Below are 71,215 nucleotides of genomic sequence, written 5' to 3'. Positions count from 1 at the left end.
CTCATGATTAGGAAGAATGAGATGTATTTGGGAAAGGGGTATGTTAAGGGTAGACTTGTCAAGTTGAATGTATTGACAGTCCCTCCGAAAGTTGTAGCTCCAAAAGTTTCAATGAATAAGAAAGAGCCAATTGCTTATTTGGTTGAGTCTTTTAATATATGACATGAAAGATTAGGCCATGTAAACTACAAATCTATACAAACATTAATGAATTTAAATCTAATTCCTAAATGCAAAACAAGTAAACAAAAATGTGATGTATGCGTACAGACTAAGCTCACAAAAACGCCATCACCTCGTGTTGAAAGAACTAATAAACCTCTAGATTTAATACATACAAACTAGAGGTGGGAAAAAGTACTTTGTGACCTTCATAGATGACTGCGCAAAATATTATTATGTATATTTATTACATAGCAAAGACGAAACCTTAGAAAAATTTAAAGAATTTAAACTCGAGATCGAAAATCAGCTTAAAACAACTATTAAAGTAGTTAGAAGCGACAGAGGAGGCGAGTATGATGGTCCATTCAATGCATTATGTAAAGAACATGAAATAATTCATCAAACTACAGCTCCTTACACACCATAATCTAATGGAGTTGCTGAACGCAAGAATCAAACTCTAAAAGAGATGATGAATGCAATGTTGCAGGAATCTGAGTTACCTCAGAACATGTGGGGGTAAACGTTGCTTACCACTAATTATATCCTTAACAAAATTTCACACAAAGTAACTGGCAAAACTCCATATGAATTACGGAAAGGTAATTTACCTTCGTATAAATACCTCAAAGTGTGGGGGTGCCTGGCAAAAGTTGCGGTACCGCCACCAAAAAAGGTCACTATTGGACCTAAAACAGTGGATTGCATCTTCATCGGATATGCACATAATAGTAATGCTTATCGATTTCTGGTACATAAATCTGCAATATCAGACATTCATGAAAATACAGTCATGGAATCAAGAAATGCATCTTTCATCGAAAATATTTTTCCATACAAGGAAAAACAAAGTTCAAAATGAACTCGAGAAGAAAGAGACAATGACAAGAACTCAGAAACTGAGACAAACGTCGAGATTTCTATAAATGATATTTCAGAAAATGAAGAAAAAGATGAACCTCGAAGAATCAAAAGAGCTCGCAAGGAAAAATCTTTTGGTGAAGATTTCCTAATGGCATTCTTAGTAGAAAATGCTCCAAAAACTTTGGCAGAAGTCATGGCTTCACCAGAAGCTCCCTTTTGGAACGAAGCTGTCAGGAGTGAATTTGAGTCTATCATGCAAAATTATACATGGTACATAACAGATTTACCACCTGGCTGCAAAGCATTAGGAAATAAATGGATAATGACACGAAAACCTGGTGAAAAATACAAATCTAGGCTTGTACTTCAAGGATTCTGACAAAAGGAAGGCTTTGACTATTTTGATACATATTCTCCAGTAACGAGAATAACATCAATAAGACTGATGATAGCAATCGCAGCCTTAAGAGATCTAGAAATCCATCAAATGGATGTAAAAACCGCTTTTCTAAATGGTGATTTAGAAGAGGAAATTTACATGAAACAGCCTGAAAGTTTTGTCGTTCCCGGACAGGAAGACAAAGTATGCCGACTTGTAAAGTCACTTTATGGGCTTAAGCAAGCTCCTAAATAATGGCACAAAAATTTTGACAATACAATGATGTCAAATAGTTTCAAAATAAATGAATGTGACAAATGCATATACTACAAAACTACCAAAAATGCGTATGTTTTGCTATGTCTATATGTAGATGAAAAGCTCATTATTGGAAGCAATAAAGACATTATCAATCAAACAAAGAACATTTGAGATGAAAGACTTGGGATTAGTAGATGTAATTCTCGGGGTTAAAGTCACAAGAAATTCAAACGAAATTATCTTAACCCAATCTCATTATGCTCAAACAATATTAGAGAGATTTAAAAATTACTCTAAGAGTACGGCAAAAACTCTGTTAGATCCCCAAATGCACTTGACAAAGAATTCAAGTGAAGCGGTCTCACAAAACGAGTATGCACGAGTGATTGGAAGTCTCATGTACTTGACCAATTGTACTAGACCAGATCTAGCGCATGCAGTAAATGTACTTAGTCGATATACAAGTAATCCAAGTCATACACACTGGAAAGCTATAACGAGGGTACTCAATTACTTGCGCTACACCAAAGATTTTGGGCTTCACTATGGTAAAGAACCAGCAGTTTTAGAAGGATACAGTGATGCTAACTGGATATCAGATTCTAAAAACTTAAAATCCACGAGTGGATATGTCTTTACACTAGGAGGAGCAGCAATATCATGGAAATCTACCAAACAAACAGTGTTAGCTATATCAACCATGGAATCTAAGTTCATAGCCTCAGACAAAGCAGCAGAAGAAGCTGAATGGCTTAGAAATTTTTTGGAAGATATTCCTATGTGGGAGAAACTTGTGCAAGCTATATGCATACACTGTGATAATCAATCAGCTATAGCTCGGGCTCAGAATAATCTCTACAATGGTAAGTCTCGTCACATCAGAAGACGACATAAAACCATTACACAACTTATCTCAACTGGTGTAATCACAATAGACTACATCAAATCGGCTGACAACCTAGCGGATCTATTTACTAAAGGTTTGCCACGAGATGTTGTTGCTAAATCATCAAAAGGAATGGGTTTAAGGCCTATAACTAATGAGGATGCTTGATTGCAACCCTACCTATCATGACTGGAGATCCCAAGACGTAGGTTCAAGGGGAAAACAAAATCAAGCAGAATCTAACCAAAGCACTTGAGACAAAGTAGTCTCTTCCCAGCTCCTAAGATGATAAAAGTGCTAACAAATGTGTGAAGGATAAGCATAAGCTTTTAATGATTCCATAGCTTCTAAGCGGAGTATTACTAAATACTTTTCATGGTTAATCACCTAATGAGTGTGAAATGGGGCCGTTTCTAGGATAATGAATGCAAGGCTATATTCTCTAAGTTCACTCATGAAAATCAGGAATAGTTCATGGCCAAAATGAACACAATAGAGAACTAAGTTCTACGAGAAAATGAAGCTGCGTTATGCATGTTGTCTCGGTCTACATAAAACACCGGTTGGTTCAAGACATCATGTTCACCTTCTGGTAAATTAAACCCGACAGATATTAACTATGAGTGGTTCAAGGCTTAAAAATGCCACCAGCTCAAACACAGTGAATTTTTCGCAAACACTCTCGATAAGTCTGTCTAGTCTAGTCATGATTAGAATAAGTATAATTTTTTAGAGTCTATTGAGTCTGCATTTAGTCTGCATATGTTTAGAATCATTTCTATTCATGTGGGGGATTGTTGGACCTAAATTATTAAACCCAATTGGCTAAAATAGTAAAAGGTAAGAGTGAAGAGAAATGGAAAACATCTCACATCGCTTATGAGGAACAAAACAGAAAAGTATAAATAAGTCTTAAGCACATGAGTGTGTAAACGGCTTCAGAAGAGAGGATGGCTCCCCACGCGCGCGCCGCCGCCGCCGTCCGGCCGGCTCGGCTCGGCGTGGGTGTGGGCTTGGGCTTGGGTCTTGGGTCTTGGGTCTTGGTGGAGGGCCTCCGGCCCAATAAGAATATTCTTTTTGGATCAAGTTAAGCTCAACGTTTTGCCATTTAATTCGGAAAAAAAAAAACGACATGCATTTTTATTTAAACGACAAGTAGTTTGTTTAGAAAATAAAAACGTCATGCATTTTATCCTCTCGAAAGTTTTAAACGAGATAAGAGAGTCTTGAAGAAGAAGTTTCGGAACTCAACTTCCTTTGTTCTCCGCGATATTCTCGCCCACGTGCAGCAGCTGTGCGGGAAGTGGGTCTTCTCCGTCTCTTTAATTATCGTCTCTCCTCTTCCTTCATTGCTTAACTTTTTTCGCATCGAAACCAACAGCAAAAATCCCTTAGCGTAAGTCGTAAATACGAGAGTGTTTCGTAAAGTTTATAGTTCGATAGGGCGATCACGAGTGAGGCGTGATTCATCTGCCATGGTTGTATCATGGGACTCTATTGTCGTACAGTCCCGTCTCACTAACGGAGCAAATATTTTGAGTTAAGGAAAGAGATCATATCTCGACTTCATGTCTCTTTGCGAATACGATTTCTTATCGTTCTTGTATTCGTTTTCTACATTCGTCTATTTCCTTAACATCGCTTTTATTTTATCGTTTATGTCAGTCCGGTTTTCCGGCGTTTACAGTACATTTGCATCATCAGATTACTAATACGTTCATACATAACACACTAACACAGTGGCAACACTTCTTGAATGGCTCACAGGAAGGAAGCTTCAGAATGTGATTACTTGTTTGGGTTGCCTACCTACCTTCCCCAGCGCTTTATCGAGAGCAACAGGGAACTCGTCGAAAGGAACCAGTTCCGTTCTGTCAGAAGAAACCAACACTGGATTCACGTGGTAAACAAGGAAGAAACTTAATCTAGCGTTAAGAATTTGACAAAAAAAAGACTCACTCGTATTTTAGCTTTCCGTCCCGCGCAAGCCCGAGGAGATAGTCTATCATCTCCCTGCATTCTCTCACTTTACCCAAACTCAACCAGTTCTGTAGCCAAAACCCTTTCAACTCCAAATCCTGTAAAGAAATCTAACTCTTAAACACAGTGGACAAAAGCCATAAATAACCCGCGACTTTGTCATGTCTGTGTGATTAAGTAAACTGTAATTTATGAAAAAACTACTCTGGGACATATACCTTAAATAGGTCTGAGCGTTCGGGTACCGTTGGCGTTCGGATCGGTTTTTTCGGATTTCGGTTCTTTTTTATAATACCTCCTAGGTCCCATTCTAGTAAATTTGCAAGTACGGGTCGGGTTTAGATATAACACATCGGGTTCGGGTCGATTTTGTATCACATCATAGAACCCATAAAATAATCATATATCATTCGGATTCGGGTTATATTGGATCGGTTCAGATATACCCGAAATAAAATCTAAAATTTAAAGGTAAAACATAAGAAATATATATTTATTTATATATAATTAAGTATTTAAGGTAGTTATATATATTATAAATACTTATTGTTAGATAACATATCAAAATAAATATGAAATTGAAATATTTGAAGTATATAATCATGTTTCATATAATTATATTGTATATTATTTAGTACATTCGGATCGGTTTCTTCGGATATCTTTTCGGATTTTTCGGTTTTTTCGGTTTTTCGGGTTACCCGCTCATGTTCGGTTAATAACACTTCGGGTTCGGATATGTTTCGTACCGCCTTACAAAACCCATTCGGATATTTTTTACATTTCGGACCGGATACGGATTGGGTTTTTTGGTTCAGGTTCGGTTCGGATTTCGGGTTACGGATATTATGCCCAGGCCTAACCTTAAAGATGAAAGATGTTGTTGAAACAGTGATTGGCTTCTTAGACATCCCACCATATGTTACAATGGTTCCTCCTTCCCTAGAATATTAATCACAAAACCTTCAGCATAGCTGGAAGTTAAATGAAATTGCACAAAAGCGGAAATGTTCTGTGCACCTCAGAAACTTGAGCACGAGAGAGGCAGCATTGCCACCAACACAGTTGAATCCCAGAGCTGGTTCAGGTAACTCCCCCTAGACCACACATATGTTAAACGTAATATCTGATGCAAACTTCGGATAGTTGAATTTCTTTCAAAATTTACCAAAAGACTTTTCACGTTCTTAACATTCAGCTGACTCTCTGAAAATACTTGGTCTGCACCTAGAGCTTTCAGATTTTCTCTTGCTTCATCCGACCCGGCTCTAACATCAGTGGCAAGAGACAGAAGTTCTTGACTATAACCACTTTGGTCGTTCGTAACAAAATATATTTTAAATGTGATTCATAAAATATAAAACACCTATCACGGATGATATTGATGGTACTGATGCCACGGAGCCTAGCTAACTGGATTACACATTGACCCACGATACTTGTTGCACCATTCTGTACCAAAGAATCTCCTGCTACAGAGAATCAACTGGTAAGGAAAAAAAAAATAGCAAGTAAAGAGCACTTGTTACTTCAGAGATGATGAGATACAGTACAAACCGGAAGCTAGGGACACAAAATCTTCAAGCATTCTTAAAGCCGTCAAAGGATTAACAGTAATGGTAGCCGCGTACTCCATTGGACAAGATTTGTCGATTTTGTGCCACACACTCTCCTCCTTGACAACAAACGTCTGCCAAGTCCCTTAACACATAGATAGAGACTTGATCAGATTCCTTAACCACAAATCCAAATGTCTGAACAGAGTATACCTGACGAAGGTGGAGATGGAATAACCCAATCGCCAGGAGAAAGAGCATTGACCTTGGAGCCAACTGCATAGACTTCACCAACACCTTCATAACCACCAATCGCTGGTACAGGTGGCCTAACCGGGTACACACCTAAACCAAGTTCAATTACAACTTTCTCTCTAACCAAGAGAAAATATAAAAGAATTCAACCTTCAATTCGGTTGATATCGGAGGGATTGATCGGCGCGGCGATCAGTTTGACGCATACATCGTTGTCTCTCACTTCCACCGGCGGGAGATTCACCAATCTTAAAAGAGAGAAAGAAAAAGTGGATATTATACATTCAGTGACCGTGGAACGGGGTCTCGAGGCGATACACGAACCTGGTGACAGAATCGGGAGAGCCATGCTGCTCGTACACGATGGCCTTTGACGGTGGCGACCTAAGCGTCGAGAAGGATCTCAAAGAACGTATTGGTGTTTCGCCGCATTGGTTCAACCTGAAATTCACCGCCGACGACAACAATTTCATAGCTCGGACACCGACCGACTTCATCAACGCCGTCATCTCTCTCCTACGTTTCTCGCGCTCTCTCTCTCTCTCTCTCTCTCTGTGAAAGCGATGCCGTTTAAGACTGAATATTGGTTTTTAACATTAACCAAATTAGGGATGGAAAAGACTCTGTAAACGAACCGAACCAATCACAAATTGGAAGTAAAGTGGTGTTCAGAGAGAAAGTAGATCTAAATTTTGGGTCCGGCGATCGGCCGGCGCGTGAGCGTGCGTGCCGTCGCCGGAGCCCCTCGAGATACTCTTACGATGTGGGGCTTGCGCTTCTCTTTCGTCTCCTCTATTCTCCGTCTTGTCTGAGCTCTGGTTCAGATCCCCACCGCGGCGGATCTAAAGTTGGAATAAAGACGCGGTCGTTGTGAGGTTTGGCGGGGTGAAGCTAATCGTTTTTTAGTCAGTTGATGTTTCTTTTCCAGGAGGGGGAAGCTCCTACAGCTCCGTCGCCGCCGGTCTCCGGGAGGTGGACGCTTCTTCAAATCCGTCGTCGTCGGTTTTGTCTCTGGGGGGTGAAGGCTCCCTCAATCTTGCGTCGCCGGCTTTAGTTTGTCTCAGTTAGTTGGATCGGTTTTTGATCTCGTTGATGCTTTGAGTGTGTTGCTTGGTTCGTGGTTCCAAGTGCTTTGTTCTATCGGATGATCTCTCGATTGGATCGATGAAGCTCTCCGAAGTGGAGACAAAGCGTGGAAGAGAAAAGTTTGCCTCGATGGAGGCTTTTCGGTGTTTCTGAGCTCGAGGTTTGCGGTGGTGGAGCTCCGGCGACGTCTCGAGATGGCGGCGGTCAAGTTGAGGCGGAAGAGACGCGTGTCTTGCTGATGGGGTTTTATCCTTCCACGCGTCCTGCTTCCTTGACGCGCGGGCCTACCGAAATCGGCCGAGTTTGGTTTGGTCCTCAGGCCTGTTAACTTGTCTTAGTGGCCCATAGGGTTTTGGGTTTTTTGTTTGGTTTTGTTTGGTTGGGCCTCGGGACGTGTTATTAGGTTTAACCCCTTTATTAATATTAAAAAAAAACTTGACTTAAAAAAAAGAGAAAAAAAAAACGAACCGAACCAAAATGAAAACAATTTATAAATCGATTCCTTCTGTTAGGCTTTGCCAAGTTAGAGAAAGAACCCCAAACTAAACTAAAATTAAAAAATCAAATATTTATAAACCGATTGGCTCTGTTATTGTCTTGAACCAGTAAATTCCAAAACGAAAGCAATGTCAAACCAACAAACCGAAGTTTATTTAAAAAAATATCTTTCATGATTGCTATATTGAAAATGTCATGATTCATAAAACAAACCCAGACAGAAATTTAGATGACAATAAAGTTGCAAATTAATGGAGTAGCGAGTGGAGGAAGAAGAAGTCGTTAGGAAGATGAATCAGAAAATAGTCAAATACCCAAAATTTTGTCAAGTAACCAGTAGCAGTCTCATCTTGTAGTCTTGCTCTAACATCCTTTTTTGCCAAACTTTAAAAAAAAAAACATTTGAAAAACCAAACATATACGAACTGATTGATAGGCACAATAGTTCCAAGAATATTTGTCTCTTGTTTTAGAATTGTTTTAAATAATTTTACTTAATTTGTTCAATCTGTGACATGATCTGAGATAAACCACTTTCTAGTTTCTTAAAACAAAAACCAGAATTTTGTTACTCAGACTATCTCCAATGTATTTCTCTATTTTTCTTCTATAATAGAAGAACTCTATAAGAACATCTCCAAGAACACACTCTATTATGAAATTTTCAAAACTCTATATTTAAAGTTTAAAATTGTTCTTTTCCAAAACCAAAACTTCAAAATTAACTTCGAAACTATTTGTATTTTATCTTATTGTCCTTTTATTTGTCATAGTTAATTTAATTCTTAAAAGTTTTGTACATAACTAAGCACATATATAAAAATATTACAACAGTATTAACTAATAACATATTATATTAAAATATAAATTTTAAATAGAAATAACATAAATAATATTAAACTTTAAGAAAAATATCATATTTTTCAATAAAACTATTTTTGTAATGCATATATGATCAATTAGTGTATTTCAAAATAAAAAATGACTCTTTTTATTTTTAATTTGTAGATAACCAACTAAAAATGGTTGAAATAAGGTGATCTTAAACTTGTAAATACATAAGATCTGAATAACAAATTAAAAGAAAAAATAAATATTGCTAAAAGACTTAACTTCTATCAATGATATTAAAATTCAGTAAATACATTCGATCTGAATTAAAAAAGTCGTACGAAATAGATATCAAAACAACAACTATCTTTGGTTACATAAAATTTGTTTGGACAATAGTTTGGAGATTTGAGAGGTTCTGGATCAAATTTACATGACTACTAGTGTTGTAATATTTAAATTTGTGTAATATTTATGTTTTCATTTAATTTTTGAAAATATTTTTTTTTGTTAAGTTTCCTTTGTATTGTTGTTGTGTAAATCTAGTGTTAAATCTTATTTTAAATTTTTATTTAATTTTATGTGTAAAACTTAAATTTATAAATAAAAAAAAAATTATGAGATAAAAGTTTAAAGATTAATACGATAAACGAGAAAATATTTAAAAATTATAAATGTGATGTGTAATTGTAGGGACCAAAATGCACTTCGAAACTATTTGTATTTTATCTCATGGTCCTTTTATTTGTCATAGTTAATTTAATTCTTAAAAGTTTTGTACATAACTAAGCACATAAATAAAAATATTACAACAGTATTAACTAATAACATATTATATTAAAATATAAATTTTAAATAGAAATAACATAAATAATATTAAACTTTAAGAAAAATATCATATTTTTCAATAAAACTATTTTTGTAATGCATATATGATCAATTAGTGTATTTCAAAATAAAAAATGACTCTTTTTATTTTTAATTTGTAGATAACCAACTAAAAATGGTTGAAATAAGGTGATCTTAAACTTGTAAATACATAAGATCTGAACAACAAATTAAAAGAAAAAAATAAATATTGCTAAAAGACTTAACTTCTATCAATGATATTAAAATTCAGTAAATACATTCGATCTGAATTAAAAAAGTCGTACGAAATAGATATCAAAACAACAACTATCTTTGGTTACATAAAATTTGTTTGGACAATAGTTTGAAGATTTGAGAGGTTCTGGATCAAATTTACATGACTACTAGTGTTGTAATATTTAAATTTGTGTAATATTTATGTTTTCATTTAATTTTTGAAAATATTTTTTTTTGTTAAGTTTCTTTTGTATTGTTGTTGTGTAAATCTTGTGTTAAATCTTATTTTAAATTTTTATTTAATTTTATGTGTAAAACTTAAATTTATAAATAAAAAAAAAATTATGAGATAAAATATTAAAGATTAATACGATAAACGAGAAAATATTTAAAAATTATAAATGTGATGTGTAATTGTAGGGACCAAAATGCAAATAAAAATATAAAACTTCAAATTTGAAGTTTTGAGAAGTGAAACTTCAAATATAGAGTTTCATTCCTTAAAACTTCAAATATAGAGTGTCTTTTGGATATGCACTAATAGAGATGAATTCTTCTCCAATGTATTCCCCTATTTTTTCCTCTAGAAAGGAATATTCTTAAAAGATTCTTTTTATTATACAATTAGCACCTTTTACTTTTGAATGTTAAAAATTAACCGATTCATTTAAATTTTAGATTTTTCTTCATAAAATTGTAATATTATTTAAACTAAATAAACATTTTAGTACAGAAAAAACATTAAACAAAAATAAGAAAACAAAATAGACATTATCTAATTATCATTATTGCTATACTTTTCCCATAATTGATCAATTAATGCATTCTGAAGTGAGAAATGAGCTTCTTTATCTTTTTCCCATTCGTTTGGACAATATTTTAATGATCTTTGTGGATCCGGAAATATTTTATCGGAAAATTAAGTTGTTTCACTATGTTGTATTAATTATATTTATGTTCAACTTATTTTGTTATCTATATGTAATATTTATGTGCAACTTTTAATAATTAATTTATAATTAATCATTTTTGTTTAAATATATAATTTTAAATATAATTTGTTTAACAAAAAGTTTGACTTTCAATAAAATTATAATATTTTTTTTCTTATTTCAAGTATAATTGTAAAAATTAAAATTATTATCAAAACAAATAACTGTGTGTTTTATGTGTTAAAAATTGTATTTCTACATAAATATGTCTTTTGTTTATAATCACAAAAAGTTAAAGGACTATTTTGTAAATAAAAAGTATATCTCTATCATAGAAGATTGCTATTTTTTCACCTAACTATAGAGGCAAAAATAGCAATCTATGATTAAAATATATATAACAATTAATGATTATGAATAATATATATTTGATAACAATTTAATTTTATATCCTCTCTTTTTGTTTAATTTTATATTATTAAAATAAATTAAACAATCACATTAATCAAATAATAAAAAAAAGATTTTTTCTTATATGTTATATTTTGATTTAAAAAAAACGGCTATAAATTATTAAAAATGGTAAAAGTCTCACACTGAAAATTTTGTGATCAATGGTTTAACTTTTTTTGTTCATTCAAGATACAAATGATTATAAATCGTATGAAAATGAAGTCATATATATATATATATATATATCATTTAAATTAAATTGAATACTATATAAAAATATGTTAATTTCAAAATTTGCATTGAAAATTATTGAGATCTTAATATTTTAATTTTGAAATTTGTATTGAAAAAAAAATCTCGCATTAAAATTTTTGTGATTAACGGTTTCAATTTTTGTTATAGCAAATATACAAATGTTAATAAAATCATATGAGTATGAAGTGTCAATAATAAATATTTATATTAAAATATAATATATATGTATGTCAATATCACTAAAGTTTAATTATATACCATATAAAGTACATAAAATATTTTTTTTGATTTTTTTATCAAAAACATGATTGTAAATAAACAAAAGTTATTTGTTTTGATTTATGTGCTTACTCTAATGTATATACTTTTACATTTTTTAAATATGTGGTTCTAAAATGTTATTTGATCCCGACAATCCAAAAACTACATTTTTTTAAATCGAAGTGATTTTTAATATTTGAAGCACTATATATATTATTTCCTTCAGATTAAATAATTTAGTCTTGATTTTTAATTCTGAAAACTTTTAATGAAATATCATGAAAAGATTTCAATCGCCTCCTTTTGAGTTAGTTTGAAAAATGATAGATTTGATCATTTGTCGAATATTAGTTTTTCCCTAATATCCAATCTAAATATGATAATTGTAAAAATTAGCGATTTGAACTATTTATTTAATTTTTCTGGTTTATCATTTAATATGAAAGAAAATCAGAAAATCAAATATTTTTAAAATTCGAAATATTTTCTTGAAAATGAAAAGGATTTTATTTTTCTAAAATAATTTCTTTTCATTTTTTATTTTTTTTACGTAAAAATAGTTCTAAAAATTTCTAAAAAGTTAAGTGAATGCCACTTTTGTAATATTTATTTTTAAAAAAATTGTTTCAAAGTATTTAATAATTTTAATTTTCAGAAATTTTTATTTTGAAATAAATATTTTAATTATATAATTAATAAATTAAAAGCTCGAAAACGTTCTATTTTTTTTTTTAATTCAGGTGTGATCTGCATGCACGTATTAGGTTTTGTCGGTTCCTTTTTTTCGGAAACTGAGTAAAGCTTCTGGTTTTTGTTTATTGGATCATGTAGCTATAATGACCCGAATTTCGGTCTCGAAAATTTGTTGGCCTGCTAAGGCATATGCACATATCCAAAGTCCTAATCTCTCTCTCTAAAAACTCATCCAGCCTTAGTTTTTCTACCTGCAAGAAAATACAAAATCAGAAATTAGAAAATTAGAGTGAGAGAGAGAGTTACGAGATGAACCACCAAGTATCGTCGCCGGAGCTCCCGCATGCCGTGACCACGTTGGGCTCGTCGCCACCGTTCTCTGCTGCTGAGAATCACCCAGGGCCGGCTTAGGGCAAAGGGCAAGGAGGCGTGGGCCCCAGGGTCCAAAGATTTTTTAACAAAAATAGTATTAAAGAGGGGTCCAAAATTTTAAAAATAATTAAAGATAGGAGCCAAAAAGTTTAAGTTGTCCATATATACATATAAAAAATATTAAAATTTATTTTGCCCAAGGGCCCAATAGTACCTTGAGCCCTGGAATCACCGGAACCCGCCATGCTTTGAGCTTTGTTTTTGTCTGTTCAGTAAATCAGTCATATCTTCCTAACCGTTGAGAATCTCGTGCATCTAAGGACACCATCGTGTTCCTCTCGTCGAGACGAAACCGTAGACACCGACCACGCTGCAATCGGAGTCCGGATGAAGCCGCACGCGCCGTCAGAAGTTCCGCACGCGCCGCCGTCAGAAGTTCCGCACGCGCCGCCGCCAGAAATCTCCTCCTCTGCTGGACCGCCACTGCACCGTCCGACCACCGCCTGACCGCCACCGCGCCGCCATCAGACCACCACCGGACCACCGCTTTGCTGCAGCCGGGCCACCTCCTTGCCGCCGCCGGACCGCCGCGTGTTCCGTTGTCGTCCGCCGTCGCCGCCGGTGACTCGCAGGTAACTCGGCCGAGTCAACTCGGTCAACCGGTGGTTTGACTGGTCTGTCCGGTTTAAATTGATTTAGGGTTGGTTAGGTTAAACTGGTCGGTTAAAATCAATTAGAATTCGGTTAGGTTAAACCAGTTCTTTATGTTAATTAAATAATTAATTTTGGTTAAAGTAAACCTGATGGTCCAATCGAATGGAACCCGGTTAAGGAAAACCGGTTGGTTTAATTCGATTTCAATTTGGTCAAGTGTTGACCCGCTTGGGTCAGAGTTGACCGGGTTGATTTTTGACCAGTGGGTTGTGATGCGACCCAAATCAGCATCTATGTTGGAGCTTAAGGTACGAACCAGCTAAGCAACTGATCATAGCTTGGCTTAATGGGCATTTTATGGGCCTTATCGGTTTGATCCATGAAGTTCTAGACCGAGAGAAGCTATTGGGCTTGATGCAGAACGTGGAGGCCTTATGCTCAATAAGAAACCAGTGTTTGGATTTGTCCACGAAAGGCCCACCAAGAAAATACAAGCCATGGTCGTATAATATATCAATCAGACGGAAATTCCGAGATCTTCAACCGTGCAAAAGGACGTAACCAGCCGAAGAGTTCTGCGACCAAAACTTTCAATATTCGGTCAACAGTCTTGGTCTTTGGTCAAGTTAATATTCCTTGTCAAGTCTTCATGGTTGTAAGAGCTTTATAGTTTCTAGGATTGACTAGAATATTTATTTCTTCCACAGCCCATTATATAAAGGCTTGCTATTGTACTGTTTTAGTCATTCAACATTTTTAATCAAAAACCTTTCTTTTTATTCTTGTTGAATCATTTGTTCTTAATCGGACATCGTAGCTTCTAAGTCGTCGGAGTGAGTCATATCTTCGGGCTTAGGAGTTCGGTAGTATCAAGAGACTTTCCGCACCTCTTGTGTCACCATTCGATCCACGTTCCTTGATCGTTTGTGCTTTCTAGCTCATTCGATGCAAGACTTATCCAATCTACCAACCTTAGAGTGATCCTTCTAATTTAGGGCGTATTATGTGGTATCAGAGCCACTCTGAGGTTTGGAGTTCTTCACAGCCAGCCATTCGTAACTCTTCATCTTCTAAGAGATCATCTGTGTCTTTTGGACTACTGAAGAGAAACCATGAAGAAAATCCAACCATTCTTAACTCTTCATCTTCTAAGAGATCACCTGTGTTTGGGCTACTGATCAACCATGAAGAGGAGGCAGCGCGCAAAACACAAGAAGAAAAGTTGCAAGAATGGAGGTACAACAAACGCACAGCCGAGATGATAGCAAAATATGAGCGTGACCAAGAGAAGGAAGCCAAGAAGTCACGACCCGAGAGAGACAAATGTAAGAAACCTGTCAACAAAGAGGCCACACGATCTTACCTTGGTTCTAGATCAAATGGAGTTAAACCGAGCAGTCCAAAGAAGGCAGTCCAAAAGCCACAATCGAAACCGGTTGTAGAAACTCCATCGGCCAGTATTGAAGAAAAGAGGAATTATGGTTTTGAGAGATGGCTAACGAGTTTCAAGGCTAAGATCCATCAAAGTATCACAAACCCACGTCCATCTTCAGTTTTAGAAGAAGATCAGGAGGCCAAATATATCGAACCGGAGCTATAGACTGTTTATGTCCGAGCAGAATCTAAGGACGATCTTGGTCCAATCTTTGATGAAGAGCAAGAGCCATTCGGACGATGAACGATGGACGATGATCTTGATCCCATCTTCGATGAGGAAGACGATCACTTGGATGATGATCTTGGTCCCATCTTTGATGAGGAAGACGATCACTTGGATGGTGATCTTGGTCCATCTTTGATGAGGAAGACGATCACTTGGACGGTGATTTTGGTCCAATCTTTGATGAGGAGGAAGAACCAGAGGCTGTAAGTGTTCTCCTGGCTGTCCAAAAAGTGGTTGAAGATGTGGTTGATAGTTGACCAGAAGCTGATCTTGGAAAAGATCTCACAACCGCTTATGCTTCGGGTTATATTCTCGGTTCTTTTTCTTGTGATAAACTGGTTCAGCCATTCGTTTGCAAGGAGTACGATCCAGTGAAGTTACTAAGGCATGATGAGGGTCTGCAACACTTCATATTTGAGCCAGGAGAAGAGACACGTGACCAAAGCAACAATAACCAGTCCATGGCGAAAAAGACAGCAAAAGTGGAGCAGAAGAATGTCGGTTCATTCATCCTAGAAGGTCCGGATTTGAGGACAAATCCTTTTAAAGGAGGAGGGGATGATGCGACCCAAATCAGCAGCTATGTCCCAACGAGGATCTTAAGGTACGAACCATCTAAGCAACTGATCATAGTTTGGTTTAATGGGCATTTTATGGGCCTTATCGGTTTGATCCATGAAGTTCTAGACCGAGATAAGCTAATGGGCTTGATGCAGAACGTGGAGGCCTTATGCTCAATAAGAAATCAGTGTTTGGATTTGTCCAATAAAGGCCCACCAAGAAAATACAAGTCATGGTCGTATAGTATATCAATCTGACGACACTTTCGAGATCTTCAACCGTGCAAAAGGACGCAACCAACCGAAGAGTTCTGCGATCAAAACTTTCAATATTCAGTCAACAGCCTTGGTCTTTGGTCAAGTCAATATTCCTAGTCAAATCTTCGTGGTTCTAAGAGCTTTATAGTTTCTAAGATTGACTAGAATATTTTGTTGATTGGTGAGGTGTCACAGTAGCTTTGGAAAATGACTGTAGCTTTTCTGAGCTTTTCACAACAACAACAAAAACAAATAAATTTTCAAAAGTAGGCTATGTCTCTATGATGATCTCTTTAACTATCTATTTGTTATAAAAGGAAAATGAACGTTCTTGCGTAAGATCTGATCCATTGGACAAATATTAAACCACTGCTTGGAAAATGACTGTAGCTTTTCTGAGCTTTTCACAACAACAACAAAAACAAATAAATTTTCAAAAGTAGGCTATGTCTCTATGATGATCTCTTTAACTATCTATTTGTTATAAAAGGAAAATGAACGTTCTTGCGTAAGATCTGATCCATTGGACAAATATTAAACCACTGCTTGGTGATTCCTTGCCATTCTGCTCTTCCTCCTTTGCTTGTTTCGGAACCTGTTTCATCTGGAATCATTTGTAGACAGTAACTTCTTGTGATTTGAATATATGTCACTCGCATTTGTAGGGATTTTTCCTTACTAGGTATGTTCCCGTGAAATCTTTTCTTAAAGAGACTAGTTGGCCTAGAAGTTGAGTATACAATATAGTGGACAACTTTGATCTCTGTATGAATGTCTTTCCTTTAATTCCTGGTCTAAACTAGCGTAATCACAAGCACAACCTGTGAACATCTATTTTCCATACGGTAACCAAATTTTGATCTCAAACAAATAAGGAAGCGAGGTTAAATGATATGGACAACTGAAACATATGTTTGACTCGACAACTTTCATTAGAAAACTTTACTTGGAAATACAAGAAAGAATAAAAAAATTGAAAGAGATTCCCTCTGTAACAATCAACGGCTTTTTGTTAGTCATGACTCATGACAGTTTCAACGGATACAACTCACGTGACGAAATGGCTCATGGGCTGCTTTCTGATCAGGTTTTTTGGCAGTCTCTGGCATTCCAAAAACATCCCAAAACCTCAAAGTCTCGTCTCCTGCGGCTGAAGCAACGGTACAGCCATGATCAGGACTCTGTGCCATATACAGAACTCTTGATGTATGGCCAGTGAGCTCAGCCATTTTCACCAAGGATGGGTTCTTCCACAGTGCAAGGTGGTTCTGAGTAAACCCGTGTGAGCTAAGCTAAGCAACTCTCTTTCTTTCTTGCTCCACAACAAAGAACACACTTGGGATCCTGTGTTTACTGAGTTCAAGCAAGCTCCAGTGTGAGTGTTCCAGAACTTGATCGTCCCATCTCCTCCACCACCACCAGTTGCAAGCAAACTCGATTGGAAGGGGCACCAAGCAAAAGCTTTCACGGCAGATGTATGTTATCCAAGCCTGTGCCTCCACTGCGTAGTGGTCGAGCTTGAGGACGCAGCAGAGCGATCCCATACGTGAACCACATTGTCGTTGCCACCACTAGCTAGCTGCTTTCCAGAACCTGACCACTTAGCCCACAAACCTCTCCAGTGTGACATCTGTAAGTTCCCAAAACATGCGACCTGATTCTGACAATTTTTCCGTCCATTCCTCCAGTTCTGAGGATGTGATTGTTCCATGCCAATGATCCTACTCTAAATGATCGAAGTGTATCACAACAAAACAAAAAAAATCTCTTCCTCCTTCTGAAGGATTTTAGTTTGTGAAGGAGAAAAAAGATAGTTTCTCTCTCTCTAAAGCTTGATGTTGGTAACAGTAGCCATAAACAAAAAATTTAAAAGAATTTACAGATTAAATATTCAAAATATGTATACATCTATAATGTATATATAGATGTATATATATATATATATATATATATATATGAGATGAAGATTACCAGATTTTCAAATGAATAATTTCAAAGTTATATCATATGTTGGAACCAAATATGTAAATATAATATGGAATAGTGCGAAAATTTTAAATTTATTAAATACCAAAATTTTGAATTCTTTTAATAGATATTGAAATATGATTAGTAAGAACTATGGAAATTTTAACTATGTTATATCTAACAGATATATTAAAGTATAAATTAATGATATTATAAACAAAATATTTTAAATTCTTAAAAACATTTCACTCTAATTTATCAAAGTTATATCAAAATAATTGAAATACTTTATTATTAACACCAAATGAAATTAATTAAATTATTTATACTGTACATCAATACTATTAAAAGGGAAGGAGTCCTAAAAATCTATTTATAAAAAATTGTTGGACATATTCACTAGAAACTGAATTTTTGTTGGTCTTATATTTTATCGTTACCGATTTTGGCTCAATAATATAGATACCATATATTGAACATTAAAGTCGGTAACACTATACCCTATTTTTACCTATTACTAAATTATTTACCAAAACTATATCATTCCTATGAACCACCAAGGACTTTTAAACCTGTCTCATTAATCTCAACATTAAAACATGACTGATCTAACACAATATAACACTCCATCTTTCTATTGATCAAACTTTTGTCTATGAAAATGAAAAAGTCCTTGGTTGTTTCATGTGGACCTTCCATGGCTTCTCTTCCTGAAGCAAAAACATAATATTTCAAACTATTATTCAAATGTCACTTATTCTAAAATCAAACATGACAATGTTAGAGACTTAGACCACCATAGTTGTGACCCGATCATACCACATACTCTGACCTCACAAACTCTAAAACGTTACATCACATACATATTATTTTAACGATAAGGTTGGTTGCTAATTACAAATTCATATACAATTTAAAAACTTTTCATATCTATACTGTTGTAAACGTTGTTTGCAAGATCTATAAATTTTAAATCGTAACAAACAAGGTTAACAAAAAAATGAATATATTGTGAGCATGCTAAATAGATATATTCTTAAAACTTTTTTGTTAAGAATATATTAGAGATACTATTCTCAAACATAAAACAGAAAATAATTAAATTACTTGGTCTACAAGTTTTTTATTACGACACAAATACATCATTTTCCTTATTTATTTCTATCAACCAAAATATATAAAAAAAAATCTACTTATATTTTATACCAAGAATTTTGGTAACTTGCAAATATTACGAAAATATTCTATCCTAAATTGTATTAAACCTACAATTTTATTTGTGAAAATTTAAGCCCATTTTGCTAAAACAAAAAAAAAACATTAAAATTTTTTAGAAAGCCCAAATTATTAAATCCCATTTTACACCTAAATGAAATAAAACATTATTTTGAAACTCAGATTTTAATAATGAATCATATGTCTCAAACTTAATTTTTAGTTTGGATTTATAATATATTGAGTAGATTTAGAAAAAAATGATAGGTCTATAATAACTACAGATTTTTATATGCTTGGTTTTATATTTGTATAGCTTGATTTTAAATATAAATATATTTAAATGTGTGCAACAATCTTTATAATAACAAGATTTACATCATTTTATAATTTCTATACTATTAAACACACAAATTTCATCTTCTGATATATTTCGAACAAATTATAAAAATGCAAATGCTTGCTCACATCCATATAAATCAATATGCCCTTTTAACTTAATAATATACATCAAACGCAAAATACTAATCTACATAAACATTGTTATTAACCGGAAAAAATCCGCGCTTTCGAAGCGCGGGTCAAAATCTAGTTAGTGTTTAAGGTAGATGTCATTCAATATGATTTTATGAAAGAGTTTGGGTGTTCATGGTTAGGTTGTTTCCTCTGTCTTATGACCAGTCATCTCGAAGTTTTGTTTTGGATGTATTTCGTTCTCAATGTTGAGCCAAATACTTGAGTTCTATAAAGTTATGAAGAAGATACATTTACATGAAGGGATATGCTACAAGACTGCGAGGAATAGAGTTAGTTTTGATTCTTTTCACTGATTTTTAGTTTGTGGTCTTTTGAACACGTACAAGGAAACCAATGTTCAACTTACATGTCATAAATACAGATGAAAGATTCATTTTTGCAAGAAAATCGGGCTCTCATCATATATATATATACTAGATGTTTTGTCCGCATACCCGGGCTTAATCATTTTACAAATATATATTAGTTTATAATTTATTAATTCAAAAATCAGCATGATAACTTATTATTTATGTTTTCAAAAAAATTAAATCAAACATTAAATTATATATATATATATATATATATATATATATATGTGACGTAAATTTAATTAAAATAAATATATTTATTATTATGCTGAAATTTTAAAAGAAAAAATTCACATATTAAAAATATTTTAGTAAATATATTTATACAAATTTAGTGGATTAATATTTAATTATAAATTGTTATTTGTTATTTTCTAACTTTATGATTGAAAAAATAAATTTTAAGATAAAAACACAATATATAAGAGTTATCTTATTTTAAAAATTTTAATATTATGAATAAAAATTCGTTTTTAATTATATAATTAATTATATATAAAATTCATTAAGGGTAACAATGACTTTAATCGCTTAATTATTATAAATAGTTTTATATCTTATTTTAAATTTTATAACTGAAAAAATATGTTTTAAGATAACAACACAAGGTAAAAATTATCTTTTTGAAAAAAATATTAATATTATAAATAAAAATTCGTTTTTGATTAAATAGTTAATTATATATAAATTCATTAAGGGTAGTATAGATATTAACCGCTCTAACTTTTAACGTGAGAGCTCTGTTGCTAAAATTTACTTCACAAATAATAGTATAGATATCTTAGGGGTTAATTCGCGCTACGCGTAAGTCTATTTTGATTTTAAAATGTTAACTCTATAGTTATTCTTTTGGAAGTTGTATTTTGAACAACAACAAAATTTTGAATTGTATGTTTGTGTGAATACATATTACCTTAGAAAAACAAGAAAATTATACATTTTTCAGATAGATGTTTGATATAGTTTTTCATTTCTTTTATTGTATATTTACTTATTATTTAGATTTTTGTATATTGTAGGACAATTTTCCCAAATAGTCATTTTTAAGTTTTTCCACAAAAATAATTCTCAATAAGAAAATGACCAAAATAGTCCCTTTTTATTTTGAAAATTTTAATATTTATTTTTTCTTAAAAATATTTGAAATCTTATCCTCAAAACCCCGCCACTTAAATCTAAACCCTAAGTCTAAATTAATTAACCTTAGGGTATAAATGTATTTTTATTATTTAATAAAACTTTTTTTGGTAATTTTTCTCATTGAGAGCTATTTTTGTGACAAAAACTTAAAAAAGACTATCCTAGGAAATTTCTCTATATTGTATATTTAATTATTTTAATTTTCTATCTTTTATATCAAATGGTAATATTATGATAGATGGTTAATGTAATATTTTTATTTCTTATATTGTATATTTACTTATTATTGATTTAACTATACATTTTTTCATTTAATTATACATTTTTTAGATATATGTTTAATTTAGTTTTTCTATTTTTTATATTGTATATTTACTTACTGTTTATCTTTTCTTATTTTGAATATTTTCTTATTCTAAATTTCTTGCTTTTATATCAATGATAATATTATGATATATATTCAACGTAATATTTTTATTTCTTATATACTATATTTTATAGTTACTTATTATAATATGTAACATTTTTATTTCTTATATTGTATATTTAGTTATTATTTATTTAATATGTAACATTTTTATTTCTTATATTGTATATTTAGTTATTATTTATTTCTTCATATATTGTATATATATTTACTTATTAAAATATTTGTAAATAATAAAAATGTAAAACAATACGTTTTTCAGATAGATGTTTAATGTAGTTTTTCTATTTCTTATATTATATATTTACTTATTATTTATTTTTTCTTATATTTTATATTTATTTATTCTATTTTTTTTTGCTTTTATATCAAATGGCAATAGTACTTATAGATGTTTAATGTAATATTTATATTTCTTATATTGTATACTTACTTATTATTTATTTTACTGTTGGTTTTTCGGATGTTTAATGTAGTTTTTATATTTCTTATATTGTATATTTACTTATTATTTGTTTTTATTCTAATATTATGATAGATGTTTAATGTAATATTTTTATTTTTTATACTCTATATTTACTTATTATTTATTTTATTTTACATTTTCAGATAAATGTTTAATTTAGTTTTTTTAGTTATGATATTGTATAATTACTTATTGTGTATTTTCCCTTATATTGTATAATTACTTATTCTAATATTATGATAGATATTTAATATAATATTTATATTTTTTATATTGTATATTTACTTATTATTTATTTTACCATACATTTTTCAGAGAGATGTTTAATTTAGTTTTTTCATTTCTTAATTGTATTTTACCTATTGTTTTATTTTTTTTATATTGTATATATACTTATTCTATTTTTTTTTCTTTTATATCAAATGATAATATTATGATAGATGTTTAATGTAATATTTTTAAAACAGTTGCAAAAGAAATGTATGATACCAAGCACAATTTTAAGGTTCAGTTTCCTTACTAAACGGATAAAGAAAACGACGTGTTAAATCAAAACTTAAATAATACTAACATCTTTGAAAACAAACACGATAAAAACTATAGACTCCGATTGGTGATAAATTGAATTAGAGTTGAATTACAATAAAAGTTATAAGTTAATGTAAGTCGCAGTAAAATCTATGTTAGAAATTATAGATTTATGTAGTGAGTTTGCTGTAAAAATATGAGTTATTATATTTTTAAAATTATTGACTGGTAACATTTTTGATGTATAAACTCAATTAGACCAAAACCCGCGGCCCGAGCCCGCCAGCCCTTAGAATTACCGGGTTTGGGCTTAGTTTTTTAAGCCCAAAAAAAATTGGGCCTTTCGGGCTAAGTCCATTTGGGCTTTTGGTATTTTGGACCTAAAACCGTTTTCGGGCCGTTTGGGCTAGGGCCGGCCTGAAAACCCGAAATTTTATATTTTAGCTTAAATATTATTGTTTTTACAATCAAAACCATTATTAGCATTGACATATTATTTTAATATTTTTATCCAAACTCTAATAAAGCAACTATAAAATTGTTAATGCACTTTATTGTTTGATCATTATAAGTGTCACACTTTAAATTTTGTAAATGTACCTTCTTCTTTTATATACAACATGTTTTTTAATTTTAAAATGCAAAGTATAAAACGTTCGACCATGTTTATCATAAATTTTGTTCTTTTATATATTTAGTTTTAATTTATATTTGAATACCTAAATCTTATTAAGTTATGTTTGTTTATAATATGTTTTTAAAGCATACGAAAAAATGATGACAAGAAAAAAAACGCATACGAAAAAGTAAAAAAATTTTGAGATAGAAGAAAATTTTAAATTCACTTTATATTTTAAAACAAAAAAAATGAAACTATTTTTAATGAAAATTAAATTTACATGTATTAAAACGATGGAAATGAAAATGATAAATTATTTTTTAAAAAGCCTAAAAAAATCCGAAAAACCCTATACCCCTATAAAGGCCGGGCCGGGCTTTAAATTCTAAGCCCAAAATATTTTCGAACCGGGCCGGACTCAAATATTTAAGGGCTTATCGGGTTTGGGCCGGGCCAGCCCGAATTGACGCCCCTATATAAGTTGCAGTATGTGTAGTATTTAAGAAGATATGAATATCAACAATAATAAGATTTATTATAAATTTAATAAAATAGATATAAAATTATGATATGTTAAATAATTGAATAAAATTAAGAAAATATACTTTGTATATGTTCTTAACAAAAGATACCTATATATTTACATATAATTTTTATGTATATAAAAATTTTAGTTACCAGATAGAATTAGAAATCAAAATTATATTAGTAATTTTGTTTTAAGTAATTCAAATGAAAATAGTACTTTATAAACATATTTGACTATTTTTACTTTAATATAGGAAAAATAATCAACCACATATGAGGTTGTCTTTCTATTAATCAAATAAAAAAACTAATGAATTACAATATTACAAATGAAACAATCTGAGGATATTTTTTTGATTGAAAATCAAATGTTCCTTGTGTGATGTCCCTATCACGAAGAACATGTCTTATGAAACTAATATGATCCTCGTAATGCTACCAAAAAGTTGCAAGCTCAATAATCTTGAAAATAGCTGCACTGGTTGTTTCTATTACAAGCAAATGGAGAAATTTTTGGAAACAGTTAATTCTTCATAATAATAGTCTCCACTCATGGACTCATTTATGTTCTTCTCACTTTTCTATTTTTTTGTGTGGATTTAGTAGTTCTGCTTTGCTAATTGTAAAGCTATGAGATTGTGTTCTGAATATGCTTTCTTATTGAACAAGTTAACCTTTACATCATATATATAAATCAAGAAGAGGAGATATTCCTAAAACAAGATTTTGAAATATCCCTAACATAAAGGAAGTTTTCCTTATCGTAATAATGGAATATCTGATATGATCTTTGGCACACAAGGATCCTAATACTCCCCCTCAAGTTGGAGAGGGAAGATTCTGAACTCCCAACTTGGACAACAAGAACTCAAACTGTAGGCGACCAAGGGCTTTAGTGAGAATGTCACCCAGTTGATACTTCGTACGAACATGATGCATTGTGATGAGACCCACTTTGGCAGCATCGCGAACACTATGACAGTCTCGTTCAATATGCTTAGTTCGTTCATGGAACTCATGATTTGAGGCAATGTGTATCGGAACCTGACTATCACAGTAAAATGGCACAGGTGTGGATGGTGAGATACCGAGGTCTTTAACAAGAGGAACAATCCACTTCATTTCACGAACTGCTGCTGCCATTGCACGATATTCGGCCTCAGCTGATGAGTGAGAGACGGTGTCCTGTTTCTTAGTTTTCCAGTCAATAGGAGAGCCACCTAGAAGAACCACAAACGAACTGAGAGAGCGACGCGTGAGAGGACAAGACTGCCAATCTGCATCACAGTAAATGGACAGTTCGAGATTACCGTCAGATTTTAAGAGGATTCCTTGACCAGGAGACCCTTTGAGAAAACGCACAACTCGCAATGCAGCATCCCAATGAGCTTGACGAGGGGTTTGCATGAACTGAGACAGTAAGTGAATAGAATATGACAACTCAGGACGGGATATCGCAAGATAGACTAGTCATCCTACCAATCGACGGTATTGGCACGGGTCAGGGAACAGAGGACCCGCATCAGCAGCGAGTTGATGATTCTGCTCCATAGGAGTACCAGCCGGCTTAGAACCAAGCAAGCCTGTTTCAGCAAGAATATCAAGAACATACTTTCGCTGAGAAAGGAAGATACCTTCGTCAGATCGAGCTACTTCAATGCCCAAAAAATATTTCAATCTCCCCAAATCTTTCATGTGGAACAAGTACCCAAATAAGCTTTAAATTTCTCCAGTCGAACCAAGTTGTTGCTAGCAATGAACAAGTCATCAACATATATAAGGACACGAATCTCATCATCGCCCTTGATAAACGTAAACAATGAATAATCTTCGTATGACTGCTGGAAACCGAACTTCACAAGAGCATTCGAGAGCTTTGCAAACTAACACCGGGGTGCTTGTCGTAAACCATACAGAGACTTTCGTAACCGACATACTTTGGTTGGATCCGAGTGAGAGAACCCGGAAGGAAGCTTCATGTACACCTCTTCCTCAAGATCTCCACGAAGAAAAGCATTATGGACATCCATTTGGTGAATCTCCCATTTCTTAGCTGCAACAATACGGAGGAGAGCACGAACCGTGGTCATCTTAACCACAGGCGCAAACGTTTCGGTGAAATCTTCACCTTCTATTTGATCATTTCCCCGAACTACAAGTCGCGCTTTATGCCGCCTAATCGTCCCATCTTAGTTGTATTTGATCGTAAGATCCAATGTTAACCAAGCGCAACTTTTCCTGGTGGGAGAGTGGTGACATCCCATGTGCCTTGGTCCTCAAGCGCACCAACTTCATCTTTCACTGCTACACGCCAGACTTTTTGTTTTACAGCTTCGGAATAACTTTTCGGAATCACACCTGCATTCACGGCTGCAAGAAAGGCTCGATGCGCAGGTGAGAATGGCAAATCAGATAGATATTCAACCAATGGATAGGGTGTCTTACAAGTGACCGAATTAGACGACACTGACAGAGCTGAAGAAGTAGGAGCGAGATCGGTATCTTGTATGCAGACTGTGTTGTAAGCAACATAATCTTGAAACTTAACCGGTGGAGCTCGAACACGTTGCCCGCGTCCTAAAACTTCTTCTAGAGAGGAAGACTGCTGAGCAGGAACAGAAGTATCAGATATTACTAGTGGTGATGCAAGAGATTCTGTCGCATGTTCTGTTTCAGTGACACTACTTGACGGCTGAGCAACTTCTGCAACCCGTTCAAGTTCACTGAAGATGTCAGTGCTCCCCCTTTCGTCTAACAATGGCTCCGACTCTGGGAGCAAAATCCAATCATCATCAGAAGCAACAGTCGGGGACGAGACAGACGACTGAGGCAGAACAGACACAGAAGCCATCGGAAATTCTGTTTCATAAAACACAACATCTCGACTAATAAGAAATTCCTTCTTCTCCAAATCGTACACCCTCCAACCTTTCTGACCAAATGGATACTCAATAAAGATACATCTCCGGCTTCGTGGTCCAAATTTATCTTTATCACGAGAACGATGATGCGTGTAGCACAAGCTCCCAAAAACTCGAAGATGTTCATACACTGGTTCAGTTCCATACAATATCTCATACAGAGAACGCCCCTGACGAACCTTAGTAGGCGTTCTGTTAATCAAATGAGCCGCTGTCATGACGGCCTTGCCCCAAAATTTAACTGAGAGCTTACTTTGAAACAAGAGTGCTCGAGACACATTTAAAATGTGTCTGTGTTTTCTCTCAACACGCCCATTCTGCTGAGGCGTTCCAACACAAGACGTTTGATGGACAACTCCATGTTCTCGAAAATAGCTGCCAAGACAAGTAAACTCAGTACCATTATTGGATCGCACAATCTTGACGTGCTTTCCAAACTGTTTATGCGTCATTGTGCAGAAATTTTGTAGAACGGTTTTAATTTCAGATTTCTCAAGTAGCCAGTACGTCCATACAGCTCTCGAGTAATCATCTACAACAGTCAAGAAATAGACTGCACTACTAGAAGAACGGGTTCGATACGGTCCCTAAACGTCACAATGAATCATATCAAAACACTCTTTAGTTTTATTAGAACTATTAAAGAAAACTTCTCGAGTCTGCTTTGCCCTAAAACAAGTGTCACATGGACCAGGGTCAGCAGTTTTATTTGTAGAAAACATAGGTAAAGACGACATAACAGAAAACGACGGATGTCCTAGCCGTTGGTGCCACATAAACTGATCCGATGAGCTGACAACTGAACTAGTCATACGGTGAACCCTCGCAGCCATGACATCTTGAAAATAGTATACCCCATCTCGCTCTCTACCGGCTCCAATCAGGGTCCTCGTAAAACGGTCCTACAAAACACACACACTGTATCCTTAAGGAGAGCAAAGCAGTTTGTTTGTTTCAAAAATTTCGAAACAGAGATAAAGGAGCAATTCAAGTTAGGCACAAATAGAACTTTTTCCAGCGTGACACGATCTGTCAAAGGAAGCTTTCCAACATGAGTTGCAAACGTTTTATTTCCGTCTGCGAACCCAACAGGACACGGCGGTATCACCGACGTGTTTACTAACAGAGAAAAGTCTCCAGTCATATGGTGAGACGCTCCAGTATCCAGTATAAGATCACCAAGTCTAGTCTTACCAGAGAGCTTGTCATTCGATGGGCGTGCTCTTTCATCAATCATCTGGGAGAGAGCTGCCCACTGCTCATCGGTGAAACCAGGAAAGGAAGAAGAGTTCGAAGTAGTCGCGTGTGCATTATTCACTCGAGCTCCAGTATTGCGTGAGCGATCAGCACCAGAAGACCCACAACCACGACCTCCTCTGCCTCCACCTCTGTTTACTCCAGCGTTTCCTCTATTTGACGACGCACGCTCTTCCCACCAATCGGGAAAACCAACCAGTTGCCAATAGTTCGACTTGTCATGTCCTATTCTCCCGCAGTGAGTACATTGTGAGCGTCTTCCTGAACCAGCAGAACCAGTATGCGAAGTAGCCTGATCCAGTTCAGTCTTGGTTGCAAACCCAATCGCGTTCTGCTGTGACTCTCGGTCCTTCGCCGAGTTAAGACGTTGTTCTTCTCGCACAACTTTAGCATATATTTCTCCAATGTCCATCTCGGAGTCTGACGACACTATCGACTGATAAATTCCTCCAAACCTCGATTCATCAAGACCCATCGCGAACTGATGCATCTTCTCCGCCTCTCGTGCTTTCTCTATCTCCGGAGCTGCTCCACAAGTACAGCTTGGGAGAGGCGAGTACATATCCAACTCTTCCCACAACTTGGACAGACGTCCAAAGAACTCAATAACAGACTGTCCATCCTGACGACAAGATGCGAGCTGTTCCTTCAGATGATGCACACGCACCTTGTTACCGACAGAGAATCGTTTGCGGAGATTTTCCCAAAGCGTATGAGAATCTTGCACAAACGTAACAGTAGACCGTACCCGAGGCTCAATGGATGTGCGAATCCATCCCACAATCATCGAATTAACCGAGAGCCAAAGCTCCAAGTTAGAATCGTTTGCAAGAGGCTTCGGGATCGTACCATTAACGAACCCAAGTTTTCGTTTTGCACGAAGAGCGTTGGTCATCTCACTAGACCATTCACCATAATTTTCACCTGTCAACGTCACTGACGTGATCATGGCTCCCGGATTGTCGGAAGCATGCAGGGAATACGGCGTCGCACTGTCAACGCCTCTGCTGTCCATCGTACCACTCTTGGTTACGGACGACTCTTCTCCATCACCCATACTTGCTGAATCTCACAGAGAGACAACGAACAGAAAAACAACCAGAAGATCTTCGAACTTCGAACTTCGAAGCTCTTAACACACCGACAGAAACGTTTCTAGGTCTGAGGATTTTTCTGCTCTGATACCATGTAAAGCATGAGATTGTGTTCTGAATATGTTTTCTTATTAAACAAGTTAACCTTTACATCGTATATATACATCAAGAAGAGGAGATATTCCTAAAACAAGATATATAAATATCCCTAACATAAAGGAAGCTTTCCTTATTGTAATAATGGAATATCTGATATGATCCTTGGCACACAAGGATCCTAATACTCCCCCTCAAGTTGGAGAGGGAAGATTCTGAACTCCCAACTTGGACAATAAGAACTCAAACTGTAGGCGACCAAGGGCTTTAGTGAGAATGTCACCCAGTTGATACTTCGTACGAACATGACGCATTGTGATGAGACCCGCTTTGGCAGCATCGCGAACACTATGACAGTCTCGTTCAATATGCTTAGTTCGTTCATGGAACACATGATTTGAGGCAATGTGTATCGCAGCCTGACTATCACAGTAAAATGGCACAGGTGTGGATGGTGAGATACCGAGGTCTTTAACAAGAGGAACAATCCACTTCATTTCACGAACTGCTGCTGCCATTGCACGATATTCGGCCTCAGCTGATGAGTGAGAGACGGTGTCCTGTTTCTTAGTTTTCTAGTCAATAGGAGAGCCACCTAGAAGAACCACAAACGAACTGAGAGAGCGACGCGTGAGAGGAAAAGACTGCCAATCTGCATCACAGTAAATGGACAGTTCGAGATTACCGTCAGATTTTAAGAGGATTCCTTGACCAGGAGACCCTTTGAGAAAACGCACAACTCGCAATGCAGCATCCCAATGAGCTTGACGAGGGGTTTGCATGAACTGAGACAGTAAGTGAATAGAATATGACAACTCAGGAGGGGATATCGCAAGATTGACTAGTCGTCCTACCAATCGACGGTATTGGCACGGGTCAGGGAACAGAGGACCCGCATCAGAAGCGAGTTGATGATTCTGATCCATTGGAGTACCAGCCGGCTTAGAACCAAGCAAGCCTGTTTCAGCAAGAATATCAAGCATGTTTCTCGGTCTTTGAGGAGAACGCCACGAGTCTTTTGGGTTGTCTGCTTAACCCGTCTTGTCAGCCAATGGATGAGATGATAGAGACGATGCGTCAGGTTTGGAGGGTCTATAACAGAGTCAGAGGTATAGCTCTATCTAACGAACGCTTCCTGTTCGTGTTCCAAAGGGAGGAGGATTTGGTAATGGTGCTAAACGACAGACCATGGTCCTTTAACCATTGGACGATGCTGTTGGATCGTTGGGTTCCAGTTCCTCCGAAAGATTTCCTGACAACAGTGGACGTCTGGGTTCGGATCAGTCGGATACCAATGAATCATTATAGGTTGGAAACGATGGATTTCTTAGCTAGCAAGGTAGGAAAGGTTCTTGAAATTGTGTATGACCCGAAGTGCTCATAAAAAGAGGCTTTCATAAGAGGTGAGATTGGATATCACCCGGCCAGCTTTGGAGAAGAAGGTTCTAAATCTTCCATCAGGGGGGCAAGCCGTGATTGAGTTTGAGTATGAAAAGTTGACGAAACGTTGCTTTCACTGTCTTCCGTTGACTCATGAGAGACCCGACTGCCCTTACCTTCGGGAAAAAGTGAGACCAGTGTTTAAAGAGGTGGTAGTATCCTCTAATGGCAGAGCTTCTAACCTGAAAGACCCTGTTGGGACTGTTCCTCCACCAGGACATGCGGTGCCGCCTGGTTTCTCTCCTATGTTTCCACAATTGGCGGAGGAGGAACGTAATGCGGCACTGCAGTATGTTTCTCATAGTGATCCTACAGAGAGTCAGGCCCGGATCATGCGTGTGCAACAATCTATCACGGATAAGGGTGCAGTAGGAGCTAGGCAGATGCCATTGATTTCGCATAATCTTAAGAAGGGTAAAGGCCATGTATTTGGATATGAGAGACAGAGGAAGATTGGTGGAGACGTGTTTTGCTCAAGTAAGTATATGCCTTTCAAGCTGTCTACTGGTCTGGTTGTTAGTTGTGGAGCAGACGATCTCGAGGTGTCCTCATCTTCCTCTCCTGTTGGTCCTACGGTCTTCAGGATTGGTTCATCTACTATTAACCATCCTACCGGGACCAAGAGTGATGGGAAAAAGTCGAGGAGACGCCCGCAGAGGTGGAAGAGGCTGAGTCAGACGAAAGCTTGTGTTGCTGGTGATGGTGATGGTCTTGCTGGAACTGATGATGCCCTAAAGAAGTCAGCTTTGGTTATTCATGGTGAAGATACAGTTGCTTCCGCTGGTTTTTCCAAAAGGAAAGCGGTCTCGTGTGTTGGCGATCACTCTACAAAATCTCCAAAAATCAATACAGAAACGGTGGCTTCCGCTTTGAAGCCGCTGCCTCCCCAATGAGTATATTGAGCTGGAACTGTCAAGGAGCTGGAAGCACCGAGACAGTTCGTTACCTCCGGAAGCTACGCAAGATGTATTTTCTGGATTTTTTATTTTTAATGGAGACTAAGCAACGATTTCAGTATATGATGGGTGTGAAGAAAAAATTGGGGTATGATAATTTAGTCACTGTGGAGCCTGTTGGCTTGAGTGATGGCTTGGCGGTTCTGTGGAAGAAAAGTTACAAGGTGAATGTTCTGTTTCGAGATAAGAGAGTGATTGATATGAAAGTGGAGGTGGGTTCTCTCAGCTTTTTCCTGACTTGTGTCTACGGTGACCCTGTGGTGGCAAGGAGGAAAGTTGTATGGGACCATTTAGCTAATATAGCAGTAAGGAGAGATGAGGCATGGATTCTTACTGGTGATTTTAACGAATTGATGAGCAATGAGGAAAAATTAGGTGGTGCGGTGAGGAGTGAAGCATCTTTCTGGGATTTCAGGAACATGGCTTCTACTTGCAAAATTCGTGAACTAAGAAGCTTTGGGAACCGGTTGTCTTGGGCAGGTGTTCGAGATAGAGTTTGTGTTCAATGCAGACTGGATAGGAGCTTTGGAAATGATGAGTTGTTTAACTTGTTTCCAAGAGCTCACGTTGAATACCTTAAGATGTGGGCTTCAGATCATCGTCCCTTATTGATCAGTTTCTCTCTAGAGAACGAGGATTCTAGTCGAGGCAGATTCTATTTTGATAAGCGCATGATAGGAAAGGCTGGGTTTGAAGAGGCGGTCAGAAGAGGCTGGCAAGGAAGCGATAATTCTGCTGATATTGGTATTTTGGAAAGAATTGCAAGCTGCAGGAAGGAGATGGCAAAATGGAAGAAGTCAGCTGGAGTGAACTCAAGAGATAATATCTCTCGGCTTTCAAACTCCTTGGAGGCAGAGATCGCTCTGTTGGACCCTGATGCCAACAGAATGAAACAGTTGAGGTGTGAACTGTCGATGGCCCTTAGAGAGGAGGAGTTGTTCTGGCGCCAGAAGAGTAGAGAAGAATGGCTTCGTGCTGGTGATTTGAACACGTCCTTCTTCCATAACAGTGTGAAAGGCACGAAGATTAAGAACAGAGTCCTTATGCTACTGGATGAGGATGGTGTTGAACATTTTTTGGAAGGGGCTAAAGGTCATATAGCGACAGAGTACTTTCGTGACATTTTTATGAGTTCGAATCCTCATGACCTTGATTCACTCTTTGAAGGTTTCCACGAAAGGGTGTCCGAAGAGATGAATGTTTCTCTGGTTCGTCAAGTCACAGATGAGGAGATAAAGAGGGCAGCATTTGCGGTTAAAGGCAATAGTGCACCAGGGGAAGATGGTTTAACTGGAGTGTTTTACCAGAAGTTTTGGCACATAGTTGGACCAAAAATTTCAGATGAGATTCATGAATTCTTTCGCTCTTCAGTTCTTCCATATGGATGGAACCACACGCAGATCAGTCTCCTTCCGAAGGTTTCGAATCCAACCTGCATGAAAGATATGAGGCCTATCAGTATGTGCTCGGTCCAATACAAGATCATCTCTAAAATCTTATCGGAAAGACTGAAGGTTTGCTTGTCGGAGGTGGTATCAGACACACAGGGTGCCTTTGTTGGTGGGCGTTTGATCACTGACAATGTGATAATAGCTCATGAGCTGGTACATGGGTTGCGGACTAATGCTTCGATCGCCAAGGACTTTATGGCTGTGAAAACTGATATGTCTAAGGCATACGATCGAGTAGAGTGGAACTTTGTGGAGACTTTATTGGAGAAGTTGGGCTTTGATAGGATTTGGATCCGTTGGGTGATGGCTTGCATCTCGACTGTGTCCTATACAGTTCTTCTTAATGGTCGTCCTCACGGGTTCATCAAACCGGAACGTGGAATCCGTCAAGGGGATCCTTTGTCGCCCTTCTTGCGTATCCTATGTGCGGAAGCCTTAGTTGGGACTCTTAACCAGTCTGAAGCGGCTGGTAAACTTCAAGGTATCAGATTAGGCGTTGGTGGTCCTGGGGTCCATCATTTATTATACGCAGATGACAGTCTCTTTCTTTGTCGAGCTAATGTTGCTGATAGTGAGGAGCTGGTAAAGTGCTTGGAACGGTATGGTGATGCGTCTGGTCAGCTCATTAATCCAGCCAAGTCCTCCATTATCTTTGGAGCACAAGTACCGGAGGAGGTCAAAGCTGAGATAAAGGTGGTGTTAGGGATTGAGAAAGAAGTTTTGATCAAATCTATTTGTATGGCTTTGCCTATTTACGAAATGTCTGTCTTCAGGTTACCGAAGACTTTATGTGAGAAGCTCACTAGTGTCATGTGTGAATTCTGGTGGAGTAGTGGAGAATTAAGGCGTAGGATATCATGGGTTTCTTGGCAGAATCTGTGTAAAAGTAAAGAGGAGGGTGGCCTTGGGTTCCATGATATAGAAACATTTAATCAAGCCCTTTTGGCTAAACAAGCTTGGCGGGTGTGGTCTAGACCGGACTCTCTTGTCTCTAGAGTCTTGAAGAGTAGGTATTTCAGAAACGGTTCCTTTCTGGAGTGTGGTCTGGGATCACGTCCCTCATATGTGTGGCGAAGCCTTCTTCATGGGCGTGAACTCTTGAAAGAGCGGATGGTTAGAGAGATAGGAAATGGCAGAGACACGAATGTGTGGGCAGAGAAGTGGATTATGGATAAAGTTCCAAAATATCCTTTGTATAGAGATGATAGTACCATAGACCTCACGCTGACGGTTGCTGATCTTTTGTTACCAGGATCTTCCTCGTCGAATGAGGCTCTAGTGTGTCGCACTTTCATTTCTACTGATGCTGAGATTAATCTAAAGATCAGGCCTAACTTACAGAAGCAAGACAGTCTTAAATGGGGACTTACTAGAAATGGATGCTATTCTTCTCAGAGTGGATATAGATTCTTGGATACCATGCGTGTTCTCAATGGTTTGCAACAAGGTCTTCCTCCGGTGGAGAAACAAGTGCGGAAGAAAATATGGAAAATTGGAGCTCCTAGTAAGATTAAGCACTTCTTATGGAGAGATTTATCTGGTGCCCTTCCAGTGAAGGAAAGGCTTAGGTCCCGAGGTGTTCATTTAGACACGACATGTTCTGTTTGTTCTAATACGGCTGAAACTGTTTGTCATGCCTTATTTACTTGCCCTCGGGCTCAAGAGGTATGGGTCAAGTCTAATATAAGACTACCTACTGGAGGTTTTTCCAAAAACTCTGTTTTCTTGAACCTGCATCATCTGGCTGTCTCTAATGGTGGTTCTCGGAACACTGCGCTTAATGGTACTTTCCCATGGATTATTTGGGAAATTTGGAAGGCAAGAAATGCTCTTGAGTATGAAAAGAAACAAACAGGTTCAGAAACGGTGCTTAGTATGGCTATTGAAGCTGCGGAGGAATGGAGACATGCTAACATTAGAGACCCTTCAACGTCATCAAAGCCACCTGTGTCATCGTTCAGAAATAGGTCCAGTCAGAGTTGGCAACCTCCACCTTCTAGAGTCCTTAAGTGTAATATTGGTGTGTCGTGGAACGAAGCTCAGTCTATTAGTGGTGCGTCTTGGCTTCTACGTGACCACAATGGAGCCGTTCTCTTGCACAGTCGTCGTGCTTTTTCTGGGGTTTCCTCGCACATGGAAGCTGAGTTGTTGGGTTTTCATTTTGCAGTTGAAAGTATGAGATCAACTCATCAGCGGAATATTATCTTTGAATCTCATTACACCCTTGCCTGTGATGCGCTACTCAACCCTTCAATGTTTCCGAGATTGCGCTTGGTGATAAATGAGGTTTTATCGTTCATTCCTTGTCTACAAACCTGGCAAATGACTTATGCATGTGAAGCACAGAATCGTCCTGCAACAAAGATAGCTGAAAGTGTGGTTTGTGACAGGAGATTCTCCTCTTATATTGCGAGAGGTGGGCCTAGTTGGCTACTAGCACATTTGAATGCTGAAGCGGTGAGTAACTGAAGTCGCAGGGTGGAGTTTGGTCGTTTATCAAGGGTTTCTATACCTTTGCATCCTCTCCATTATGCTTTGGACTCTCTTCTGGATGGGCATCTACTGATTGCCTACTTCATTTTGTTCTTTTATCCCTGTGTTGTGTTATCTTTTTCTCGTTTTCTCTAATTTTCTTAAAAGTGCCCTTCTACCTGTGTGGGGAGTTACTTGATACAATCGGTTATGTGCTCTCAATAGAAATAAAAGTCCAGTGTTAAAAAAAGAAGAAGGAAGTTTTCCTTATCGTAATAATAGAATATCTGATATGATCCTTGGCACACAAGGATCCTAATACTAATCTCATCACATTCAATCTCTTTTTATTAAAAAAGGCAACTTCACTTTTTTAACTATGAACTCTATGATTTTATAAATAAATCAACTTGATCAGGATACTGAAAGAATAAAATTATAAACAAACAAAAACTAAACGACCACAAAAAAAATACATATCTCGGCCAATGACAGGCTAAAAATACACGCATTCCGTCTTAGTTGACTACATTATAAGAAATAAAATGACACATCATATGGGTAAAAAGTCCCGTGAAACATAACAAATTAAATGTATTCACATTCCAACAATACTCATATAAACACGCTTATAAAACAAGTTACTTTGGTTAGGTTACATATCCTCTGCAACTCTTGGTTAACTTCAATAACATCTACTTATTTTACGTTACACTTTCATTATTTTACTAAGCTGTTCAATATCTTATTTAGCCTAACATAAACCGTTACGAGTGCAATCATCTAGAGCCCAATCCTTGAGAGCCAAAAATATAGCAAACCACAATTAAACAACCATTTATAGATTCATAATTAACAAAAATATACAACCAGAAGACCACTTAAACCTCATCCAACCTATACAATATGTTGTAGACCGTAATTAATATAGACACAAACATCAAAATCAAATATAATTAATACATACATAATCCCTCTATACGTTAACATTCTTAAAACCCATAAACGTTATTATACACTTCTCTTGCAAATACTAACATAGAACTCACACAATGAAAAGGGCTTGTGTTGCAAAGATCAATTCCATGTGCCGTGTCTTCCTATGGAAAGGGGATCCAGAGGCCCACAACACTGCGAGAGTAGCTTGGTCAACAGTGGTGAAGACTAAGGAAGAAGGTGGGTTAGGCGTCAAGGATCTCCTGTTATGGAACAAGGCGTGCTGTCTGCGTTTGATCTGGCTAATCTTCTTCATGCCTGAGTCAGTGTGGGCGGCTTGGTTCAAAGAAGTAATCCTCAAAGGCTCAGTATTACTTGACTACCAAGCCCTCGCAGAGTTTCTCTTGGCTAACAAACAAACTATTGAAGCTAAGAGATGTAGCTTACCCCTTAATTCACCTTCGTATACATAATGGAAAGGGCTGCAGGTTTTGGGTTGACAACTGGAGTCCCTATGGCAAGCTTGAGGACTACTTGGAGGGAGGGAGATCAAGCCTTGGTATCCCACAAAACACAACTCTAGCCTCGCTACATCACAATGGCTCATGGCGCCTTCCAGCGGCGAGAACAGAGCGCCAAGTTCAGGTTCTTTCTTTCATCACTACAATCATGTTCAGTGAAGAATCAGATTACTATAAATGGGAGATTAGGGGTAAGACTAGAAAGAAATATAGCACAGGAGAGGTCTACCAATACTTGAAAGGCATCGTTGAAGTTGTAACTTGGGCAAGAGCAATATGGATCTCAAGAGGCATACCACGGCAGAGCTTCCATGCGTGGCTGGTGGCTCTGAATAGGATTCCAACCCGAGATAGGCTAATTGGTTGGGGGCTGCAGTTTCCTCTAATCTGCCTCCTTTGCAACACCACTGACGAATCGAGAGATCATCTGTACTGGGTTGTAACTTCTCTTATCAACTATGGTCCCTCGTCGCCTCTAGATGCAGAATCAATCCACTCCGGAGCTGGGAGAGCTCTCTGAACCAGATGAAGACTCTACCTCCACCAAACAAAACTCAATCCTTAACCCTACTTGGATGGCAAGCCACGATCTATTGGATCTGGAACGAGCGAAACCAACACTTGCATGCAAACCGATTTCGATCGGTGGACTCCCTCTTCTCGAGCATTGATCACCGGGTGAGAAACAAAATACAGAGCTTCAGAGAATCCCATCCCACTCGATGCTCTGAGATGATGCAATTGTGGATCCGTTGACTTCAGCTTGGCTGCTTAGAACTAGGTCCTCGCTATCCAGATGGGGAACAAAGAAGAAAGACTCCTCGGTGAATCGATGCTCCATCTCTCTCAACTTCCCTTCCTCTAACCACTGACTAGTATGGGCTTCTAACCGGGCCTCAGATGACTGGGTTTAATATGTTATAAACTATGAGTTCATTGGGCTATGCTCTTTCACTAGAGCCTTGGGCTTTTGTAAACATTTTGCTTTCTTTTGCATTTATATAAGCCAGTTACAAAAAAACTCACACAATGAAAATATACAATAATATAGTTATATACATCACACGTAAAACATATCCCAGCGCACGGACCGACCCTAGTATATATATATATATATAATAACTAGGTGTTTTGCCCGCATATGCAGACATAGTGTTCTTACGAATATTAATTAGTTTATGTTTTATAATTCAAAAATCAGCATGATAAGTCATTATTTTTGTTATTAAAATTTTTAAATCAAACATTAAATTATTTATATATGATAAAGCTTTTCATTAAAATATATATTACACTCACATATAAGAAAGTATATTTTAGCAAAATAAATATATATATTTATACAAATATTTTCTTGATTAATATTTAATTATAAATTGTTTTATGAGAAAAAGACAAAAATAGCATGAAATCAAATTTTTGTTCCCAAACTAGTACTCAAGGTCAAAAGTCACAAAAATAGCACTTAATGTTTTATCAAAAGTCACAAACTTAGAGTTTAGAGTTAAATGATGGGGTTTAGGATTTAGGGTTTAGGGTTTAGGGTTTAGAGTTTAGGGTTTAGGGTTTAGAGTTTAGGGTTTAGGGTTTAGAGTTTAGGGTTTAGGGTTTAGGGTTTAGAGTTTAGGGTTTAGGGTTTAGGGTTTAGGGTTTAGGGTTTAGAAATGAGGTTTTGGGGATAAGATTTCAAATTTTGAAAAATAAAAAAATTAAATTCTCAAAGGATAAACTTAGAAAAGTGCTATTTTGGTCATTTTAGTTTTGGAAGGCTATTTTTGTGATATAAACTTAGAAATGTGCTATTTTGGAGATTTGTCCTTGTTTTATATCTTAATTTTTTAACTTATATAGCAGAAAATATTATTTTAAGATATCAACACAATATATAAAAATTGTTTTATTGTTTTATTGTTTTATTTTATAAATCTAATAACATTAATATTAATTTCGTTGTAATTAAATAATAAATAATATATAAAATTCATCAAGAATAATATCCATATTATCTGTTCTAACTTTTAACTTGATAGTTAGAATGCGAAAAATTCATTGAGCACTTATTTTTTTCTGTTCAATTATTGTCTCGAGGAGTTATGATGACAAATGTAAAACCTAACGGATTTGGTTGTAATTATAATTGACACGACTCATAATCACTTGTACCACTTTGGTGATACAATTATTCATGTTTACTACAACAAAAAAAAACATTTTCAAAAAAACATTTTTCATTAAATAGTAAAATACTCTTATGCCATTGTTCTTTATATATATAATAAATAAATATTAAGAAAAAATAAAAATCTAAAAAAATAAAAATAATGTTTTTAATTTTTTTCGAATTATACTATTTCGAAATTCGAACCCTAAACCTTAAAACTCAACTCTAAACCCTAAACCATCAATATATATATATATATTATTTTGAAATATAAACCCTAAACCCTAAACCCTAAACCCTAAACTTAACTCTAAACCCTAAACCATCAACACTAAACCCTAAACTATCAACATTAAACCCTAAACCCTAAACCCTAAACCCTAAAAAGTAAACCCTAAACCCTAACCTTCAATTCTAGACCCTAAACTTTTAAATCCTAAACTCTAAACCCTAAACCCTAAAACCTAAAATCCTAGAGTTATGTTTTAGGGTTTAGATTTGAAGGTTTAGGGTTTTAGGGTTTAGGATTTACGTTTAGGGTTTAGAGTTGATGTTTTAGGGTTTAGATTTGAAAGTTTAGGGTTTAGGGTTCGAATTTCAAAAAAATATAGGGTTTAGGGTTTAGAGTTAATGTTTTAGGGTTTAGATTTGAAGGTTTAAAGTTGATGTTTCGGGGGTTAGAGTTGATGTTCAGAATTTAGAATTGATATTTCATAGTTTAGAATTAGATGTTTTAAGTTTAGATTAGTTAAACATAAGTCATTTTTTTTGTCAAAGTTAAACAAATAGATATAATTATCTTTTACTTTTCGTTAAAAATGAATGTAAAAATAGTTAGTGTAAACATGAGAAGTGGTACTTTGAAAATTGTATTTTTTTGGCAATTTCCCATAATCTGATTCGGAAAATAATTTTGCTTTGGTTCCAGCTAATAAACAATAAAAAAAATAAACAAATAAAAATATAATGAAAAATGTAAGCTTTTATAAATTCCTCAAACCAAACCTCCATGAAGAAAATAAGTTACTTTTTTTACCTGTAATGCAACAATACTCTGTACAGTACGACGCCAAATAATAACCTTCTTCTCTTGGGCTTCTGTGAAACCAATCCTCTTGGCGTGTCAGTTTACAGCAGAGAGGGGAGATCTTGAGTCCGACACAGCTGCTTCGTAAAGAGAGGAAACACGTATAAGGTGATGTTGCTGCTGCTTTGCATCACCATTGGCCTGCTTAAACAGTTTCCCATCTTGAAACGCTCTCAGTAACTCCTCAGATGCTGAAGTTCTAAGTTCCTCAATGGACTCAATACTCGGTATCTCGATTGCTCTTTTCCTCGGCGTTGAACACGAAGGTTCATCTACCTGTTTGCACCGAAAAAGAACAATTATATTGTCACCAGACTGGTTAAAACCACCTACAATGTCCCTGATATGTTGCGGTTTGTTTTGTAAGGGTTGAAATCTTGAAACTTACTATGTATTCATCAAGAAGACATTTCCCTGCATTGTCTGTGATCTCTAAGATCTTGTGATTGTGATCACTCTTGAGCTCAATCAAGTCTTCGCAGCACGGGATGATCATGGAGTTGATCTTAGCGCATGCATCATTATCGAGTTTCAACGAATCTGACAGAAAAAGGGTAATCTTTCAGCAAAAAAAAATGAAGCATATTTGATCTATCTCTGTAAGTTCAAAGGAATTGGTAAAACTCACGATCAATGGAAGTAAGAAGGCTGGCATTAGCAGCATCAAAAACATCAAGAGAGGATGATACAGCGGACGAGAACTGAGAGCGTAGGTTCTCATTGGCGTCCATTCCTCCTCTTTTGAGATATATTGAAGTGATAAGTGACTTGAAACAGATCAGAAACGGTGAAAAAAAGATAAAAGAACTGGTTTCCATTCGTACCTAACGATTGAGTCAACAGAAGCTACATTGTTCCGTTCTAGACTGACCAGTGATTCTTGAGCTTTCCTCCATTGATGTGCACTCATCTCTGCCTTCTCCAAGCTACAATTATCCATTGATCATGCATGTCAAAGCTCAGTTCTTGGGACGATATTAAAGTTTGACCTTTTGAAATTTGTTTATATACCAATTCAAGAGAACTTCTTGCATCGACTTCTTCCCACTCTCAACTGCTGAAGTGTCCTGGTGATAGTTCGATTCTGTTTTCACCATGTGAAGGTTCCACTCGGCTTTAATGGAAGAAGATGAATCTTGCATCGTTGACATCTCATGCTGTAGGGTGGTTGTTCTGGTGGATGCGCTTTCGCGTAGATCTTGTACAGCCATTTGGACCTAAAAGAAAATATTAAAGAGTTTCCTCAAAGCCTCAAAGCCTCAAACCAAATGCTTTTTCTAAGAATTAAAATGCATGCGACTTACAAGGTTCTTCTTCCTAGAATTAGAATTCGCCAGAAGATCTGCTACTTTCTCTAGCAATTGCCTCTCTTCATTCTTAGCACATTCCTACAAGACAGAGAAAACATCATTAAAGCTTACACAAGAAATTTGCAGCTGCGAATGTGTCAAGAACCGGAATCACCTCAAACTTGTTTTCAAATTCACTCAATTTCCTGTGGTTAACAGCCTGTGCCTCTTCCACTATCTCGGTTAGTTTGGTAGCATGGGTGTCTAGAGTCTTGAAGAACTCCACTGTTACTTTCGAAACCGACCTTGCTGAATCCACGGCTTGTGAATGTGCCTGCACAATATCCAATGTTTCAACCACAATGTCTGATATTAATATTGTTTATCCTTTTAAAGGATCATTGAAGATTACTAAACCTTCCGTTGTTGCTGAGCAAATGCGATAAGCTTCTCTTCCTGTTTGTTAAGGCTACTTTGGAGATCTTGTAATAAGATGTCAGCCTCAGAAGCAAAACCCTTGAAAACCTACAAGCCACATCAATGGAAGGAGACTGACTCAGAACAGAGATACCAATGGTATGGTCAATGGTAGAGTTGGATAGTTAAAAGTTCTAAACTTACATTCTCAAGTTCATGTGAATGTTTGGAAACTTCTAAGTTCAGACCACCAAATGTTGTCCGAGAGTTTTCATCTAGCTTCACAGCTAGGTTATCAAGAGCTTCGATGCCAGAACCATACACTGACTTCAGTTTTGAAAGTCTCTCACGGAGTTCTTCAGTAGCCTTTACATGAAAAACCAAAGAATGAGGCAGATGATAGGTCAATGAAAACAAAGACACAAAAACAAACTCACCTCAGATTTTGTCAATACAAAGGACTCCATGTCTTCCTCCATGTGTTTTAACTGAACCTCTTGTTGAGTCACAGAAGAAGCCACAGTCTTATGCAATAGCTCAAGCTGTTCTGTGAGCTGTGACTGGAACTTTTGGATGAGACATATGTTTCCATCCTCGATTTTGTCCTTTCTTTCTGCATAACAAAATAACATTTTATGATCCAGTGAACATCTATCTATCAACAGAAGTTGAAAGTTTTGGTCCATGAATCTTTTTTACCTATTTTGGAAAACAAGTTGGAAACATCTGATGCTGCGCTTTCTAGTTCCGTCCGCAGCTGAAAGGCTCGCTCCACAAGTGATTTTTCTTAAAAGTCAGAATAGAAAATGTTATCATCACAATTTCCAACAGCTTTTTTCGTTTTCAGTGAGAAGGCAAAAAAGTACCTGACTTGAGGAGATTAGATATCACAAATTCCTTCTCTTTAATGGTTGCATTCGCCTGTCTGTATTTTTCTTTAAGATCAAACAATGAGTGCTCAGTTTCCTCGAGCTTTTTCTGATATTGGTCCAGAGATACAGTTAGCTTTTCATGCATCTCGATCAACATATATAGAAAATGTTTACGCGGAGTTATATTATACCTCAGTTTTGTCAAGTTTCTCACTCAACTCTGCAGTTAAAAGCTTCTGAGCATTGTATAGCTCTTGAAGATCAATTACTTGCTGCAGGACCAACATAAGTGTTATAGAAATATCATGTAAGGTACTAACGGGGGATATGAAACCAAATGATGCGGATTTCATACCTTGTCCTTTGATTCTGATTGTAGTTCTAATCTTTCTATCTTTTCAGCCATTGCCTGTGATTAAAGCAAAATGAATAGAGTTACTTTTCACGCTCAGGATTCGAAACGAGGAAGATTTTAGATAACAAACATTCAGTTCAGAGAAAACAAAAAAAAAAAACCTTTTTCTCAGCCTCTTCTTGAAGATAACGGTCTTTTGGAATATAAATCCCGTTTTTCTCTCTCGCAGCATATACCTCTAAGAAAATATATATGAAACGTATTCTCAGCAGATGCAAAATTAAATGCGAATGAATGTGTTATAACACAAAGTAAGGAATGACTTTAAAACCAATACTCAGTAACTCATACCTTGCTTCAGTCTGTCAATCTCAGAGTACAGATCTTTCATGACCGCAGATTTCATCATCTTCTGGTTGATCTGGAATCAGGAGGAAACTGTTAGAGCCATATTTTTAGGCATAAGATAATATTGCGGAAGAATGTCGTTAAACCTCACCTCTGGTTTGTTCTTGATATTCTTGGCGCGATGTGCATAATCCAAAGTGCTTAGAGTCTCTTCTAAACAGTGAATGGAAGGTGAAATTGTGGCGATTACACATGTTTTAGTCTTCCCTCCCAATGAATCCCTCAAGAGCCTTGTCAATTTGCTATCTCTGAACAAAATTCAAAAGCAAAATAGCTGATGTCAAACCTGATTTGAAGACACCAAGGAGACTCCAAACTACCAACGGATGACTTGTACCTGTAAGGAATATGACCAGAGTGCTCAACAAGCGCGTTAATGACACGGCCAAGAGTAAGTAAACTCTTGTTGATCTCTCCAGCTTCCCTGGCTCGTCCCTGCAACAACCGTTACCAAATTACTCACCACTAGCTTCTAAGACAGCATTGGCATCACAGATATGATTACAATAAGATACCTCTCGTGCACCAGAACGTGAGATGTTCTCGGAACCAGCAAGGTCAACAAGATTTAGTTTCCCACATTTGATCATCTCTTCCCCCTCCGGAGTATTTTCCTTGATGTGAATGGTGATAGAAAATATGGAATGAGAGCGACTACTTTGCTTGTTCAAAAGAGTTTCAGCTGTACGCCTTTTTGCGGAACCTTTCTCCAAGATCTTGTATATCTCATTCGCTGTGCTCACTATCTCTTCTTCCAAGCCACGAACAAAGACACTCCCTTTCCCGTCTTCCATAAGAGCAATCGATTTCTTAGACTTGTCATCAACAAACTTAGTAGTCTCCTCTGGTGCTAAAAGATCTGAAATTTCCTCGTTATATAGTTCTAGGAAGGTGACTTTCATGCTATACTCAGCTCCCTGCGCTTCTAATATGTCGAAAATCTGCTTAACAGCTCTCGGAATAACACCAGCGTCACTCGGGAACTCACCGTTCTACATACAAAAACCGTGTAACTAAGTATCAAAAACCATAGCTATTGTTACTTGTATATGAATAGCAAAACTTGAATTTAAACAAGAAGCAACCTTTTTCCTTGCACCTCCTTCCATGGTATACGTCTTTCCAGTACCGGTCTGACCATATGCAAAGATGGTACAGTTGTAACCCTCAAGTACTTCAAACACAATTGGACAAATGGCTTGGTCATATAAGTCCTTCTGTTGAGATGCTGGACCAAAGACCTGAGGAGTAAAGAGAGCAAATGAGACAAACACAGAATCAAGAAACATGATTCTAAGAAGTCTGCTGCAACCTTGTCGAAAGCAAAATGTCTATCAATGTGCTTTCCAGCAATACTCTGAGTAGCAGCAACTTCTCTACGGTGCTCGTTACATGAAATCACCACGGGTGTATGTAGTCTGGCCTCGTCCTCGCTCAATGGCCTATAAGAAACCGGTGAGAGAGAGAGAGATCAAATAAAAAAAAAAAACAAACTCAGAGCAAGCTTACCTGCAACGCAGTATGACCTGCACATTCACACCCTTTTCTTTATCGTTTCTATTGGTTGAATTTGAGTCAGAAGATCTCGATTCTCTGGCCAATTTATCACTTGATCGTGGCGTCTGAGCTGGAGAGAGAGATACACCACCACCGCCTCTTCTTTGCTGCATCGAGTCCGTTCTGCTAAAATTGTCTACCATTTAGGTACACTTTCAAATCCTCCCCCTGCACAAACAAATCCATCGCATTTGAGTATGGATCCGAGGAAACCAATCAAGCGTGATATTTGCGAGCTAAAGCTACAAATTTTCAAAACTAGAAAGTTCGCGGTTTGACCCTAATTTAGCAACTTATTCAAATCCAACGTCCATGAATCATCTATCTATAGTAAATGTATTGCTGAATCCAAAGCTATCTATAGATCTTCGTCTCATTCGGATCAAACGATCGAGTTACAAAACGAAGAAACTTAGAGTAAGAGCTAGTACTATTCCGGGAAGTTAAACGCGATAGGGGTAGAAACGGGGTGTTAGATTTGACGACTTACAGAGAAGGAAAAGGCTCAACAATGGCGGAATTGGGGGGAGAGAGAGACAGAGTGTGTGCTCAAGTGCATTTATTGTTCCTTCTTCTCAAAGCAGAGATGAGAGATGAAGTAAAAGAAAGGATATCATTTCCGTTTTAACGACGTCAGTGACACGGTTTAAGCAACCCAAGATTTCAGTTCCGGTTTCACGAATTAATATTTTCATCATCCATATTTTTCAGTTTTTGTATAGATAAAATATACATTCAAATATTTTTTTACTAATTTGATTAGTTACTTTTTATGAAAGCGTATAGCTGAGACAGAATTGTGTAAATAATCTGTCTTCGTTCAAAATGGTTCTCGGTTAAGTGGTTTATTTTCATCATCACTTTTTCTTTTTATGAACGGCGTCAAATAAATCGTTTACTTGAATTACGCGTAAATCACTGAGCCACTGTTTTCATTCCCTCCGTTTCCATAAGCGTCATTTTAGAGAATTTTTTTGTCACAAAATAAGTGTCGTTTTCGATTTTCAATGTAAAATTTATTAATTTTAAGCAAAATTTATTTTTCTATTTGTTGAAATATTGTTAGGTGTATAGGTAATAGTGTTTTTTAATAGAAAATTTATAAAATTAATTGTTTACTTAATCCGTGTGCTGAAACCTGAAACCTAAAACCTAAAACAGATGGAATACTAAACTAATACTACGAGAGTTTGCTTTTTCTACAAAATATATTTAGATTAGAAGACAATTCTTCTCTTTTTTTTTCCTTTCAAAATGTCAGATTAGAAGACAATTTTGTCTTCCCGTTCTGAGGGGAAAAGTTGGAGCCTTTTTAGATTTTATCAACTCAATTTTAAATTAGCTCTGGTCCATTAACTTAAATTTAAATTTTCAAATTTGAAATTTGAGATATTAGTTGTAACTAACAGGCTGTTTTTCCTAATTCTCAACTTAATTTCTTTCTATACATACACATAATGCGAACCATATATATTTATAGATTATGGATTAAACCTTAATATATATAAGGGATTATTGGTTGAGGTTTATCTCTTTACTTTAGCTTTATTTACTTTTAAATCATTAAATTTTATCAATCATGTTGTAGCTTTATCTTTAATAGTTAAAACCTAAATCAAGTTTCTATAAACTTTTACCAATTATGCTTTATATTTATTTTTAAAGTTACACCAAAAAAAACTAAAGCAAATTTTTTTAATGTATTTTAGGTAAAAACCTAAAGCCCTCTTTTATAGGCTGTAGAATCTGTGAAATAAAAAAATTATCTATAATATCAAATAAATTAGATAATCATAATAAAAAACATCTATAAATATTTAATTCAATTTTGGGTGTTGTAAAAATTATTGAAATATTTTAAATAAAATATATATTATTTACATATCACATTTTAAATAAAAATAAAGTTTGAGAATTTATAAAAAATATTAGTATAAATTATTTAATTGATAAAAAAATAATTATTTTATATATACATCACAGATTTCACATATTTTATTTTAAAATATTTACAGCCTATAATTTTCAGGTACAACAAATTTAACTATAGTAAAAGTCTCTGCAAAAAAATCTACAGTAACAACTTTACAGATACAACCAATTTACCTACATCTAAACTTTTACAGCTAAATTTTTAGAACCACAATTGAACCAATAGAACAGTTGTGTAAATCTCAGAAAGGTCAAATGTGGTCATTTAATGAAATATGACACCGTGGACATATCTACATTTCATAGCAAACAAATGTGATTTTCAACTATTCTATCACATCTCCAAAACATTAAAATTAAGATTTACTAACTCTTCAAATTCAATAAACCAATTATGTAAAACCAATTGTCAATGTTAGACCACAATTAATGTCTTTGGAATTTGTAGGGGAAAATGGTTATAGTTTATTAGCCAACAAATCATTGTAAGTATGTACATACAGGTTTGGCAAATATGTATATATATATATATGTTTGGCAATATGTGATTCTATATGAGCTCTATGTGTTTTTTTTATCAAAGAGCTCTATGTGTATATTTAGGAGTGAATAAAGAAGAAACAAAGGGTGCACAAAAAAATAAAATTAAAGAAGAAACAAAGAAGCTCGAGGGAAAAGGAGAAGGAAAGTGGGGTTAAGGAGCATGTGATATGATCCCTCAACATGTGGTCTTCTTTTTCAACCCTTTTGCTTTCTTTCTCTTCTCTCATTATCAACACACACTCATATGTATATAGTTATATCGATCAGTGTTAAACTCAATCTGGCACTCATATCTACGCAGCATCTTTTGGTACCAAAGACGTGTGGGGATACTTCATGATGGGGGGGGGAGGGGGAAGGAGGGGAAATAGGGTATGGAGCTAAATATAGGAAACATGGTGGATAGGGAGTACAAATACTCTAGTTCTTACATGTTGGAAAAGGTTAGAGATATTATTCAATCAGTAATATATAACTGAAATAGTTTTATAATCAACATAACTTATCTAAAAATTTCACCATTATATAGAAGAAGAAAAAATTAAGTGCAGATATTACATGTAACTCAAAACGAATTTTATTTTCTATATTTTTATGTTCTTGTTTTTGAAATAAAACCTATAAAAATTATTTAACTGGCTTTTTACATACATATTACTATTATATCCTTAATATTATTTTATCTCTGTAAATGTAAGTTTCTGTATCCGCGAAGCAGTTGTTAAGTATTCTAAATGGAGCTCAAACTAAACAAGAAGCGCTTAAGGATTTTCCAAATTTTAGCAAGAAAAAAAACATTAAGGATTTTAGGCGTATATTACGTGTATGTATATTAAATTAATATTTAATACATTTTGCTTGCAGTACACACTACCAAAAGTAACTGCACCTGCTTGTGTCTTACTTCAACTGTTATTTCACTCTTTTGGAAATATACTCCCCCTGATTATTTCAGTACAAAACACCAGAAAAGGGAAAGTTATCACATGCATTGTTCTGGAGGTTTTGATTCCTTCCCCTCAACGGCCCTCACCTTCACCTCACATTGTATTTCCAATACCTATTACGCTTTTTATTTGCTTATTTTGATCGAAAAATTAAGATTACTCATAATTAAGAAAAGGCAAACGATATTGTTTTTTTTTTGTTTTAAGTTAATCATAGTTTGAGTGTAAAATTACAATACAAGAAAATACCCAAATGGATTTACAAAGGTAATGAAACAGTATATATGTGTTCGTCTTCGTCGTCGCATATGAGCGATCAAAGCAAAATTGGTGACTACAGTTTTGTTGCAATTCGTGGCACATTATATTTCCTCAATCAAATGTATCATAGTTGCATCTGTAGGTAGGCCCGGGCCCTGTTGAATCTGAGTTTGGTTAGGTCGAATGAAATGAAACTAAACTCGATTTGTGGGTTCTTCAAAGACGTTTTATTGAACGGTATGAGATAACGAACGTGATTACAAGGAGTTTTAAGGAAAAGAAACAAGGTCGGAGCTTTTGAAAGCACCGACGAGAATACAACGAGGTTCGATCGGTTGTTAAACCCTAAACCTTGCCGTCAGTATTTTAGTCTCTCTTTTCGGATCCCCTTCTCTTTCCCTTCTCTCGTCCTTTTATAGCCTCAGTTCGTTTATCCTTCGTTCGCCCTAAGTCTAGCTCGCCCTAGAGGCCCAGGCCCGATGTTGCGACCCAGGACGTGCTTGAACACTTTGGACGAGCTGGACGACGTAAAACTCACTTGGGCGTGTTGGTCGAGCTGAATCGGACTGACACTTACCTAGGCGAGCTGGTTCAGCTGAATCAAAGTGACACTTACCTAGCTGAGCCGGATGAGCTGAATACTCAAGTAAGCTGGACTGACACTATCATGTACGAGCTGAGCTGGACTAACACTCATCTGGACGAGCTGAACAAGTTGGTTCGATCTTCCGAGCTGGTTCGACCACCCGAGAAACAACAAATGGCCAACCTTCTTTCTGATGGAACAACGACCAATTCAATCATTCCAAAGGTTATTATTCATACTAAAGATGTCCAAGAAAGCATTGGGCCTGATGGTTTTCTGGAAGATTCAAAAACATGTCTTTTTGGGCTAAGTAGAGAAGCCAATAAAAAATTGGCTAAGAGAAAAAGATGGATTTCGACCAGGCCTTAAGGAGACATGTCTTGGCCCATTTCAGGAGTATATTCTTCACTTTACCAAGTCAAGGTCGTGAATATATCAAGAGACAGTCCAAGTTTCAGTCAAAGACTTTATTTAGTCAAGTCTTTGTTTCAATTTTCAATGTCTTGTTTTTAGCACATTCTTCTTTGAATTTGTACAACTTGTAAACCTATAAATAAGGCCTAAGAGCCACGAAATAAGCCAGACTATTTTGATTATAAACTTGTTTTCTTTGAGAGTGATTCTCCTTGTTCCTTTGGAACATTTCGATCTTTTAGTGTGAGGCTAAAGATCAAATCGGCATATCAGGAGTTATTCCGCAAACTCTTGTGTGACCATTCTATCACCAAAGAGTGTTGTGTAGTGTTTAAATAGTTCAGGTGCTGAGTTCTTACACTCTTCATTGGTTCTACACGAAGCAAAATCCTAAGGTTCACTTATCTTCTGAAGAATCGTCGCTAGCATCAGGCACTAGGTTTAATATACCTCATGTTGGATCTACACGAGTCTAAAGAAGCTTAGGATTATCCCATTACAACCTTGGAGTGAAAGGTCTTGGACAGATCCGAACCAAGTCATCAATATCTTGGCCCGGGTCGCATCAAGTGGTATCGGAGCAACACACCCAAGCTCGGTAATTCTATCTTTTCATCTTCTCATCTTTCCACCATTTCTTAAGCACTTTTTCTCTATCTATCTGTTGTAAGGAAACCTAGCCAGCTTGGTAACCTTATTTTAAAAAAAAACAAAAGAAAGAAAAGAAAAAAAAGCAAAAAAAAAACTAAAGAAAGAAAAGGGATCGAAGAGAAATCCGATCAGACCGAGGAGAAATCTGGTCTCAAGCTTCGTAAAATCGGTTTCCGAAAAAAATCTTGCAATCTGTCTATCTTCTTCTTCTTCTCTTGATTTACCATTTGATTCTTTGTGTTGGCACTGAGGTTGATTGTTAGTTCCCCTGGAACTTGGAGATATTCACTAGAGAATCACTTGTGAGAGAGATAAACACTTTCGAGAGAAACACTTGTGAGATCTTGTTGCTCTTAACGTTTGTTAAGTGATTTCAGGAACAAGATGTTTGGATTACTAAGAAGAAGCAGCCAGGAGCAGATTTCACAGCATGAACGATTCAATTCTTCTACTAAAGCTTTCTTAGAGAAAAAGCAAAATGTTATGAAAACAGAATATGCAAATGCTTCTAACAATTTTTTTTCGGTGCAGGAAAGGACACAGCCAAGAAGACCACTGGAGAGGCTTACTAGCAGACACAGAGAGCAGTCTAGACCATCCAGGGATGATGCAGTTCATGATCATAGGCGTGATGATCAAAGAAGTTACCACAGATCTAGAAAACTCGATGATCGGTTCAGTAGAAACCAACAGTATGATGACTGTGAGAAAAGGTTGTTACCAGCACTTCAGGTCGTGGAAGAGAGCAACAGAAAGAGAAAATACACGTCCCCATCCTCAAGATCTGAAGCAGTGAGCCAAAGTCCAAGTTATTCTAAGGAGAAATCGGCTGGACCAAAACCAAAAACAGAACCGCTTTCATCACTTAGCCAAGAAACCAGAGGTACTTTCAAAACTTCTAATTTTATTTGTGCTGATGAATCTGTTAAGTGTCATGGCAGGAGTCAGGCCACCAAGGATGTGCCCATGGAGCTTAATAAAAGCAATGAAGAAAGCAAAGAGCAACTTGAGAACTTGTTTCAGACGGGAGTTTTGGTTCAGAATAAAGTGCGCAGTATGATCATTGATGGAGGCAGCTGTGCCAATGTGGCGAGTTCAACAATGGTGAAGAAACTTGGTCTGGAAACAAAGAAGCGTCCACAGCCTTACAAGCTTCAATGGTTGACAGATAATGGAGAAATGAAAGTGACCAGAGAGGTTGTGGTATCCTTTTCCGTTGGGCGCTATGAAGATGAAGTTCTTTGTGATGTTTTGCCTATGGAAGCCACTCACATTCTTCTAGGGAGGCCATGGCAGTTTGATCGCCAAGTTACTTATAATGGACTCACCAACCGGTTCTTATTCCTGTTCAAAGGTAAGAACATCAACTTAGTTCCCTTGTCTCCATCGGAAGCACTACAAGATCAGCAACACTTGAGCAAAAAGAAAGATCAGGCTGATTGCCAAACCGTGAAGCCACGAACCTTCCTTAGAAACGCCTTGAAAGCTAAGTGTTTACTTCCCTCTTCTTATTCTGATGTTGTGCTTGAAAATAAACAGACTAGTGATGAACTTACCCATGTTAAACCGGTACAGTCGAGTAGTCTTGTTTCTTTTTCACAAGAATTGAAAGAAACCCCAACAGAAGAAGCACAAAAGAGTCCAGCACCAGAGAAACTGTTGGAGCAATCAGCCAGCACTGAACCAAGGGTGATTCCTCAGTCAATCTCCTGTCAAAGCCGAAAGCACCGTAAGGATCATGATTTGATTGTCTCTCCTAATCATGAAAACGTTTCGATAAAGAAATTTCTCTGCGAGAACATGTCTTTACTTGGTTGAAAAACGTTTTGCTTGAGCATAGATCATTCCATGACTTTTTTTCATTAAGTTATGCATTGAAAGAAATTTGGAGTTAGAAAAAGCATGAACCGAAACTGCTTAGACTAGAGAATCAATTTGATTTTGTTCATGTTAAGAAGTTTTCGAAGTTAGCACTTTCTCATTCTTTTCCTAACAGTTTCACAGCTTTGCTTGATTTGAAATCAAATAAACCAATGTTTAGCACTCAGTTTACTTGCTAATTTGATATAGGATAAACGGATTTGAGGTCAAATCCTCTACAAGAAAGGGAGTATGATGCGACCCAGGACGTGCTTGAACACTTTGGATGAGCTGGACGAAGTAAAATTCACATGGGCGAGCTGGTCCAGCTGAATCGGACTAACACTTACCTAGGCGAGGTGGTCGAGCTGAATCAAAGTGACACTTACCTAGCTGAGCCGGATGAGCTGAATACTCAAGTAAGCTGGAATGACACTATCATTTACGAGCTGAGCTGGACTAACACTCATCTGGACGAGCTGAACAAGTTGGTTCGATCTTCCGAGCTGGTTCGACCACCCGAGAAACAACAAAAGGCCAACCTTATTTCTGATGGACCAACGACCAACTCAATCATTCCAAAGGTTATTATTCATACTAAAGATGTACAAGAAAGCATTGGGCTTGATGGTTTTCTGGAAGATTCAAAAACATGCCTTTTTGGGCTAAGTGGAGAAACCGATAAAAAATTGGCTAAGGGAAAAAGATGGATTTCGACCAGGCCTTAAAGAGACATGTCTTGGCCCATTTCAGGAGTATATTCTTCACTTTACCAAGTTATGGTTGTGGATATATCAAGAGGCAGTCCAAGTTTCAGTCAAAGACTTTATTTAGTCAAGTCTTTGTTTCAATTTTCAATGTCTTGTTTTTAGCACATTCTTTTTTGAATTTCTACAACTTGTAAACCTATAAATAAGGCCTAAGAGCCATGAAATAAGCCAGACTATTTTGATTATAAACCTTTTTTCTTTGAGAGTGATTCTCCTTGTTCCTTTGGAACATTTCGATCTTTTAGTGTGAGGCTAAAGATCAAATCGGTGTATCAGGAGTTATTCCGCAAACTATTTTGTGACCATTCTATCACCAAAGAGTGTTGTGTATTCAGGTGTTGAGTTATTACACTCTTCATTGGTTCTACACGAAGCAACATCCTAAGGTTCACTGCTTCTCTTCTGAAGAATCGTCGCTAGCATCAGGCACTAGGTTTAATATACCTCATGTTGGATCTACACGAGTCGGAAGAAGGTTAGGATTATCCCATTACCACCATGGAGTGAAAGGTCTTGGACAGATCCGAACCAAGTCATCAATATCTTGGCCCGGGTCGTATCACCCGATCCCATGCTTGATGGGCTTTTGGGCCAAACATAGGTCTACTGAGTCAAAACTCTCCAAGTCATTCAGTCGACCATAGTGTAAGCTGATCGATTAATTAGCTAACCGGTCTTGCTTGAACTCCTGACGTTAATGGGCCGAATCCTGTTATTCGATGGGCCTTGTGGAGGAATGCTAAATGTTTCTCCAACAGTAAGCCCCGCAGTTCGCTCTTGAGAAGTTCGATTTCTCGAGGGCGGGCATTAAAACTTTGGCTCTGAGAATAATGGGCTTTGGTCATCTTTTGTTGCGAGTTCTGGGGTATGATCGATCAACACATGTTTAACCAACGGGGCATTGGGGTTTCTCATATCGATCGATCAACCTGCGCCAAATGTGTGCTGGTGGAAATCGGGAAACGATTCTTATAGCCAAGTCAGACCGGCCTGATGCAAGTTCTTGAGTGCGATGGATAGATACATGTTTTAATCATCAGGAGGGAATCAAAGTCTCGTTTGATGATAGATCGATCGTTCGACCATCTCGCGCAAAGGAGCTTCGCACGTCTCGTCGATTGTTCGAGTTGCGAAGTTTGATTGAACCTTCTCCGACTTCGTCGTTTGTCGATTGAGCACTCAATTGTTTCATATTCTTCTTCGCGATCGTCGATATTCGAGCTTTGTTGATTGGCCACATATGTGCAATCGATCATTCGATAACTAGTGTGTTGCGGCAACGTCATCACATCCCGATGAGTCGATGACTATGGAGGCATGTCTTGTTATCGAGTGGATTTTGTTGGGCGGTCGATCGCCAGTCGCATCTTCGTACGCGGAATAAGATCTACGCAATCGATCGATCGGGTGTCGCATTAGGCTTAACCGGTTTGGTCTTGCTGTAGCAAACCGAGATGGTTAGCCGATCTTGGTCTGGCAGGTAGAGGGTTTTTCTAGGTCTAATAGACCTAATAATTGTCCCATCATCGAACTTCGTGTCATTTACTATAAATAAGTGTTTCTCTTCTCATTTCTTCACTTCTTCTTGAACCAAAGGTACTTTCTCTCTCTTCTTTCCCTTTATTTGTTTTTCCCTTTCTCTCTCTTTCCTTTTATTTTCTGCTCCGACCTGTGCAATACCATTCCATCGCTCGAATGGTTCCGTCATCTCGAAAGAAATAGTCGGATTCTGAGAAAGGAAAAGGGGTGATGACATAACCGTACTCCCCAGAAAATCGATCGCTCTCCCCAGAAAATCGATCACTCTCCCCCAAGCTCTTGGCTTCGGTGATGAGGGGCCGCCGAGGTCCTTCGAGCGACGCGGCTTGCTTGATTCCCGGTCGGATCGGGTCGATCAACGATGCCGACGACCAATTTAGGAGAGATGGGACTGACGATTGCACGGAGGATGATGGAGAGGGAATAGCTTTGGATGAACAGAGATCCAATCCCACGAGGGATGCCAAACCTTCGATAGGGAGTCATCGTAATCCTCCGAGTGATGCGGCTAGCTTGATTCCCGTTTGGATCAGGTTGACTGACAATGGCGACGATCGATCCGGGGCCGGTTACTGTGCAGAGCGCGAAGGAGAAGGAACCGCCTCGGGTGAAGTGAGCCTCGATTTAGTCGCCACTACGAAAGATACGGAAGGAAGTTATAGTTCGTTCGAGCCCGTTGGAAAAAGGCGTCTGCGGTTGACTCCGTACCGTATCAGTAGCAGCGGGTCGATCGAACAACTTCTCGATCTGCCATCCGGAAGCTCCTGTCCCTCGTTGGTCATGGGGCAGGATTGGGGGGGGGGGGGACGTTCTGTCGACGTGTTCTACGGTGAAAAGGGTGTCATCGCTGCTGAGAGGATGCAAGGATCATGGCATAACTTTCGTAATCCCTAGAGCCGACCAACGCCCTTGGCCTCCTCCGATCGATTTCTGCTGTGTTTATGAGTCTCTTTTTGGGAAGGATTTGAAGCTATGGTTTCTGATTCCTCGCTTGATTACTTCCTACTGTATGCGCCGAGATGTTGCCTTGACTCAGCTAATGGTTGTGGCCGTTAGGATTGTTGTGGCGCTAATGGTGATGGCGGCGGAGATAGATGTGTAAATGTCTGTTCGCGTCTTTGAAGAGCTAACGCAAACTCAGCCCAAGCCGAACGGCGTCTACGCGGTGCAGATGCGATCGGGTCTACTCATCTTGTCCGGTCATCCTTCTCGGACCAAGAACTGTCAGCGCTCGTATTTCTAAGTTAAGGCGGATGAAAACCAAGCGAAGAGACATATTTTGGGTTAGAGATGTTAGAGACCAGTGTGCTGGGTTTAGGGCAAGACCTAGGCTTACTTCTGGTTTTAGGGGGTGTGATGACTAATTCGGCATACGTATCCCTTTACAGTTTCAACCTGATTCCATACCGATTTAAAGTTCGCGATAGGTTCTCGGCTTATACGACTTGTATGGTTGGAACCGAGCATCTCTCCAAGGACAATTTCTAAGTCTCCTGGAAGTACTGACCAAAATTTTGGATTTCTTTTATAGCGCTATTACCCTTGTGTCGGGTGTATGAGAGCTATCTCTACGAGATGGCTAAGTCTGTTTAGGACTATTAAGAGTTTGTTGTGATCAGCCACAAACTTATTTTTAGATATTACCGTTTTTGAATCTTCGCGAAGGATACGTGTTTTAAGAGGGTGTTAGTGCGTATGATTGTTTGGTCCTTCAAGATGGTGTTTTTATCGAGGAAGGTATTTTTGTCGAAAAATGTTTCTTCAAGCGTCTGCGACGTCTCGCAATGCTAAAGATTGGTTTCTCTTTCGTATGCCGCGTTTCGTGCTCGAAATGTTCGCAGGCTTGAAGATGTTATGCGGTATTGCAAGGGTTTAGTCTTAAACCTGCGTTTGAGAAACATTTTGGTTTGTCTACGGATGTTCGCAACCAAAATTGTTGTTCCTTTTTGGATTTGATTTGCGATCGAGGAGTTAGGACCAAGGGATCGCGTAAATTTGTCCCCGTAAAGAGGCATCCTCCTATACTGTGTTTTGTGAGGTGTTGGCCTTCCGAGATTTTTTTTGTGTATATTTGAGGATGTTTCGTATAGCTATAAGAGCTCTGTTACGAGTTTTCCTTACATGCCGCATTTTACGAGTAAAACACAACAGGCTTAAAGTGAATCATAGTATATGGAACTTGGTCAATTTTTGACAAGTTCAACCTCTCCGTTAACTGTTTGGTTGTTAGGACTGAGTTTTGTTATGACGTATTTACCATATGATTCCCGTTTCTGGGTCATACGATAATTGTTTGTGTAATCGTTACTTGGCGTTTCTAGACAAATTGTGGATTACCGTTTAGCCGTCAAGTTATTGGAGCGGTGGTCGCTCAATTGTTTTGGCTTTGCATGAAGGCTGTGCTCAGCTTTATAGCCAAGGACGTTGTTGATAAAGGATTAAACCATGGCATTTTTATGTTAACACCAAAGCCGTGTTAGTTTACGATTTTTCCTTAAAGGGATGCCGAATTCTGGTTCGGGCTTTACGGGAAGGCGTTGTTAGCCGAGGGCCAAAGTGTGTTTGTCGAGATTGATAGGCCAAGTAAGCCGGAGCTTTCATGTTTTAAGATGGCCCTATGGGTGTAGAAAACGATCTTTGCTTTAGGTTTCAGTTATACGACAAATATTTCGTATAATGTTTCCTTTAGTCGTATGAAAATTGTTTCCTTCTTATCCGAGGGAGACGAAGCCTAAGAGTCTCGACCCATAACCCATGCAGAGTCAGTTTCGAGGTTATTTCCTGCTTGGATATATCCGAGGGAAGTGAAACGTAGAAGTCAGCGCTCTACGATGATAGTAAATCAGATATGTCAAAGTAGCGATGTTTCCGCAGATTTTACGGGACGCGTTTCTGCTTTGATTTCGATCTTTTGTGAGATTTCCTTGGAATCACTCATGGAGTTTTACCAAAGGTTATTTTGTTATTATCTAGTTGTGAGAAACTTTCGATGCTTTTCCGTGACTTACCAGGTTCAACGGAAACTGAAAGCAATGCTGGTGGTTGAAGATTTTCTCGTATAATTTTTGACTTTTATACGAAACTCGTTTTATTTAAGTCGAAAGGGTCTTCCAAACTTTGGCTAATCGTCAAGTTTTAGTTCGATATTGGTACAGGTTTTCTAAACGCTCGATCGCGATGAGAGGTGCTGTATAGTCCTCGAGATTATGTTCGTGATGTTTTAGATATGTTGTTGGCGTTTAGACAAATCTTAGATTGTCGTTTGCCTATTGGGACGATTTTATTGAGGCATCTGATTGCTTAAGTGTTTTCTGCCTATTGCTGCGAGAATTTACTTTGTCAAAAGCAATTTTTTTTAAGTCGAGGCAAAACGTTTTTTGAAGTAAGGGAGTATGCGAGTATAGTATACGTACCTACTCCCTCCCTTTTTTTTTGAGGAATAGAATGACCGACAATCCGGGTCGGTTTGAAGACGACACTAGGATTTCGACTTGGTGGTTTTCAGGTTGATAACTTGGAATATGTCGGTTTTTAAGAAAGTTGCTAGGAACGAATCGATTTTAAGACGATGTGCGTGTCTCTAGTTCTTTCTTTCTTTTTTTTTTTTTTTTTGGGAAGGGAGCTAAGTATGCGTGGCAATCGTTTCTCGTTTTTGCGAGAGTTTAGATCAGTTAGCAAGATCTGCCAGAGCAATTAAAAAGCAAAAGGAAAAATTGCCTATGACACAGTTCACTAGACTATCCACCTAAGTTTTAAGTTCCTTAAAATTCTATGGCAGTCTCAAAAGCGTTTTATTGCTTAGTACCTTCCTACGAAAATTCCAAGTTTGATCTTGAAACAAGTCGGACATACCTAAGTGTTCTCGGAGATGCAGTTGTCTCTTCTCAGTTTTGCTTGCTTATTTCCCCTTCCTCTTCTCGTGTATGTTCGCCATTTTCGATATTGGTGTTTATCCTTTGAAACTTGACATTTATCTTCCGAACTTGACTGTTATCTTCTCCTTAGATACGACGTCAATTTTTATAAAAAGGTTCAACGTAATCGTATAGTTGAGGCGGCTAAGGTGTTAAGTAAACCGTTGCCGTTTTATACGATTAATTTGAATTCATGCGAGAAAACAAGTCTTTGCGGTTTTTTATCGTAAAGTTTCAATGGTAACTCCAATCGAGACGACACAGGAGAAGTTTCGATCGAGATTCGAAGGAGAACGCAAAGGTGGAGGTAAGGGCGAGTAGGAGCAAGCCAAGGAGTTTAGACGAGTCTTACTTGTTTTCGTCGTAAAATCTCAACAAAAACTCTGATTGAGACGAAACCAAAAACGTTTTGATCGGGATTCAAAAGAGAACGCAAAGGAGGATCTTTTTGAGGCCTGACAAGTTGCTACGTAGCGAGTTGGAGGGCTGACAGGTCGCTATGTAGCGAGTAGGAGCAAGCCAAGAAGTTTAGACTAGTCTAACTTGTTTTCGTCGTAAAATCTCAACAGAAATTCCAATTGAGACGAAATGAAAAGCGTTTCGATCGGGATTCAAAAGAGAACGCAAAGGAGGATATTTTTGAGGCCTGACAGGTCGCTACGTAGCGAGTTGGAGGTCTGACAGGTCGCTATGTAGCGAGTAGGAGCAAGCCACGAAGTTTAGACGAGTCTAACTTGTTTTCGTCGTAAAATCTCAACGGAAATTCCAATTGAAACGAAACGAAAAGCGTTTCGATCGGGATTCAAAAGAGAACGCAAAGGAGGATCTTTTTGAGGCCTGACAGGTCGCTATGTAGCGAGTTGGAGGTCTGACAGGTCGCTATGTAGCGAGTAGGAGCAAGCCAAGAAGTTTAGACGAGTCTAACTTGTTTTCGTCGTAAAATCTCAACGAAAATTCCAATTGAGACGAAACGAAAAACTTTTCGATGAGAATTCAAAAGAGAACGCAAAGGAGGACCTTTTTGAGGCCTGACAGGTCGCTACGTAGCGACCTGGTTTGGGCACTGGCTGGTCTAACTCGAGTTTTGATGATACGTTGATGCGGTCATTTCGTAAATGCTACCAATTTTTCTACGAAAGTCTCTTCATTAAATATTGACTCTTTTCACTTTGCAAATGATGTTCCGTAAAAAAATTTCGAGTTTAATTTTACGAAAGCTGTGTCAAAAAATGTTCCTGAATTTAATTTTATGAATGATGTTTCGTAAAATGTTATCGAGTTCGGATTGACGAAAGCAGTCTCGTAAAATGTTGTCAAGCTTAATTATATGAAAGTTATTGCGCAAAAATATTATGAGTTTAATTTTACGAAAGCTGTTTCGTAAACATGTTTTCGAGTTCGGATTGACGAAAGCTGTCTCGTAAAATGTTGTCAAGCTTTATTTTAAGAAAGTGATTCCGCAAAACTAATATGAGTTTAAATTTACGAAAGCTGTTTCGTAAACACGTTTTCGAGTTCGGCTGTGGAAGAGCCCTTTTTCGGAAAAGTAATGTTTTGCGGCTCTTTTGCAACTTTAGTTTCTGGGTTCAAGTACCATAAACTTTGGCTGTGACGAGCTTAATTTATTGCGACTCAACTTAATCGTCGGATTCGACGATTTATGTTACCATGGAAGCGACTCTTAAGTATTTTATGAAACTTTAGGTTTCAGAAAACGTTTTGGCAGTGAGGGAAACGATCTCCCGTTTTGCTTGGTTTCGTCTCCGTCAACCATTTTTAGGTTTCAAATGAATTTTAAGAAATCAACTTTGTTTTTCCGAAAGTTATCAAGAAGAAGTACAACAGTGGGGGTTGCGTACCCGATTTCATATTCCTCTTCTTTCTGCGAGTAATCTAAGGTTTTTCCGCGAGTAACCTAGGGTTTTCCGCAGTTTTTGGGAGAGCAAGTTTTATTTTTCCGAAAAGTTTTCGAAAAAAGTCTTTTGGTCAAACCCTAACACGCTGAGATTTCTCCAACTCGGTAATAAGAAGAACTTTACGGGGTTGGATAGATTTTATTGTTGCCCTTTGTGTTTAGAGGGCGAAATCACGAGCTCGTTTTAGTGCTCTTCCTGTGGCGGAAGGTCGCGAATAATTTTTCGATTTGTTGAACACTACGGCGTTTCCGTAAGCGTTTGCCATAGGAGCAGTCAGTGCTGCGAGTTTGTCTTTCATATATCCAGACATCGTTTCGATCAAGCGTTTTGTGGCCATGAGTAAGGGTAATCCGTAACCCCCCCCCCTCCTTCTAGCGCCAAACTAAAATTCGCACTGTCGATTTCCATTTAAATTAGGAAAGTTAGGAAAACCCTAATTTCCCAGAAGTCCCGGATATCTGCTAAACCACACGCCAAGCAATCGGAACACGAAATAAAGACGAGAAAAATAAGAAATCGAAAAGAGAGCAAAATAGATCTTATTCCAAATCCGAGCTTTAGTGTTACAACAAGGTAATAGCCTGGGCTATGAGAACTGTCGGCGAGATTCCTAGTTCTAAAACCCTATTGAGTCGCAGCTCGAATAACAGAAACGGAAAGTTGCTTAAAATGCTCTAATTGCTAAATTTGATGTGTCTCTGATCCCCTTTTGCCTCTCGCCTAGGACTCCTTATATACTTGCTCCTAGGTCGGTTTGCGTCTTTCCCCTTCTGCCCTTAAGCCGTCATAGCTCAAAAATGGAGATATTCCAATTTTCCCGATCTTAGTGATTATCTTCGGAAACTTCACATTTATCCGCGGAAACTTGACATTTATCTTTCCTTACGAACCAAGCATAAACCGTCATAAGGCTTATGGGTTTTTTGTTAAGAAATCATAAGTGGGCTTCGAGTTGCATTTTCGGCCTCTTTGGGCCGTCTTTGACTCGAAACGTTTATTACGGTTTCTTCGATAAAAACAAACTTCCTGCGGTTTTTATCATAAAGTTTGACTGATGACTTCGAGTGATGAGAAACAAATAATGGTTTAGCCATGGCCTACGGGAGATAGCATTAAAGAGTAGACGAGAATGCATGGATTCATGTCGTATTGACGTTTTGGGAAAGTTCGGTCGCTACGCAGCGACCGAGCCGTGTACGTGCTTGGTCGCTATGTAGCGACCGAGCTTGGGTGGAGCTCGGTCGCTACGTAGTGACCAAGCCGTGTGCGTGCTCGGTCACTACGTAGCGACCGGGCTTGGCTTGAGCTCGGTCGCTACGTAGCGACCGAGCCGTGTATGTGCTCGGTCGCTACGCAGCGACCGAGCTTGGCTTGAGCTCGGTCGCTACGTAGCGACCGAGGTTGGCTTTAGCTCGGTCGCTACGTAGCGACCGAGCCGTGTGTGTGCTCGATCGCTACGCAGCGACCGAGCTTGTCTTGTTCGTGGTCCGATGGCCATACTTAAGCTTGTCCGTGGCCGATTTGGATACGTGTCCGTTGCCTCCGGACAATCAGTATTTAGCGTTTCGATTGAGATTAGAACAAGATTTTAACGCAAGGTTTTTTTGTGAAGATTCGTTTTACGAAGAATAACTTTCGTAAAAAATGTTCACGCTGATTTTTACGGAGATTTGGATGTTAACTTCGTCGTGACCGTTTTTGACTCTTCTTCCGTCATAGGTTTATCGAACGGAGAGCCTTCCTGAGCCGATCGGCTTCTGGTTCTTCTTGGATGTATGTCAGCGCCCTCTTCTGTATCGTTGGAAACGTTGCTGGGATCCAAGTCGACATGCTCAGCTTCATCGACCTCTGTGTCCCTTGCGGGAGGTAGAGGACTTTCAGAGTTCCGTTTCTCAGAAGGGGATGTTTTGCTGGGGTTTTGACCCGAAGGACGTTCCCACGACGTTCCAGGCCCGTCGAGTGGAGTTGCGAAGTCGAGTTTTCTTCCGCGAATTTTTGTAGATCCGCGAGGGAGGACTGCACGGGTTCTTGCCGTTAAGATTTTGACTTTTTTCGTCAAGGTACCCACGAGTTTTTCATATTCTTTCGACCTCTTTTCGTAGGCAGAGAACATTTTTTTGAACTCCTCGAGCGTTGCTGCGTTAGCAGTTGCGTTGGCCGCAGAAACGGCCGCTTCTGGAGTGTTTTGATTGTCGTTGCTTCCTCCATTGAGAGGAGTTTGCATGATATTCGTGTTGTCAGTTTTCATGTCTGGTTGAGTGTTTTGTGGCTGAGAGTTAGATTGATCCGTACCCCCTCATTCTAGCGCCAAACTGTGGGAACCGAAATTCGCACTGTCGATTTCCGTTTAAATAAGGAAAGTTAGGAAAACCCTAATTTCCCAGAGGTCCCAGATATCTGCTAAACCACACGCCAATCAATCAGAACACGAAATAAAGATGAGAAAAATAAGAAATCGAAAAGAGAGCAAAATAGATCTTATTTCGAATCCGCGTTTGAGTGTTACAACAAGGTAAGAGCCTGGGCTACGAGAGATGGCGGCGAGATTCCTAGTTCTAAAACCCTAAGACTGCAAGTCCTAGTTGAGTCGTAGCTCGAATAACAAAAACGGAAAGTTGCCTAAAATTGCTCTAAATGCTAAGTTTGCTCTGAAAAGTTTTCTTTGTGCCTCTCGCCTAGGACTCCTTATATACTCTTCCAAGGTCGGTTTCAGCTTTTCCCTTCCTGCCCTTAAGCCGTCTTGAGTGAAAAATGGAGATATTCTATTTTTTACGATCTTCATGTTTATCCGCGGAAACTTAACATTTTTTCTGCGGAAACTTATCTTTTATTATTTTTACGTTTTTATAATAAAAACATAAACCGCCATAGTATCTACGAGCTCAGTTTTAAAGAATCGTAAGTGGGCTTGTAGTCGAGTCTTAGACCTCGTTGGGGCGTCTCTCGACATGAAACGTTTGTTACGATTTTCTTTTCGAAAAAACCAAGTTCTCATGGTTTTTATCGTAAAGTTTTAACGGTAACTTTGATCGGAATGATGTGAGAAATGATATGGCTGCGGTACATGAGAGCTACCATTAAGGAGCAGACGAGAATGCATGGACTTGGGTCGTAGCCATTGATCGATGTCCGAGACAGTTTGGTCGCTACGTAGCGACCTGATCGGCGCTGGATCGGTCGCTACCTAGCGACCAAACGAAAGATTTGGTCGGTCGCTACGTAGCGACCGACCGAGTGACTTGGCCGGTCGCTACTCGTTCGCGGACCAGTAGCTATGTGGCGACCTTGTTGGGAACCTTTTCTGACGTTTTGTGAACGTGTTCTTGGACTACGAGTGTTTAGTTTCGATGAATCAACCGAGATTAGTATAAGATTTCACCGCAAAATTCTTCGTAAAAGTAATCTTTACGAAGATTACTTTTCGTAAAAACGTTCATGTTGATTTTTACGGATATTTGGATGTTAACTTCGTCGTGTCCGTTTTTGACCCCAACAGTATGTCCCTCTATCAGTGATGAAGGCTGTTTTTTCTCGGTCGTCGGGATGCATCATTATCTGATTGTAGCCTGAGAAGGCTTCTGTTTGGGTGAAAATCAGTTACGACGAAATCAACGTCAGAAAACTTCCGGAGCAAATCTTTTCTTCCATAAAAATAGAAAGAAGTCGAAAAAGAAAAAAAAAACAAAGGTCTAATGGTCGGCTTGTCGAAACGGACGAGCTGGATCAACCACATATATCGTATCAAACTCGCTCTTGTTTCGTCTCGATTAGAGGAATCATCGGAACTTTACGATATAAAAACTGCAAGAACTCGTTTTCTTGAAGAACATTCGGATTGATCGTATAAAACGGCAACGTTTAGCTGAACACCCAAGATTGCCTACCATATACAAGGAATTTGAATGTTCTTCAGAATCGACCTCGTTTCGGAAGCGTTCTTTTTATAAAATCGTAAAAACGCCTAAGTCGGAAAACAGCCCGAAAGAGGCCATAACACAGCAAACAGCCCACTTATGATTTTATGGAATCAAGCCTAGGTGTTACCACGGTTTATCATTTGTTACACAGAAGGAGATAAATGTCAAGTTCAGAGGATAAATGTCATGTTTCCGAAGATAAACACAAAGATCGAAGAAAAATGGAATATTTCGGCGAAGGGATAAACTCGACCGATGGCAGAAAGGGAAAAGGCAAACCGCCTTAGAAGGAGTATATAAATGGATCGAAGTTGAAGGGGCGAAGGAGGAGAATTTATTTCGTGTTCTTGATTGCTTGACGTGTGGTTTAGCAGATATCCATGATCTCTGGGAAATTTGGGCTTTCCAAACTTTCCTAATTCAACGGAAATCGACCGTGCGAATTTTGGTTCCCACAGTTTAGCGCTCCAGGGAAGGGGGGCACAAATCAATCTAACTCTCAGCCACCAACGCTCGATCGGACATGTCAGCTGACGATCTCAACAACCAACAAACTCGCGACGGCAATGTCGTCGATGACAACGTTGGAAGCACTCCAGCAGCGAACGTTACCGCGGTTAACCTCAACACCGCAGCGTTCGAGCAGGTCGAGAAAATGTTCTCGACTTTTGAAAAGAAGTCGGAAGAACGGGACAAGGTCATGAGTTCTCTCGCTAAACAGGTCGAAAACCTAACAGCAAGAACCAGGGCCATCTTTCCGCGTGGAACCACCCGAATCCGCGGAAGAAGACTCGATTTGGCAACTCCTTTGGACCGGTCCGGCAACGCGCAGGGGAAAACGCCAGGGCAAAACCCCGACGAAATCACTCCCGCACCAACGCGGAAAAACCCGGGAGATCTTCCTCCTCAACCAATTCTTCCTAGCAGTCAGTCCGAACCTACGGATGAAGATGCAGACGTGCTTCCACGTCGTACAAGGAGTCGTGTGGCTCAAGATGATTCCCAGTTCGATAATCCGATGACCGAAGAAGAAGAAGTTATCTTCTGGGACGAACATGAAGAATTTGTTGAGGAGCATACTCGGAACGCTCGCGCCAAACACGAAGAAGTCGGAAACCTGCTAGCGAGAAATCCCAGATCCACGATCTTCGCGATCATCTCAAGAAAACGGCTGCGGAAGTCAGAGCAGTGAAATCTCATATTCACCACGCTACTAGCACCTCGCTCTAGATCAATCTGCTGCTCGAGCAATCTCGAAAGACGCCCTTCACTACACGCATCATCGGAACAAGGGTTTCGGATCCTGGAAAGATCAAGGTAACGCCTTACGACGGTACCACCGATCCCAGGGCACACCTGCAGGCTTTCCAGATCGTAATGGGGAGAGCCAAATTCAGAGAGAGCGAAAGAGATGCCGGCGAATGTTGCCTCTTCGTCGAAAACCTCCAAGGAGCAGCGCTCGAACGGTTCTCTCTCCTTAAACGAAATTCCATCGGAAGCTTTCGCAAACTCGTCTCGGAGTTTCTCAAGTAGTACTCTATGTTCATAGACCGAGAAACCTCCGATGTCAATCTCTAGAGCATGTCCCAAGGGGAAGACGAACCCCTCCGTGACTTCATAAAACGGTTTAAAATTGTCATGGCTAGAGTCAGCGGGATAAGCGACAAAGTGGCAGTAGACGCACTCCGTAAAACGCCCTGGTACAAGTCAAAGTTGAGGAAGTGGATAGCCTTGGAAAAGCCGTGTACGATTCAGGACGCGCTCCATAAGGCCATAGACTACAGAACCATCGAAGAAGAGACGAAAATCTTATCGCAAAAACAAAGGCTAACGAAAACGTCATAGAAGGATCCTAGGTCGGATCAGAAACCTAAGCGGAGAAACCGTCGTAACGACAAAAACGTCCATCACGGGGAAGAGGAGACCCAGGGAGCACATAACTACGCCATCAATTCCGGACGATGGGAAATACATGGACTCAGAATCCGAATTTCAAGGAGAACACCTTTTGCAACTTTCATCAGGCCCGCAGCCATTCGACCGTAAACTGCAAGGTTCTCGGTGCCAGGTTGGCCCCAAAGCTGCTCGCAGGAAAACTCGCCGAAGTATCAAGCGTAAAAGATATCGTCCGCGACTCAAACCGCCCTCCAAGAAACGATAAGGCCCCTAAAACGGAGAACTCTCTCCAAGGGAACCAATCAGGAGAAAAGCGTGGGAGAAGGCAGGACGAGAATGGCAATGACAATAGTCGCCGCAGGGTCAACATGATCATCCGAGGATCGCAGTACTGCAGCGATACCATTTCCGCCATCAAAGCTTATGAGTGCAAGGCTGAGACAAGCGCAAATTCGCTAACCTGGTCCGCGCCTGACGACTACCCGAAAGGAGCGATCACTTTCGATGAAGAAGAGGCCCGCAGGATCGATCAGCCCCCCAGCGATCTGCTCGTGATCGTTCTCGTGATAAGAGATCTAGAGGTCGTGAGAGTTCTCATCGACACAGGAAGCACGGTCAATGTAATCTTCCTCGACACCCTTAAAAGGATGAACGTCCAACTAGGAGAAGTCGTACCATCCCCCAAGCCGCTGACCGGTTTCGAAGGCACGACATCTATGACTCTTGGATCGATCAAACTACCCGTTGCCGCGAAAGAAGTTACGAAGATCGTTGATTTCACAGTCGTTGACTACCCGGCCATCTACAACGTCATCATGGGCACACCATGGTTAAACGCCATGAAAGCAGTCCCATATACTTATCACTTAGGCATCAAATTCCCGACTCATAACGGAATCGCCACGATCTGGGGATCCCAGACACAGTCAAGATGCTGCTTCCTGGCCAAACACAAACTAAGGCAGATCACGACCATCTCGATGGTGAAACCCAAACGGGCGAAGCTAGCTCTGACATCAACTGAAAACGCTTCGAAAAAAGATGATTCAGAATCATCAACTCAAACAACAGCCAAAGAACAACCAGTTTCAAAGCCTAACGCTTCTACCCAATCGGAGGAAACAAACCCGGTAAAGGTCATCGATCCTGCAACTAACGCGATTGACGCAATAGCCGAGTAAACACACTCGCACAAAAAGTAGAACTACAAGATGGCTTGATCCCCAAAGAGGGTACATAGGCAGCTAGTCCAATGACGAGTTCAGCTTTCCCCCCTCTCCAAAAGGGGGGGGGGGGGAGTGGGTACATATACAAATACTCGTATATTCCCGCATTCTAAAATATTTTCCTTGTACTCAATATTTTTGAAACTTTTTCGGCAATAAAAACTTCGTTAACATCTCTCTTATTTCGGGAAAACATCTTGCTATACTTTCGGAAAACATCCAAAGACGAGCAAGACAATTATTTTACTAAACCAAAACTCACGAACATATCATCCTACCTCAAAACAGATCAACTCCACACTAACTTATCCGACAAAGAAACTTCGTCACATCGACTAGGGCATGGCCGAAATCAACAGACCCCATCGACCACAAAAATTCATTCGCAAAAAATGTTTCGGTCGCACCTTCGGTTCCGACCCTCGACCAGGACACGAGACCTCGGTCTCGAATACTAAGAATATCACTAACAGTATGTTTTCGAATAAATAAGCAAGACGTCGCCTAGATCTTCAAAAACATGCCCTGAGTGTGTTCGCGACTATAAATTACAAACGCTCGTCGATTGGCCCCGCCCAACACATTAGCCGTCCTAAACAAAACGCATTTAAATCTATCCTAAGGACAGGTCCTCTTACATCCAACTAGGATAAAATAGCGCGCTATAAAGTCAATCCGAAATTTTGGTCAGCACTTTTGGAAGACTTAAAAATTGTCCTCGGAGAGATGCTCGATTCCTACCATACAAGTCGTATAAGCCGAGAACAGATCGCAGACTTTAAAGCGGAATGGAATTAGGTTAAAATCGCAACAGGCTAGACAACAGCCGATTAGTCATCGCAAAAGCCTTCAACCAAAATAAACCTAGGTCTTACCCTAAACCCAGCACACTGGTCTCTAACGTCTCAAGATCAAATTAGGATAAAATGTACTGGCTGGAGGGACAGAGAAATGATATCGAAAAGATACGAGATCCTGAAAGTATGTCTCTTCGTCTATACCAAAAACGCTCTCACAACTTCAATGAGCAACGAGTTTGACGATCCACAAAAAGAGGCAAAGGATGAGATGACAACTCAGATCCTTCCCCTTAGACTTAGAAAAATCTAAACATTCTTAAAAACTTCCTTTTTTATTAAAGCGTGGCCCAAACACAAAATCCAGGGATCCAAAGCCACTCACGGCTAGTCCCATTACACAAATAACAACATGGCCATAATGGGCCAGCAAGCAAACAAATAACAGAAACAAATTACAAATTCAAGGGAACACTCTCCCGAACGACTCACAGCAAACCTAACAATCAATCGCCAAGGTCGAAGTTCCCACTCATCGACCTTCCGATCGAATAGTCGTTGAAAATCCATAGCTTGGTAGACTATCCATAGCTTGGTATCCAATCACTCTACTTCAAGTGGGGATATTTGTGCGAGCCGTATACGGTGAGAGTCGCACGTACGGTAACGAGGGGGGTTCGCGGTAGAGATCAGAGGTATCTGCCCCCCAAAAGGGATTGGGGTCTCCTGCCTGCGAGTTTGCTGCGAATGCTGCGAGTAAATACATGAATGAGACGAGTGAGTTATTCTCCAAGCTCATCGAGTGGAACCACCGGCTGGTTTACCTCACCCATCTCACCAGGGTCTCTCGTCTCTGCCTCCACCGTATCGGAAGAAACGGTGTTAGGGGATTTTTGTGTAGGATCTTTGTAAGTACCACATAACGATGGACAAGGCTTGTATTTGTGTTGATTTTGTATGTGTTTGAGAGAAATAGACTTGAAGAGATGTTTTATTAGATTGATCAAGCCGGAACTACAATGATTGGTATATAAACCCTAGTTCTAGCCGGCTAGTTATAATCTCTAAGTCTTGAAGTGTCGATCCCTTGTTTTAGGGTTTAGGTTCCCTTTATATAGTCTTCCTAAGGCGAGCCTTAGTCGGTTGGAGTAGGTTAAACTCTTCCATATTCGGAAATATGGAAGGTTCTCCTTATCGGAAGTTTTCTATTTCCCGAGGGAAGGGGGCGATCCTTGGACCGGGCCCGGAAAACTCCATAACGGGGAATCGGGGTTCCTTCTAGCGGGGATCTTGGGAACCGGGGTTCCTTCCAGCGGGAATCCTGGGAACCGGGGTTCCTTCCAACGAGGATCCTGGGAACCGGGGTTCCTTCCAGCGGGGATCCAAAGGCCGGTGTCCTTCCTGGGGTCCGGAGGAATTCAATACCTGAGTATTTTTCCCCAACAGTTTACCCCTTATTGCTCGATTTTGTCATCGAACTCGGGGAATAACCTGTGCACTCAAGTCAACCGGAGTTGCTCATTCTCAGCAGGCTTCCCTTAGGCAGGACATCGCTCCAGTATTCCTGCGATCCTGGGTTCCACTCAGGTCGGAACCGTACTCTGAACCCGGGGGATGATCAGTTTCCCCTATATCAGACCGGGGTCTGGTGCTACTTGGTCCGCTGATTCTTGTCGAAGATGGGAAGCCTTGGGCTTCTGATGATGTCTTGGAGACGGTAGAGCCTGGAGCTCTGATATTTCCTGAGGAGGAACTGGCCTAGGAGTACGCCTTAATGCTGACGCGAACGGGGAGATTCCTGGTAGAGCTCGGGGTTCCTTAAAGGCTTTTGGTCCGCGTTTATGAAAAAGGGGACGGTTATGATGAAGCCTCGAAATTCGCTCCCTCGCGTGGCGTCCTCCTCGTGGTGCGTGGGAACCTCCCTAGGGTTTATTACCCTTCTTTCTACTTCTTGCCGCCTAGCGGCTTTCCAACTTTCCTATTCTCTCTCTTTCTCTGTGGTCTTCATTCGCTCAAGCTCAGTTCTCCATTTTTCAGGTATTATCTCCTTCTCACATTCTCTTTTCTCTCGAACCCTTTCCTCTAGATTCTCCTCTTAGATCTCTAGGATGAAATCCAAAACCAATCTTGCCCTAGACTCTTCTTCTATAGGTGGTAGGGTTAGGTCAAAGAAGCAGAGATCGGGCACCGATCCTTAAGAATCGATGGACTCCTCCGGCTCCTAATTAGATCTTACCGTGGAGGTTGAAAGTCCTAGCCACGGGGTCATCGACCTTGCTCCTCCGTCCGCGGAGGAAGGTGAGTTTCCTCCGGTGGGCCCTCTTTTGTCGATAAATGTGGACGAAGTCGCGAACTGGCGAGCGAAATATCATCTTTCCGATGACGTTGTCATTAGGATTCCGGGTCCTATAGACAGATTTTCAGACTTCGAGGTTGACGAGGTCCTGGTGTATGAAGGGTTTTTCCAGTCGGGCTTTAGAGATCGAGTTCCTTCGCTGGTGGCAAAGGTGTCGGAGGCGCTGGAGATCTCTTCTGGTCAGCTGAATCCCCCTTCTTGGAGGACTTTGATAGCTTTGCTGAACTTAGGAGATCTCGAAGGTCTCACTATTGGGGTCGCCGAGGTTCTGTATTCATATGCTATTACCCAGCTGAACGGTGGTGAATGGAGATACCATCTGCATCCTCGCGGCGGAGAGCTCCCAGTTCAGGAGATTGCGAAGAAAGATAGAAAACGCGTCCCGACTTTCGATGGTCGCTGGATCGAGAAGTTTGCTTTCATGTACCTCCCGGGTTTCTCCACTGTTTGGTGCACAGCTGGTGGGTAATAAGAGTCGCGAGGGTGATTGTATCACGAAACTGACGCTTCTTGTTTCCTTTTGAAGGTATTCCTAGTGTGGATCCATCTTTGGGAGAGAAGACGATCAAGCAGGTACTGAAACTCTCCATCGAGCGTCGCCAGGTCCCTTTTCTTGTGAGCAAATAAGCCTTGGAGCGTTGCAGCATCTGGGGTAAGCTCTGATCTCTCTTTTT

General features: G+C 38.5%; 7 protein-coding genes across 10 annotated transcripts; 5 read left to right on the top strand and 2 right to left on the bottom strand.

Moving 5' to 3' along the window:
* Positions 1-4,182: 4,182 nt before the first annotated feature.
* On the bottom strand, positions 4,183-6,982 carry LOC106376429 (enoyl-[acyl-carrier-protein] reductase, mitochondrial-like). 4 transcript variants are annotated; one of them, XM_022694979.2, is made up of 10 exons: positions 6,671-6,976; positions 6,497-6,594; positions 6,305-6,436; positions 6,093-6,236; positions 5,902-6,007; positions 5,704-5,803; positions 5,556-5,632; positions 5,399-5,477; positions 4,515-4,633; positions 4,183-4,445 (listed from the first exon to the last, which is right to left on the bottom strand). In XM_022694979.2, the coding sequence occupies exons 1-10, from the start codon at positions 6,853-6,855 to the stop codon at positions 4,430-4,432; spliced, it is 1,056 nt and encodes a 351-aa protein (XP_022550700.1). In that variant the 5' UTR covers positions 6,856-6,976; the 3' UTR covers positions 4,183-4,429. The 4 variants fall into 4 exon arrangements, with proteins under 4 accessions (XP_022550700.1, XP_013671965.1, XP_013671966.1 ...); XM_013816511.3 differs by having other exon boundaries at positions 4,183-4,426; positions 6,671-6,964; XM_013816512.3 differs by having other exon boundaries at positions 4,183-4,426; positions 5,902-6,004; positions 6,671-6,954.
* Positions 6,983-30,145: 23,163 nt separating this feature from the next.
* On the top strand, positions 30,146-31,427 carry LOC106373450. Its single transcript, XM_013813620.2, has 2 exons — positions 30,146-30,433; positions 30,498-31,427. The coding sequence occupies exons 1-2, from the start codon at positions 30,146-30,148 to the stop codon at positions 31,425-31,427; spliced, it is 1,218 nt and encodes a 405-aa protein (XP_013669074.2).
* A 128-nt stretch (positions 31,428-31,555) lies between these two features.
* LOC111201731 lies at positions 31,556-35,410 on the top strand. Its single transcript, XM_022694023.1, has one exon. It carries the CDS (start codon positions 31,556-31,558, stop codon positions 35,408-35,410), a length of 3,855 nt encoding a protein of 1,284 aa, XP_022549744.1.
* A 3,175-nt stretch (positions 35,411-38,585) lies between these two features.
* Positions 38,586-45,942, top strand: LOC111202296 (the record flags this gene model as incomplete). The annotated part of the gene is made up of 2 exons (XM_022694980.2): positions 38,586-38,608; positions 45,547-45,942. Coding segments are annotated over 2 exons (90 nt in total), but the record flags the coding sequence as incomplete, so codon positions are not given.
* Positions 39,885-45,687, bottom strand: LOC106376430 (kinesin-like protein KIN-5D). The gene is made up of 23 exons (XM_013816514.3): positions 45,507-45,687; positions 44,969-45,184; positions 44,772-44,901; positions 44,545-44,700; positions 43,975-44,451; positions 43,797-43,894; positions 43,551-43,707; positions 43,403-43,472; positions 43,213-43,289; positions 43,052-43,105; positions 42,888-42,968; positions 42,691-42,802; positions 42,524-42,610; positions 42,262-42,437; positions 42,029-42,190; positions 41,825-41,932; positions 41,583-41,741; positions 41,423-41,506; positions 41,130-41,335; positions 40,943-41,044; positions 40,747-40,856; positions 40,507-40,658; positions 39,885-40,394 (listed from the first exon to the last, which is right to left on the bottom strand). The coding sequence occupies exons 2-23, from the start codon at positions 45,157-45,159 to the stop codon at positions 40,155-40,157; spliced, it is 3,189 nt and encodes a 1,062-aa protein (XP_013671968.2). The 5' UTR covers positions 45,160-45,184; positions 45,507-45,687; the 3' UTR covers positions 39,885-40,154.
* A 1,618-nt stretch (positions 45,943-47,560) lies between the features above and the next one.
* Positions 47,561-53,474, top strand: LOC106374628. Its single transcript, XM_013814615.3, has 2 exons — positions 47,561-52,079; positions 52,421-53,474. The coding sequence occupies exons 1-2, from the start codon at positions 50,735-50,737 to the stop codon at positions 52,423-52,425; spliced, it is 1,350 nt and encodes a 449-aa protein (XP_013670069.1). The 5' UTR covers positions 47,561-50,734; the 3' UTR covers positions 52,426-53,474.
* Positions 53,475-66,227: 12,753 nt separating this feature from the next.
* On the top strand, positions 66,228-67,343 carry LOC106373451. The gene has a single exon (XM_013813622.1). The coding sequence runs from the start codon at positions 66,228-66,230 to the stop codon at positions 67,341-67,343; it is 1,116 nt and encodes a 371-aa protein (XP_013669076.1).
* Positions 67,344-71,215: the final 3,872 nt, after the last annotated feature.

The sequence above is a fragment of the Brassica napus genome, chromosome C1 (assembly GCF_020379485.1).
Source record: "Brassica napus cultivar Da-Ae chromosome C1, Da-Ae, whole genome shotgun sequence".
In the NCBI taxonomy this organism is placed as follows: Eukaryota; Viridiplantae; Streptophyta; class Magnoliopsida; order Brassicales; family Brassicaceae; genus Brassica; species Brassica napus.
The sequence above is the reverse complement of the archived record's forward strand: the minus strand, read 5'-3'. Positions and strand labels throughout refer to the sequence as shown.

Coding starts and splice junctions, on each gene's coding strand:
- LOC111201731 (XM_022694023.1), top strand. CDS start 31,556: ATGGGTGTGAAGAAAAAATTGGGGTATGATAATTTAGTCACTGTGGAG.
- LOC106373451 (XM_013813622.1), top strand. CDS start 66,228: ATGGGAAATACATGGACTCAGAATCCGAATTTCAAGGAGAACACCTTT.
- LOC106376429 (XM_013816511.3), bottom strand. CDS start 6,855: ATGACGGCGTTGATGAAGTCGGTCGGTGTCCGAGCTATGAAATTGTTG. Junction 5,804..5,901: donor ATCAATATCATCCGTGATAG/GTGTTTTATATT, acceptor CACTGATGTTAG/AGCCGGGTCGGATGAAGCAA. Junction 4,634..5,398: donor CAACATCTTTCATCTTTAAG/GTTAGGCCTGGG, acceptor ATTTCTTTACAG/GATTTGGAGTTGAAAGGGTT.
- LOC106374628 (XM_013814615.3), top strand. CDS start 50,735: ATGTTTGGATTACTAAGAAGAAGCAGCCAGGAGCAGATTTCACAGCAT.
- LOC106376430 (XM_013816514.3), bottom strand. CDS start 45,159: ATGGTAGACAATTTTAGCAGAACGGACTCGATGCAGCAAAGAAGAGGC. Junction 42,191..42,261: donor TTGTATTGACAAAATCTGAG/GTGAGTTTGTTT, acceptor TTTCATGTAAAG/GCTACTGAAGAACTCCGTGA. Junction 41,933..42,028: donor ATTCACATGAACTTGAGAAT/GTAAGTTTAGAA, acceptor TGTGGCTTGTAG/GTTTTCAAGGGTTTTGCTTC.
- LOC106373450 (XM_013813620.2), top strand. CDS start 30,146: ATGGATGAGATGATAGAGACGATGCGTCAGGTTTGGAGGGTCTATAAC. Junction 30,434..30,497: donor TGGATTTCTTAGCTAGCAAG/GTAGGAAAGGTT, acceptor CTTTCATAAGAG/GTGAGATTGGATATCACCCG.